The following is a 71,039-nucleotide window of genomic DNA, read 5'->3' as shown; positions in this document are numbered from 1 at the left end:
TCACTGAATAAACTGCACTATTTGTTTAGGAATTGCTCGAATCCAAAAATCAAAGGAGCAGTAGTATTTCATGACCAAGGTCCCCAATCTTTTGATTATAGCATACGTCTCAATCACACATGGGCTTTCTCAGGATTTCCTAACGTTAAATCCATCATGGACACAAATGGTCCCTACCTTAATGACTTGGAACTGGGCATAAATACGGTACCGACAATGCAATACAGCTTCAGCGGTTTCTTAACTGTATGTTTGCTTCGTACCTTCGCCACTTATTGATTTTTGATATCTTACTTTCATTTGTTCCTTTTAGTTGATGTATGGAGCTTTGTCATAACTATATTTATATTTTCTAAAAAACATTTTGTTCTCCAGTTGTGTTCCCAAAATTTGTCTATACAAAAAGCTGGGTTTGGGTTATTAGTTCTTTTTATGCAATTCAGGGTCTAGTTAAAAGTAATTTAATAATCTTTTTTTAACATTCATTTAAGTAGATCGTTAGTGATGGTTTTCTGAATCTGAATGTTAAGGTGAAAATCCAACTGATTAGTGGCACAGACGTAGACAGTCTTTTTTCCTGGCTTCTTCCTTAACTCATTCATCTATATGCTGTGGGAAAAACAATATCCCTTTTAAGAATATTGATTTTTAAAATTTTGGTATGTAAATCCCACAATCGAAATAATAGCACATGCTGTCTCTAGTAACATATAAATTGATAGTACGTGGTATATTTTTTACAGTGCAGTAAATTGCAGTCTTTCTCCATGTTGTTCCAAAAGAATCATAATGTTGAGCGAAGTGTAGTTTGTGTCATATTCAAAGTTTGCTGCGAAGTATGATATTTTTTTCCCAAACATAGGGCTTACTCATGTTGGTCGGATATGGTTTATTATACCAATACTAGCGTCTGATATTGTTGTTGCTTGTCTCTTCTCAGACACTCTCTCAGTGTTTCATAGTGTGACTCATAAATTTGTTATAATGGTGAATGATTCAAATGTTAATACGATATCCACTTATAGACCAATCTTCAATGATTCTGAAACTTGATGGTTAATATGATATCCATTTATAAACCTGCAATAAGTTTAATGATTGTTATTTAACAATAGTGCAACTTCTAACTTTCATCCTTGTTAAATATTGTCACTATTTAGTTTTTGTTTCACAAAATATTTTCTGATTCTGCCTTGATAAGCGCCTTATCTTCAATAAAATTGTGGGTGAAACTGCGTGTATATTTGTGAAAACGTGTGTCCATTCTTCTTATGCCTTTATACTATTGCAGCTCCAGCAAGTTTTGGATTCCTTTATAATTTTTGCGGCCCAGCAATCTGACACCAAAAATATAGAACTTCCTTCATCTTTGCCCTCTGGCGAACCTTCCTCTCTTAAAGTGCCATGGACGAGTTATGGTCCGTCAAACATTCGAATAGTCCCATTTCCAACTCGTGAATACACTGATGATGAGTTCCAGTCCATCATAAAAAGTGTCATGGGTGTATTGTATGTATCTCTTGAATTTTTTATATCTGTTTTTTTCTTTTTCTTTTGGATTTCTGTATTGTTCATTATATAATCATCAGATCACAATCAATATTTCTTAGCATCAATATACTGACATTTTCTGTTTGGTTGTTCTGGAACTTGGATGAGCAGGTATCTTTTGGGATTTCTCTACCCAATTTCTCGGTTGATCAGCTATTCTGTGTTTGAGAAGGTTTGGTAGCTGTTATTATATTTTACTTGAAATAAAGCTCAAGATTTACCTTATTCACGTCATGGTTTCTGTTTATTTCTCTCTCAGTTTTTTTTTTCTTGGTTAATGTTATGGATGAGAGTAATTTGTTTGTCATCCTTTATGTTCCTGACTGCAACTTGTTTTTTTATTCATAATGTTTCAGGAACAGAAGATAAGAGAAGGTCTTTATATGATGGGGCTGGAAGATGGGATATTCCATCTCTCATGGTTTATTGCATATGCTTTGCAGGTTGGTTCTTTGTTTTTTTGTATTTTTGTTTAATTTATAAAGAAGTCTCAGCAAGAATTCAATCAATTTAACCCCATTTTTTATATTATAAATTTATTATTTAAATAATTATTGCCACCATTGCATGCTCTTGTTTTTTTGGAAGATTTTTGAAATATTAATCTAATTTCAAACTTTCAGTTCTTTGGCTTTGTAGGATAGAAGTCTAACTATTGTTGCATGGCTCTAGTATTTGCACTGTTGAACAATGATTGAGTCTCAGCATTGATCAACTTGCAAGAAAGGAAGTGTCTCCACTGATTGATAAAGCAACGTAGTATTAATGTACCATAGGTATTGTGGGTCAGGTTAGATCATGAATATAATTAGGTACACTAGAAAAGAAGATGGAGAGGCTATGTTTAATTCATTTTTCTGAAATTTGAGTCCATTTGGTTTGAAGGAGTGTGAAACTGCATAAGATGGTCTGTTGATAGGTTATGTTGCGTTGGTGGTAATCTAGATCAGGTTCTATTTGAATAAGAGTAGAAAATATAACGTTGGACTTTTCAGTGCTTGTCATACCTAACAATTTTCTGTGGGTTTTTTTTTTTTTTCCTGATAGTTTGATTTCTTCTGCAGTTTGCAGTTTCTTCTGCAATTATTACGGTTTGCACTATGGATAATCTTTTCAAGTACAGTGATAAGACAGTGGTGTTCATTTACTTCTTCTTCTTTGGACTAAGTGCAATTATGCTGTCATTTTTAATCTCTACATTCTTCACAAGAGCGAAGACAGCTGTTGCTGTTGGGACCCTTACTTTTCTTGGTGCTTTTTTTCCTTACTACTCTGTCAATGATGAGGGTGTGCCTATGTAAGTACTGAGCTTTGTGCATATCTGTGGTGGATCTCTCTCTCTCTCTCTCTCTCTCTCTCTTCTTAATGAGTACAATGTTGAAAATTCTGTAGTGCAGATGGGTTTCATTCACATTTTCTCTTTCAGGACATTAAAAGTAGTTGCGTCTTTGCTTTCACCAACGGCCTTTGCTTTAGGATCAATTAACTTTGCTGATTATGAGCGTGCTCATGTTGGCCTTCGTTGGAGCAACATATGGCGCGTATGTTCTGTATTTGGTTCTTTTCCTGTCAAAAGTATTTTAGCCTGTATCATTGTTTTAATTTTGAGTACTATTATCTTTGTAGGCATCATCTGGCGTGAATTTTTTGGTCTGTCTATTGATGATGTTGCTCGATGCGTTGCTCTACTGTTTAATTGGTCTGTATCTGGACAAGGTATATCTTTCAGAATCTTATCTTTTTACCAGAGTTCCTAATTATGCCAACAGATAGACCTGACAACATGCCAATATTCCATGTTTAAGTGTGTTCGTGCCTAAGTGTGGCTTTTCTTATGTGATCAGGTCCTTCCCAGGGAGAATGGAGTTAGATATCCATGGAACTTCATTTTCCACAAGCGCTTTTGGAAAAATCCAAGTATTAACAAACATCTCAATCACAATTCCGGTGTAGAAGTTAATAGCCATGACAGTGTTTCCAAGAAGGCAAGCTTTTCTGGGAAAGATAATGTTAAAGCGGCTGTTGAAGCGATAACATTTGATATGAAACAACAAGAGCTTGACCATAGGTATGTGTGCTAAAACTTGAATCCTTGAGTATTTCATTTGTACAAATTGATTTTTTCTTGCCTTCATGATTCAGTTGACTTGTAGGTGCATCAAGATAAGAAATCTGCACAAGGTTTATGGCAGTAAAAAGGGGAAATGTTGTGCTGTTAACTCATTACAGCTCACCATGTATGAAAATCAGATTCTTGCACTTCTAGGTGTGTTACTTTTTTTTTTTTTTTTTTTTTTCTGATGAGAAACTCAAAGTTGCATTGAATAGAAAATGAAAAGACAAAATAGAGAATAACATTCTTTTATTGTCCTTGATCCATCATTGTTTTGTACTGAGTTCAAATTTTATTAATTTAAAGGACACAATGGAGCTGGTAAAAGCACAACGATATCGATGCTTGTCGGCCTTCTTCGCCCTACTTCAGGGGATGCTTTGGTGTTTGGGAAGAATATTATAACCGAAATGGTAATTCATCCTCTGCTTACATCACTCTAGAGCTAAACACTACTAAAATATAGGCTTAATGCATCATTCTCAAACAACTTGGTTGAAGAAGATTAATGTCCCTATAGTGAAGAAATGTCCCACATTGGAAAGTTGAGAAACTTTTCAAGGGCTTATAAGGAGTTGGGCTACTCCCTCCATTGCCAATTGGTTTTGGGGTGAAACCTCAACTTCCTTCATGGTATTAGAACGGGTTTGCCCACATGTGAAGTCAACAGCTACACATGCTCCCCATGCTCCACATCACCTAATATGTGTTGTCCACATATTAGGCTTGAAATTTTGCCACACGTGTTGGGACATGTGAGAATGTGAAAAAATGTCCCACATTGGAAAGTTGAGAAACTTTGCAAGAGCTTATAAGGAGTTGGGCTAGTCCCCCATTGCTAATTGGTTTTGTGGTGGAACCTTAAATTCCTTCATCTATGATAAATATATGATATGAGCATTATAATTGGGCCAGTCATTAGCCATCAAAACTGTAGGGTTCAGGCCAGAAGGAGATTGTTGGGCTTCATAGCGTGGGCACACTAGACGTCCAATGGGGAGCATTATAATTGGGCCCATCATTAGCCATAAAAATTAAAGGGTTCAGGCCAGAAGGAGATTGTTGGCTTTCATGGTGTCGGCATGCTAGACGTCCAATTTAGAGGACTCCATTGGACGTCCATTTTTTAAGAAAAGAGTATACAACCTTATTAGAGCCCACCTGCGATATGGTACAATAAAATGACCACCCCTTTTTAAAGTCCTTCAACAATCATCGAAAGATGAGCTAAATTGATAATTGTTCAACCATTTGATTATCATCATCAGCATTTCATCACTGATTGGAAATGTTATGTTCATTTATTTATTTGATCTCAGTCAATTGATTAAATAGTTTCCATTTTGGCTAAGCTTTTTGCAAGGATCCTTGAGTTTAGGGTATAGATAGGGACTGTTCGGTCTACTTTGGAGAACCTTTCTGTATATATATATATATATATATATATATATATATATATATATATATCTATATACTCTTCTTATAATTTGTCTAGTTTCTGAGCTATGCTATAACTTTCAAAGTTAATGATCTAAATCATATGCCAAAAGGCATTCTTTTAAATCTTCCTCATTAATTTACTTTCTGCTTACATTTGTTTAATATTTCGGGAACAGTTCAGTTTTTCTTGGATCTTTTCTGATGAGTTTGAATCTATAGGAGGAGATACGGAAGGAATTAGGGGTATGCCCTCAAAATGATATCCTTTTTCCAGAATTAACGGTAAGTGAGAAGAATTATTCCTTGTCGATTTTGAATGTAGTAAATCCTCTGAAGCTACTAGCAAGATTATTGCTTTGTCTTTTGAATACTAACAAAAGGTTATTGAAATAGATTTTGTAGCATTTTCATTTATTGTACATGAAGTAGGTGGTGGAGCTCATAAAGTTAGAGATGCTTAAGAAAATCTGCCCCTAACTCCATCTCCCAAGCTTTGTCATTTTGATTTTATAATGAAAGCAGCAACTAAAAATATACAGTTAGTTATAGACTTGAGCATTCTACTTGTCGGCTGCAATAGTGAAGAGAGCCAAAAAAGCTTCAATTATCTTCTTGCACAACAAATATAACACCAAAATCAAGCCCTAATATAAATAAAAAATATGGAGAGGTGACAACCATTATCTTTTGTAAACTAGAACCATGCAGCACTCTGAAAATCATAGTTGTCTGACCGCCAAATGAAATTTTGTTGATACGTTCGCATACACACAGACATGCACATTGCTGAAGACTGGTACGACAGTAATTTCTAAGTTTGATGTGGTTAGATACTTTATCCAGGTGAGGGAGCATTTGGAAATATTTGCTATATTGAAAGGTGTGAAGGAAGATTTTGTAAACAGCGCTGTTGTTGATATGGGTGATCAAGTAAGTTCTTTTGGCAGAACTGGGTTCTTGCATGCTTTTGTTTGCTAGTTTGAGCTTTTGATTGGCAGTTAAGTATGACATATATTATGATCTGCTATCTTTATGCTTTTAGAGTCTGATGCTAGAATCTTAAGCATCAGGCCATCACTATAAAAGTGTTTGCAATATGCTCTAGCAATGTATTGGCATGTTCTTTCTTTGCCACAACGAAACTAATGTTTCTGGTCCTATGATTTTCAGAATATGTGATTTTATAAATTAGTGTGCTACCTGCTACCTTATTTGATTACTGTAGAACATTAGGCCTGGGACAATATTTATTATTTTCTTGTTTTGTTTATGTATTCTTTGGTTCATGATCAAATGAGGAAGTTTGTTTTCTGTTTTGTCATTATGATCAGGTAGGTTTGGCTGATAAAATGAACACGGCTGTGAATGCTCTGTCTGGAGGCATGAAGAGGAAATTGTCTCTTGGAATTGCACTGATAGGAAATAGTAAGGTGGGGGCCAAATTTCAGTGGCGCTATCTTGTTACTTTCCCGTGTTGGAATGTACTGAAATTTTTTAATTGTTTCCTTTTGCAGGTTATAATTTTGGATGAACCGACTAGTGGAATGGATCCGTACTCTATGCGCTTGACATGGCAATTAATAAAAAAGATTAGAAAGGGCAGGATAGTATTACTGACCACACACTCAATGGATGAAGCAGAAGTACTTGGAGATCGTATAGCTATCATGGCCAATGGCTCTTTGAAATGCTGCGGAAGGTTTCACCTCTTCTAACCAAGCTTATTGTTTTTTTTTACCTACTTTTAGTGTTATATTTTGACTTAGTTCATATTCATATGAGATTTCATAAAGTTATATATTCTCAATTAGTTAGGAAATGCGGAATAACTGACAAATTTTTTGTAGTATGGGGTGAAAATGATTTCATACATTTTTCATGTTTGGGACATTGCCTTATGTATTCTGTAGTAGATACTTATATGATATATGTACATAAAATATAATTAGATCTAATATCATCCTTATGTATTCTGTTCATATAAATAAAGATCTTTGTATTGTATGTTGCAATTATTATTAATAAGTTTTGTTTCTCATAAAAAAAGAGGGATCTTATTAGACTTTCCACACACACACACACACACACACAAAGTATGTAGAAAAGTTATCTGTACCAGACGTTTAGATATTCTAAAGTCTGAATGAGATGCCATTCGAATGCTCAAGAGGACCGTTCGAATGGCCTTTCAACTTTATGAACCAATTTTGGCGACGGGATGACTTTAGGGTATAGTTTCTATACATATATAATTATAGGTATGCACATATAGAATCCCCTATTTTTAATTTTTTAGAATGTACCTTTACTTCAAACCATGTTCTGAAAAATTAATGCATAATGCTGTCAACATGTTATATAATTTTCTCATATAGAATTCTCACTTTTGAACAGTTCCCTTTTCTTGAAGCATAAGTACGGGGTTGGTTATACTCTAACTTTAGTGAAGGTAATACCCCTATTTGTGTTCATCTTTTTCTGAATATTGAATGGTCTATTATCATTGTGCAACACCAAAATGCTATGACTTACTGTTTTTCTCATGTCAGTCTGCACCCACTGCCTCTGTTGCTGCTGACATTGTTTTCCGCCATATCCCATCAGCGACATGTGTGAGCGAGGTATCCATCACATTTCTCTAGAATTCTTGCTAGTTAAACAAAAACCTTTCCTATACAATATATTTGGCATGATATTAAATCATTGATTATTTACAATAATATGTTTTTGTAGTTTTACTATTTTCTTTTGAACTTAGTTTTACTACTTTGATTTTAGGGAAAAATATTGATTCTTGCATCTTCCATGTATATGGTATAATTTTTCCGCTGCCCTTGGATGGGAAATGTGAGGGAGGGGCGGCTGATATAACTGTTTACTTCATAATAGTCCACTTGACATTGCTAGTGTATGACACTTTATGTTATATATATATGTGGTTTTGTATGCTTGTACAGGTTGGAACTGAGATTTCGTTTAAGCTTCCTTTGGCATCCTCGTCGTCCTTTGAAAGTATGTTTAGGGAAATTGAGAGTTGCATGAAAAGACCCATGTCCAACTTAGAAACAAGTTCTGGTGAGGACTATTTGGGCATTGAAAGTTATGGTATTTCTGTTACAACTTTGGAGGAGGTATTCCTGAGGGTTGCGGGGTGTGACTATGTTGAAGCTGCTTGTTTTGACAAGAAGACTGATCTAGGGATTCCTGATTCTGTAATTTGTCAGACTAATGATCCTGTGCCCAAAAAGATCTTTCACTCAAAAAAATCTTTTGGATATTATAAGGAGATTCTCGGGGTCTTATTTACAATAGTGGGAAGAGCTTGTGGTTTGATTTTTGCTACAGTTTTAAGTTTCTTAAACTTCATCAGTGTGCAATGTTGTTGCTGTGGTATCATTTCAAGGTCAACATTTTGGCGACATTCTAAAGCATTGTTCATAAAGAGGGCAATATCTGCTCGCAGAGACCAGAAAACAATTGTTTTCCAGCTTGTTATTCCTGCAGTTTTCTTATTTTTTGGTCTTCTATTTCTCAAGCTCAAGCCACATCCTGATCAACTGTCTGTTACATTTACAACTTCGCATTTTAATCCACTATTACGTGGTGGTGGTGGTGGTCCAATCCCTTTTGATTTATCCTGGCCTATTGCAAAGGAGGTTTGTCCACTTCGATTTTCCTTAATCTTATATTGGATATGCGTGGTCATTTTTTAGCATTTAGAATCTGGGGTATCCCCTGGATGTGAAATTTATTCTGATTGCTTGCAACATCAACGGTTTCTTGCTCTTAAAAGCTACCGGTGCTGCAGGTTGCACAGTATGTTGAAGGGGGTTGGATACAAAACTTCAAACCTGGTGCATATAAATTCCCTAATGCAGAGAAGGCATTGGATGATGCAATTGAGGCAGCAGGGCCAACCCTGGGACCTGTTTTACTTTCAATGAGCGAATTTTTAATGTCTAGCTTTAATGAATCTTACCAGTCAAGGTGTGTTAAACCAAATTTTCTCGTTCTTTGCGAATTTCTTTCGTCCATATGAATAGGGTACCTCAAGGAAATGAAATTCATAGAAATTGATATGCTAGAAACCCCAACATAACTCCTGAAAATGAAGTTTCCACATGAGAAACCCTTGGAATTGTAGAAATTTACACATGCACATATGATAATTTGTTTGCAAACTTGTGGGTCTAATGTAAATGAGAGGGTTAAGCTAAAGTACTGTAGCTGTACACAGACAGTTTGCAGCTGAAAGAAGCATATTATTTGTACTGAAACTTTGTTTACCTGTGCTGGACTGGAAGGCAGTTAGTTTATAGTCTCTTTTTGATGGTGTCACGTTTTCTTTTGTCTGTGCTTGTGGTGGCCTTCTTGGCCACGGTTTCCTTTTGATTCATTTTGTACTTGGCTTTTTTCGTAATAATATTGTGTTTCTCTTTAAATAAATTTTTAAAAAAACTTTTTTTTACCTGTGATAGTGGGACTGTGTATGTTTCACTGAACCATCCATTTTGTTAGCAATCCAAGCCAGGTAGAATATTTTTCCCAGGTAATGAGAGATAACTTGGTCATTTATAAAGCCGTGGACAAAAATTGTGAAATTAATAGAACAAGTGATGATTTCTTTCTTTCTGCAAAACCAGTACCTGAAGTTTTAGTTGACTATAATTAGCCTGCACATTTTTCTTTAGTGCTCTTTTTTTCACTGTAATGTGTGCGTGATGCAGGTATGGGGCAATTGTGATGGATGATCAGAATGATGATGGAAGTTTAGGGTACACTGTGCTACACAACAGTTCCTGTCAGCATGCTGCCCCAACATTTATCAATTTAATGAATGCTGCAATTCTTAGGCTTGCTGCTCATAATAAGAATATGACAATTCAAACACGTAATCACCCTCTGCCAATGACAAAAAGCCAACATCTGCAACACCATGTATGCCATTTCCATTCAATCCTTTTTAAGATTTCATTTCAAGTTCACTCTTTAAGCATCATAAAAGTCAGTCTCATTTTAGAATTAAACTCTGTTGTGTTGGCTTATCATCTTCGATTTCCATGTAATAATAACTTTTTTTCTACCTATGAATTATTTTTAACCTCACAAGGAGATATCTGAAAGTATCTATGCCTATCATTTTATAACATTCTGGATCAGATGAGGCTTATTTTCTAATGAAGTTAAAAGTGTTGAAGCATTTCCTGCAGTCTCTCGTCTGATGGGATCCATTTATTAGCAGTGATACCAGAAGTACTGTCAAGTCATTTAGGATCTTATGACAAATAGAAAATGAGTTCTCTTTTCTACAATGGTGCCCTTTTTGCATGCATGTCAGTGCACTAAACTTTGAGAAAATCTTACGTAGTGACCTTTTTCTTACAACTACATGAAGAAAAGTTTGTGAGAATGTGAGGTTAAAATTCCCACATTGGAAAGTTGAGACACCTAGCAAGGGCTTATAAGGAGTTGGGCTACTCCCCCCATTGCCAATTGGTTTTGGGGTGAAAGCTCAACTTCCTTAATGGTATCAGAGCCAGGTTTTAGGGTGTCTCTTTGCTACTTTTGTACAAACCCTATTTTTCTTCATGACCCTATGTTTCACTACCCCAGTTGCTAATCTTTGAAATCATCCACCAAATTGAGAGTCGTTGGCGCTTTTCATCCCTCACCCATATGAGTGTTTATATTGTATAGCCCTCTTGCTACTCCTCTCCTTCTATCCTTGATTATAAAAAAATAAAAAGGCTTTTGTTGTTGAAGACCACAGTTCTTCCCCTTCTTTGTTACTATGTTTCTGTTACGGATCCTATCCTTGGGCAGCACGCCATGATGACTTGATCTTCTTTCCTACGCGAGCCTCGTCATCGCTCACTGCTCATCCTTAATTTTTCATCTTCTTTCAAATCTCAATCCTCTACGAGCCTCGGATTTGAGGGGGAGATAGAGGAGATAGACACAATGTGCTTGCGACGTAGGTTTTCTTGTGACAAATGCTTGCGTTCTCCTTGCAATTTAAGTGCTCTCCTCCCCTCCTCTTCAAGGGGGGGAGGGGGAGTGAAAAAGATATGATTATTGACTTATCTCCATTACCTTGACGTATGAAGATATTGCCTATTTCTTGTTTCGACAACCCGATGCCATTTTTGATAAAACCCGTCACCTATTGGGCTTTGTAGGTGGTTAAGTTGGGGACAATATCAGTGTTGCTAGTAGTGGGCCGCCGGCCCGTCTCCTTGAAATTTGACATAGTATCAGAGTGGTTTAGCACACGTGTGAAAGCCCAATGGCCACACGTGCTCCACGTCACCCAATATGTATTGTCCACATGTTAGGCTTGAAAATTTGCCACACGTGTGGGGGCATGTGAGAATGTGAAGGTAAAAAGTCCCACATTGGAAAGTTGCGAAACCTAGCAAGGACTTATAAGGAGTTGGGCTACTCCCCTCATTGGCAATTGGTTTTGGGGTGGAAGGTCAACTTCCTTCAAAGTTCTTTGAGTTTATTGATACAATCAAATGTCCAGGACAGAATCTCTTTAAAGATAGCATTTTCAAGTGATTCCACAGGCAGTAGAGTATGAATAGGCTTTATATTGTTTGCGGCTAAAACGTTTTGTTTTGTTCTGTTTTTTTCTCTGGTATGTTCTATTTTATCACTGAAGGAGTTAGTAATAAATTTCTTAAGTTTTATTAAATTGTATGCCATGAGCTGTCTGGAAAGTGTTTGATTTGTTTGATTGTTAGGTTGCCTGCATCAAGAAGCTGGCTATTTTAGAAATGGTTCTGTATCAAGTAAATGTTATAATTTTAAGTTGAAGTTATGTGCTTATGTTAAATATTGTACAAATATCTTATGGTTGTTCTTTTAACCTCTCTGATTCATTTGATAGGGTTCTATTACAAATTAGAGGATTCGGGAATTTTCACTTCTAGTTATTATGTTCATTTTGTAGGATTTGGATGCATTCTCTGCTGCAGTTATTGTTAGCATTGCCTTCTCCTTCATTCCTGCGTCATTTGCCGTTTCTATTGTGAAGGTACTGTGCCAAACATAATCGCAGCTGTCCAGTATGAGTGCTTTTGCTTCACAATGTACTGTACCATTCTGCGCTAGGATACGGTTACTTGTAGTTACAATTTACAAAATAAGTGAAGCTGTCTTAATATTTACTGTACTATTCTACAATTGGCAGGTAATGTTCTAGTCACAAGAAATAAAATTTTATTGAAAAGGAAGAAGCATTTTATTGAGAAAAAAAGAGAAGAAACATTTTATTGTGTCACATAAATAATTAAGCAATTGGGATAACATGCACCACAATGACCTAAAGGCTATATTACGTCAACACCACAACCCATTCCCAGAACAACACCTAATTTACTTGTCGAAAATAACTGCTTTCCAATTTAACTGAAACAGATCCCCATAGTGATGACAAAAATTAACTGTGCATCAGTCAAAATACCTACCTAGAAGATATTGTATGATGCTCTAAGTATCTCCTTTACCCTAGAAAATAATTGTTTTTTTTTTTTCGGTTGACTGATGCAGGAACGTGAAGTAAAAGCTAAACACCAGCAACTGATTAGTGGGGTATGTTTGTTTGCTGGTAGAACAACCATCCTGTTGTAATTTTGTTACTGATACTCATAAGATTAACTGCATTGCAATATCTTAATCCTCAGGTTTCTATACTTTCATACTGGGCTTCTACTTACATATGGGACTTCATCAGCTTCCTATTTCCTTCATCTTTTGCAATAATTCTTTTTTACATCTTTGGTATGTCTTTAAACTTGTATCCTTCACTCGTTTTTTCTTATAGAAATTTGAGCTTTCAACTTCATTTCATTGTTGAAATTTTTGTAAAATAATTGATGGGAATGTCGTCATTCTTTTTTGGTCAAATCAGCAAACAGTAGCAATCAATATGTTTAATAAGATTTTCTTTGTTGGTGTCTGCTGGTATAGGGGAATATTTGATTGACTGCATATTGTACCATAGAGATTGATATTAATATGAGATATTGTACATGATCTCTTATATTCTCCGGTATTCTTTAGCCTATGCATAACTGACTTCAAAAGTTGTGCAATGCTTTTGTAAATGATTCTTTCTATATTTAGGAGCCTTTTGTGTAGATGTGTGGGTGCACACAGACACTCCAAATTCAGGCTTTGCAGATGGTTTCCACATCTATCCAGAATTTTACTCACTAAATAGTTTTTCTTGTATTTTGATATTTTAATCCACATATTGACAAATATTTGTTTGTAAAAATCACAATAGACATGCAAGATGTGAAATTTGACTTTATTGTGTTCTCCAGTTGTTAGAAATTGATCTAATATATTGAATGCCATGGAGTTGACCAACTCTTTTTGAAATGGAGGAAGGATAGGAGGTGGAAAAAAAAGTATTTTGTAAATGTGGAATTATTTGGTGATGACTTTCTAACCAACTCAAAAATATTTTGAACTTAACCTGGAATCAATGCTTCATCCCACATTATGGTCATGGCTAATGATTCTTCTTCTTTCTAAGTTCCCTTGTATATTAATTGCCTCTGTACGTAAACTCATAAAAAAAAATGTATGTAGGTCTGGAGCAGTTTATTGGGAGCGGATGTTTATTGTCGACAGTAATCATGTTTTTAGCGTATGGATTAGCGATTGCATCAACAACATATTGCCTTACATTTTTCTTTTCTGACCACAGTATGGCTCAGGTGGTGTATTTTTCATTGTCATTCTCTTATTCTCACGTCCAGGGCATTAAGCTTGCATGCCTATGTTTATGATTGTCGTTCTCTTGTTTATTAAAGTTGTACTTATTATTATCCAGAATGTGGTTCTCTTGGTCCACTTTTTCACGGGACTGATTCTTATGGTTATCTCATTCATTATGGGGCTTATAAAGACAACATCAAGTGCAAATTCTTTTCTCAAGGTTGTATTCCTAAATACACATCTCTTTTATTTTTTGTTTTAAAATCTTCTTTTTGTTTTTACTGCTAGTATTACTACTTTGTACAGTAAATTTACTAGTCCTTGTAGTTTTTCTTTCTTTCTTCTCAATAGTAGTTTGGTTTTCCTTATTAAACATATATGCGTGTGTGTATATATATATATACACACACACAGTTATTCTCTCATCCGGATGTCCGCATGTTATTATCGTTTGGATGCCATTGTAAACAGAGAGGAAAACAGGGTGGGGTAGTAGAAAATGCATGGTGTCTGCACGATAATAACATCTGGACGTCCACATAGGATATATATATCTGATGTAGATAGCTAGTGCTGTGAAATTAAATTCTACAATGATAGCAGGAGAGTATTAGTGTATACTTAGAGTTTCCTCTGGTTTAGTGAAGGCCGTGACTGGAAATTGCAATTAATAACTAGATGCGGTCTTTATTCTGAATGAATTCTAGTGTAGTTTCTTGAATTTACTTTGAGGATGTTGATTCATTTAGAAAAATAGGACTAATTGCAATTCTTTACTTTACCCTTCACTATTGCTTCTTAAATCTTATACAGTTTTTTTTTTTGGTTCCTTTATTTTGAATTTATAGTTTTCAAGCATTGTTTTGGTCTGAACTATCCGACAATGTTGAGAGCAACGAGTGTAAAGCTGTTTATCTTTTGATAAAGGGCTACTCTAGAAGTTCTAGTTTGCCTCTTACTAAATGTTGTGACTCAATCTAGAAAACTAGTGCTGGTGATAATAGGAATCTTATATTCCCTGACATATGGATCTATGCTTCCAGAACTTTTTCAGATTATCTCCGGGGTTTTGCTTTGCTGATGGACTCGCTTCACTGGCTCTTCTACGGCAAGATATGAAAAATAAATCTAGCAATGAGGCCTTTGATTGGAATGTTACTGGTGGCTCAATTTGCTATCTTGGTATTGAGGTTTGTGTCTTACCTCTGGCCTTGTGGGAAAAAACTCTTCTGCAACTCTCTGCTTAAAAAGTTAAATCTTTTTCTTGAGAAGTGGAATTACCAATGAATATATGTAATGCTAACGAGTAATACCCCTTCTCAGAGTGTTTTGCTTAAGTGCTCTTCTATGTTGAATAGTATTTAGATGTCAGAAAGGTGAGACCATACAATTGAATTTGTGGAGTCACCTGTCTCTTTCATTCGTCAAAATGTAAGCTTACATGCTTTGTTTATTTGACCTAACAAAGAATGTAAGAGAGGGAAAATATGATCATAAAGAATGAACTATAAGTTTCAAATGCTGCATGGTGTGCAGGATAATCGGAGATATATGTGTTTGTATATTAAGTAATTGTTGCTTAAGCTATTGGGATATAATGGTAGTCTAGCCTAGAATCAGACTTCTGGGTTCGAGACGTCCTTGATTTGGAACCTCCCAATACCAGCTGCATGAGAGTAGGAGATCCTAAGCTAAATTCCTGTAAATGCAGCCTCCACTAGAAATTGAATTCTAAATTTTAGGCTCTCCTGAGAACTATACATGATGGGACGTATTATACCCCAACCTCACAACTTATCAAGATGACACTATACCCTAGTTGTAGCTACACAGTCAAACGACATAATACCCCAAATCTGCTAGATATTGTGTGCTTTTGGGTCCAATTGACCCTCGCAACTTTAAATACCATGTTAGATACCACTAGACACAAAAATCTTAAGCTGTTAGAGATAAGGTGAAGAACCTTCAATAATTGAAATATACTTCAGAGTATCTTTTTTCTTCTCCCATAAGAGGTATCTATAGCTATACAAATTACACAAGAAAAGGAAAGCAAGTAATCCTACTCTATACAAGCATCAATATACATCAATGTAATGGTGATGGGGTCGGGGTTGGCGAGTACCTTTTACATGTTTTGCACCTGCTCTGTAATCAATGGAAAATTTAAAGCAAGAGGTGTAGCATCTTGTGTCTTGGATTGCTATTTGTTACATATTTTAATATTAAGATTGAAAGTGAAACTTTAATTCATGTGGAAAATAGGGTTACTCTGATCTTATTCAAATTTCTCCTCTGTGCAGAGCATTTGCTACTTCCTTTTGACACTTGGGCTTGAACATTTGCCTTATAACAAATTGACACTAGCCACGCTGAAGGAATGGTGGAAGAGTACTAAAAGTACCCGTCAAGGCAGTTCGAGTTATCTAGAACCCCTTCTGAAATCTTCCTCAGAAGTTATCACTCATGACCTTGATGAAGACATAGATGTGAAGACGGAAAGAACTAGGGTACTTTCAGGTTCCATTGACAATGCCATAATCTACTTGCAGAATCTTTGGAAGGTATTTCTATATATGGTTCAAATGATATTAGTGGTTCTCTTAGTTTGATAATGTGATAATTTACGACATATGATTGTATAATAGCAATATATGTCAACTTTCAGGTGTATCCTGGAGGAAAGCTTCATGGTCCAAAAATAGCAGTAAATTCATTGACTTTTTCAGTTCAAGAAGGAGAATGTTTTGGTTTCTTAGGAACAAATGGAGCTGGAAAGACCACAACTCTGTCAATGCTGACTGGTATGAACAGCTGGACACCAGAATATCAGATATACTTACTGTATTTTTGAAACATTTAAAATGGACAATCTGTCTTTTTCTTTTTTTCTTTTTTTCTTTTTGAGTTCGTACTTATGCCTTCCATAACTAGTGTTTGGTATCTGAGGGAACCATCTCTTAAAAACCAATTGCATTTCATGATAATAAAATACGTCATTGAGTTCACTATTTCTTGGCATTTTAGTTTTTGCTAAGGAGAATTTAATAATTTATTTTGTTACATTAAAAATGATGGTCTCCATGAGAACTCGACAATGTTTGATTTCAGACAAATACTAGTAAAAAACTTGCATTGCGTAGTATTGAATTTGTGGCCTTGTGTGCTTTTGCATTGTTAATCAGCATATTCTCAAAATTGAATTATTATATCAGTTCCTTCTTTTTGATTGAACAATTTCCATCCAGGAGAGGAATCTCCAACTGATGGGACTGCTTGTATATTTGGCAAGGATATATGCTCTAATCCCAAGGCTGCTCGTCGACATGTATGTCTTGATTTTCTTTATATATGTATGTGTGTAAGTGTGTGTTTGTGTGTGTGCCTTGTCAATGATGATGTGGCAGAAGATCGATCCAGGCCATTAATCATGTTGATGATACAATGGAGTCAACAGGATCAAGAGGGCTTTCAGGCATCGGCATTACCATATAATATTTGTCTACATATTTTATATATATTTGCACATACAATCCTTATTTTTATTTCTTCCTTTGTGGAATGTTGATTATCCATCCAATATAGTGATAGATCCTAGCTAACTTTTTCAATGTATCATTGAATTTCAGATTGGGTTTTGCCCACAGTTCGATGCTTTGTTAGAATTTTTAACTGTTCAAGAGCATCTTGAGCTTTATGCCACAATAAAGGGAGTACCAGATTACCAGATAGATGATGTATGTATATCTGTTCAAAGCTCGTAGAACTTAATTTTCTTCTTAGCATCCTGATTTAAGTCAGAATTTTCATCCATTTGCATAGATGTAATGACTTAAATTGTCCATTTAAGCCATATCATGCTAAATTCTGAATCAAACATTTTGCATGTTTAAATACCTTGAATAACTTTGGCACTCTACATCTAATGTATATTTTGATAAACACTCAAATGGTGGAGCCTCAATCCCTGACAGGTTGTAATGGAAAAGTTAGTGGAGTTTGACTTGTTAAAGCATGCCAACAAACCATCATTTTCCCTCAGTGGGGGAAACAAGCGTAAATTATCTGTTGCAATTGCGATGATCGGAGATCCTCCTATAGTCATTCTAGATGAGCCATCAACTGGTATACTTGCTGGTTCTCATTATAAATTCTTGAACAATTTCTATCTTAAGATTTCTTGTTTTTGTGTCCTTTTTATATGATGAAACTGCTTTTATATTTGTGGCATAAGATTTTAAGGAACTGCTGAAATTAACTAAAATGGTGATGAGCAAAATTTGCGGTATGGTTAATGTGATCTTAGTAAGGCTGTCCATCAGATGGTTACAGAATAAGGATATAGATCTCTACTTAACCAACTTTATTAAACAATAAAGCACCAGGAAGCAATTAATAAGCCATATAAGGAGGGGGTGAGAGAAGTTGCTGCAAACAACTAGTTAGGGATTTCAAGATAGATCAAAAATGGTTGTTTACATTGGAGGTTGATGAGGGGTCTCAGGGTAGCTCCATTGCTGACAGAGGAATAGGTTGAAAAGCGTCTACATGAAAGTTGATTTGGGTTGTGCTGCGCAAGTGTCGGAAAATGACTCTTAAGATACCTAAGGCATTAGTTAAGCTTTATATTTGAGGAAATGTGGAGAAAACTCCTACTAGGCATGGATGGTGAGATACAACACTAAAGGCCCACATACTAAATTAGGATCAAGGTGATAACATTCACTGCTGGAGTAGACACATTTAAAAAGTTCTTATAAATGCCGTTGTGCTTATTTGAATATGGTTCTGACCGGACAATGGTCACAGTCTATAAGTTGGCAAAAAGAACCTTTTACCTTGTTAGACTAGATCTAGAAGTTGCAGTCAAAGTGTTCTTTTGTTCAACCTTTATATGTACTCAAGATATACAAGACTGCTCCTTGTTTGTTTATACTGAAAATGTTGCTACACCATAAAATAGTATATTTAATTTGTGTTTTACTTGGAGATAGTCACACATCTTGCTCACTATTTGTATTAGGTATGGATCCAATTGCCAAAAGATTCATGTGGGAAGTGATATCTCGTCTCTCAACCAGACGAGGAAAGACAGCAGTAATACTTACTACTCATAGTATGAATGAAGCTCAAGCTCTTTGCACCCGTATGGGAATAATGGTACCAATTTACCTTGCTCACCAGTCTACTTGAAGCACTACTTAGTGCCACTGTTCATATCACTGTATAACCACTTTGATGTTTTATTTTAAGGTTGGAGGCCGATTAAGATGCATTGGTAGTCCCCAGCATTTGAAAACACGATTTGGAAATCATCTTGAGCTAGAGGTATTTCTTTCATTTTTCCTTGCTTCCCTTGCTTTTTAGAGTGGGGTGGTCTGAAAGAATTAATTTGTAGGATGATATTTTAGGGAATTTTTAATTACTTTTAACTCTGTTACCTACTCTTAGGTTAAACCTTTTGAAGTCAGCTCTGGGGACTTGGAAAATCTTTGCCGAGTTATTCAAGAAAGGCTTTCATATGTTCCTTCTCATCCTAGGAGCTTACTTGATGGCTTCGAAGTTTGCATTGGGGCCACTGACTCCATTGTGGCTGAAAATGCATCAGTGGCAGAGATTAGCTTGTCACGGGAAATGATAATCATTATTGGACGATGGCTTGGCAATGAAGAAAGAATAAAGTCGCTTATATCTTCAGTGCCACTTTCTGATGGCGTGATTGGTGAACAGTTAGCTGAGCAGTTGGTTCGAGATGGTATGAGTGATCCATGCATTGATTAATTTGTATTCTTTTATATTTAATTTTTAATTTTTGGGATTTTCTTTCTTGTTTGGAAAATTTGGATGGGTAACTTTAAATGTCTGTATGCGTACCACATCGTATGACTATACAAATTTTTTGCCCTATTTTCCTGACAGGTGATTACTTTAGGATGTAGGAACTGTTCTGGCTTAGGATTTATATTTTACTCTCAGGTTTTGAGTGTAACAGGATTGTGGAAAATAATTGTGTCCGCTTCTGAACTGGAGACTCTCTCTCTCTCTCTCTCTCTCTCTCTCTCTCTCTCTCTCTCTCTTTTACACGCAGAAAACTTGGCTCTGATACTATCATGTAATTAGAGCATCCAAATCAAAATAACTATGGTTGGAGAGGCCCAAGAATGTATGCACATAGTGCAAGGCTTCACATTCTTGATGTGGGATTTACACTCTCAACAATTATCATGTCTCCACAGTACTAGACTTTATGATCTTTTATCGCTTTGTTATATATAAGTTGAATCAAGGTCCTGAATTTTCTAAGTTATTCCCATGCATCTCTCTGCGTAAATGCTTGCTTTTCCTAATCTTTTTTCTAGAACTTTAATTTAAGTGACAGAGAAACTATCTACTCCAGGCAAAAATTCTTGTTAATGCTTTAGTTGGCAATCATTCTTTGTTTCATTAGTTTTCATATAGGTTTTAATGAAGTTTGTGTTACTATGGCAGTGCTTTAATCAATATGCAGCAAGGTTCAGTGTACCCAATGTCTACAAGATCCAGATATACGTTGCGTTATTTTTCAATGTCTTCACTAGGACTTGCTAATACTATGGGATATTCTTATTTTTGGGTTTAGGGTCTTATTTAGACTCTTTGTCAGTGCTTTTGGTTATGATTCTTGCTCTTATAGAAAAATTAGAACTTTTGAAAGGGATCGATTGTGGACTTCAAACAATTTTTATACATATTTGATGCTCTAAATTCTATTTGGAATGTCATTATTGGTAACTCATTTATTTAATTATTGTTTCTTCTTTACCTTGCTACATTTTTTGTACTTAATATTGGAGTTTGTGCAGGCGGAATACCTTTGCCAATATTTTCTGAGTGGTGGTTGTCCAATGAAAAGTTTTCAGCAATTGATTCATTTGTCTTTTCATCATTTCCCGGTGCAATATTCCAAGGCTTCAATGGCCTGAGTGCTAAATATCAGGTAAAGTTTATCTTGAATTAAAGTTACAAATAGTAATTCTTGTGGAAGATTTATTTATATATTTTTTAATCTGTTTGGATTATGTTATCCAAGTGCTATGCACTAAACTATAGAATGAAGGTTGGCCCACCTGCTAAAATGTAAGCTTTTGGGAGCAGTCGTAAGCCAATATATTTATAATGATAATGAAGTAGGAGATCCAGATTCAATTCAACTGAGTCTGTAACCAACCAATTAGTAGGCCACATAGGAACAAGAATAGTGTGTGTGTGTGTGTGTGTGTGTGTGTGTGTGTGTGTGTGTTGCGCACATGTGTGCATGTGCCATTCATTTTGAAATAAAAAATAGCTTTGATGGTAGGTGAGTTGATGTGTATTTGAATTCGCTCAGATGCCCAAGTAGTCTGTTTATTGATGGAATGAATTTTTTTTTCCTGAACTTGCTGATGGAATGGTTGAATGGTTGAGAGAGGGACGCGTTGTGAGATGGAAATGGGGAAACTCTTGGCTTTAGTTATGTTGTTGTAAAACCTTTATGATTTTAGAGTTAGCATCCTTACTTTGCATTGTTTTTACAATACTTGTGGCATAATGGGAGATTCCTGTTATTGCATCTTATACTGGGTGTATAGTAGCATCAGCAGTTGAAATAGTTTTCCAAAATCTTGTTCACAGTTAAATATTTACTGTTTTTGTTATTTTCAGATACTATTACCAGACCTGTCTTTTACTTTCTTTTTTCCCCTTCACTGTTACCATCTCAGAAATGTTTTCAAATTACACTTCGGTGCATTCCCAAATTACACTTAGAAATGTTTTCTTTTTCCCGAATTGTTGATCTTTGGTTAGTGGGGGGCAAAAAGGTACATCTCTTTTAATTGTTGTAGATTACAGGGGTTTCTTATTTTCATGGTGGGCAATAAGCCTCAATAAGCCTCTCTACTTAAGAATGGTCAGTAGGGAAGATGTGGAAAATGGGTTTACCTGTGGCTCCAAATGCACGTACATGGAGTATGAGCACCATGTCTTATCATGTCTTTCATTGTATTACTGGAGCACAGAAAATTTTGTAATTTATCTCTACTTTTGGCTTTTGTTGCAGTTGCCATACGGACAGGGCCTCTCACTTGCAGATGTCTTTGGACACCTCGAACGGAACAGGTGAATTCGTCGTACCTTCTTTGTTCGTTTGCGTTCCTTCTTGCCAAACCTGACCAGTGTTTATAATCTCTCTCCTTTTCAGATATAAACTTGGAATTGCAGAATACAGTATTAGCCAGTCCACTTTGGAAACCATATTCAACCATTTTGCAGCAAACTCATGAGAATCATCATCTACTGAGACAAATCTAATTTAAATAGTTTTACATGACTCATCAAATCATCACCCGGCACAAGCGGCTCTCTTGTTTTAAAGTTGAGACCGCCATACGAGGCTCTATGTAGATATTAGAGACGGCATATTGTACATAAGTTAACTTTGGGGAAATGTAGTCTGTTAAAAAAATTATGAGTCTACAATCGTACCTGTCATCAATCATACGGGTCTAGGAGGGTCTTGCAGCCAGCATCCTGTCTAAGCTTGGCGAGATGACATTGTTCCAGAAGTGCATTTGAAAAATCATATTGTTGTGAACGTAGAAGATATAGAGTTCCCTTTATTTGAGTTTTTATTTGAGGTTTCATATACTTCACAATTGAGGAATCAGATGTTCAAGTTGCTCAGGCTCTTCCATAGTTCTCTTTTGTTCCGTCAATCACATTCTTGACACATTATAATTATGTGGTAGTTTTGTTTAGGACATTGCTTGGCTCCCCCATTACACGTCGATCACAGTCTGACACATTCAAAAGTAACTTATTAAAATTTCAAAAGTAAGTTTTCGCACGCGTGTAAGATTTTGATTTGTCCATAAGGAGAAATGACTCTTTACATTCAAGGAGCCAAATTTTTTCCTTTTGTTTATTAACAATTGGGTATGATCATTGATTTAACAAGTGAATCTGCATACACGTATATAATGCGGTCCATAAGTGCAAAAGGTGATTTAAAAATATTTGGTGCTTTTTCTAAACTAACATTTCTCATGTAATTGAGATCTATTAAAATCTCAATTTGAATACACCCCTAAAAGATAAAAAAAATGGCTAAAATAGCATTTGAGGAAAGTTTGGTGGTGATCCGTCCGTCCATGAGCAACCCTAGTCATCCCCTGTTTATACCAAAAAATTAATGGCAAAATCCATAAACTAAGAAAGTAAAAGATTCAGCAGTCTATTTAAAATAAATTTTACCAAAGCTAGCTGACATGCCATGGAGGCCGGGACCGAGGTTGAACGAGATCCATTTTTCGCTTCAATTCCTCCGTTGATTTCTTCAGCTGGGCAGAGATCTGCTTAAGAAAAATAAGAAATTGAATGTAACTTATAAAACAAATAAAGAATATAATATTAAAGGGGGAAAAACTTACATGTGTCAAGCTTAGTGTAACCCCGCGTAACGCAGACACACTAGCAATGATTTCCTTCTGCTGCTGAGATATTCTCGACCGGTTGACCCAGTCGAGAATTACTGCTCCAGCTCCCAAGGCTGTGACTACATGACTTACTATCATCCCCTTCGAATTCATTGCATTACCAAAAAGGATTTTGATTTTTTTGCTTACAACAAGTTTCCACAGGGAGGAAAATCCCCAGATGGGTTCGGGTGTTTTGGCCATTGGGGCGGGAGAAGTTTGGGGTTCGAGTGTTTTGGCCGCAGGAGAAGTTTGGGGTTGGGGTGAGGACCATTGATTTAACAAGTGAATCAATGGGTATTAACAACTGGGTATTACAATTGACAAATGGGTTTTGGCCGCGGGTGTTTTTTCCTTTTGTTTATTAACAATTGGTATGACCATTGATTTAACAAGTGAATCTGCATACACGTATATAATGCGGTTCATAAGTGCAAAAGGTGATTTAAAAATATTTGGTGCTTTTTCTAAACTAACATTTCTCATGTAATTGAGATCTATTAAAATCTCAATTTGAATACACCCCTAAAAGATAAACAAAATGGCTAAAATAGCCTTTGAGGAAAGTTTGGTGGTGATCCGTCCGTCCATGAGCAACCCTAGTCATCCCCTGCTTATACCAAAAAATTAATGGCAAAATCTATAAACTAAGAAAGTAAAAGATTCAGCAGTCTATTTAAAATAAATTTTACCAAAGCTAGCTAACAGGCCATGGAGGCCGGGACCGAGGTTGAACGAGATCCATTTTTCGCTCCAATTCCTCCTTTGATTCCTTCAGCTGGGCAGAAATCTGCTTAAGAAAATTAAGAAATTGAATGTAACTTATAAAACAAATAAAGAATATAATATTAAAGGGGGAAAAACTTACATGTGTCAAGCATAGTGTAACCCCGCGTAACGCAGACACACTAGCATTGATTTCCTTCTGCTGCTGAGATATTCTCGACCGGTTGACCCAATCGAGAATTACTGCTCCAGCTCCCAAGGCTGTGACTACATGTCTTACTACCATCCCCTTCGAATTCTTTGCATTACCTAAAGGGATTTTAATTTTTTCGCTTACAACAAGTTTCGACAGGGAGGAAAATCGCCAGATGGGTTCGGGTGTTTTGGCCATTTGGGCGGGAGAAGTTTGGGGTTCGGGTGTTTTGGCCATTGGGGCGGGAGAAGTTTGGTGTTGGGGTGAGGACCATTGATTTAACAAGTGAATCAATGGGAATTAACAATTAGGTATGACCATTGACAAATGGGTTTTGGCCGCGGGTGTTTTTTCCTTTTGTTTATTAACAATTGGGTATGACCATTGATTTAACAAGTGAATCTGCATACACGTATATAATGCTGTTCATAAGTGCAAAAGGTGATTTAAAAATATTTGGTGCTTTTTCTAAACTAACATTTCTCATGTAATTGAGATATATTAAAATCTCAATTTGAATACACCCCTAAAAGATAAACAAAATGGCTAAAATAGCCTTTGAGGAAAGTTTGGTGGTGATCTGTCCGTCCATGAGCAACCCTAGTCATCCCCTGTTTATACCAAAAAATTAATGGCAAAATCCATAAACTAAGAAAGTAAAAGATTCAGCAGTCTATTTAAAATAAATTTTACCAAAGCTAGCTGACAGGCCATGGAGGCCGGGACCGAGGTTGAACGAAATCCATTTTTTGCCCCAATTCCTCCGTTGATTCCTTCAGCTGGGCAGAGATCTGCTTAAGAAAAATAAGAAATTGAATGTAACTTATAAAATAAAATAAAGAATATAATATTAAAGGGGGAAAAACTTACATGTGTCAAGTTTAGTGTAACCACGCGTAACGCTGACACACTAGCATTGAATTCCTTCTGATGCTGAGATATTCTCGACCGGTTGACCCAGTCGAGAATTACTGCTCCAGCTCCCAAGGCTGTGACTACATGTCTTACTACCATCCCCTTCGAATTCTTTGCATTACTTAAAAGGACTTTGATTTTTTCACTTACAACAAATTTCGGCAAGGAGGAAAATCGCCAGATGGGTTCGGGTGTTTTGGCCATTGGGGCCGGAGAAGTTTGGGGTTCGGGTGTTTTGGCCGCTGGGGCGGGAGAAGTTTGGTGTTGGGGTGAGGACCATTGATTTAACAAGTGAATCAATGAGTACTAACAATTGGGTATGACCATTGACAAATGGGTTTTGGCCGCGGGTGTTTTTTCCTTTTGTTTATTAACAATTGGGTATGACCATTGATTTAACAAGTGAATCTGCATAAACGTATATAATGCTGTTCATAAGTGCAAAAGGTGATTTAAAAATATTTGGTGCTTTTTCTAAACTAACATTTCTCATGTAATTGAGATCCATTAAAATCTCAATTTGAATACACCCCTAAAAGATAAACAAAATGGCTAAAATAGCCTTTTAGGAAAGTTTGGTGGTGATCTGTCCGTCCATGAGCAACCCTAGTCATCGCCTGCTTATACCAAAAAATTAATGGCAAAATCCATAAACTAAGAAAGTAAAAGATTCAGCAGTCTATTTAAAATAAATTTTACCAAAGCTAGCTGACAGGCCATGGAGGCCGGGACCGAGGTTGAACGAGATCCATTTTTCACTCCAATTCCTCCGTTGATTCCTTCAGCTGGGCAGAGTTATGCTTAAGAAAAATAAGAAATTGAATGTAACTTATAAAACAAATAAAGAATATAATATTAAAGGGGGAAAAACTTACATGTGTCAAGTTTAGTGTCACCCCGCGTAACGCTGACACACTAGCATTGATTGACTTCTGATGCTGAGATATTCTCGACCGGTTGACCCAGTCGAGAAATACTGCACCAGCTCCCAAGGTTGTGACTACATGTCTTACTATCATCCCCTTCGAATTCTTTGCATTACCTAAAAGGATTTTGATTTTTTCGCTTACAACAAGTTTCGACAGGGAGGAAAATCGCCAGATGGGTTCGGGTGTTTTGGCCATTGGGGCGGGAGAAGTTTGGGGTTCAGGTGTTTTGGCCGCGGGAGAAGTTTGGTGTTGGGGTGAGGACCATTGATTTAACAAGTGAATCAATGGGTATTAACAATTGGGTATGACCATTGACAAATAGGTTTTTGGCCGCGGGTGTTTTTTCCTTTTGTTTATTAACAATTGGGTATGACCATTGATTTAACAAGTGAATCTGCATACACGTATATAATGCGGTCCATAAGTGCAAAATGTGATTTAAAAATATTTGGTGCTTTTTCTAAACTAACATTTCTCATGTAATTGAGATCTATTAATGTAACTTATAAAACAAATAAATAATATAGTATTAAAGGGGGAAAAACTTACATGTGTCAAGTTTAGTGTAACCCCGCGTAACGCAGACACACTAGCATTGATTTCCTTATGCTGCTAAGATATTCTCGACAGGTTGACCCAGTCGAGAATTACTGATCCAGCTCCCAAGGCTGTGACTGCATGACTTACTACCATCCCCTTCGAATTCTTTGCATTACCGAAAAGCATTTTGATTTTTTCGCTTACAACAAGTTTCGACAGGGAGGAAAATCGCCAGATGGGTTCGGGTGTTTTGGCCATTGGGGCGGGAGAAGTTTGGGGTTCGGGTGAGGACATTGGGGAGAGAGAATTTTGGCGCCGTGAGAAGGGACGAAGAAACGGGGAGGGGAGAAGACCTAATTTGGCTTTAGGGCTGTGAAACGACGACATTTTATAGTGAGCTCATCCAAGGGCTGTATCCAAGGGCTCATATTTCATTTTAAAAATGAAGGGCTGAGATTGAATGACTCGATGACTTGTTTAGCCATTTTTATTAAGGAGCACGTGAAATACACGTGACTTAGAAAACAAAGAATAACCCCTCGCATCCATAAACTAAGAAAGTAAAAGTTTCAGCAGTCTATTTAAAATAAATTTTACCAAAGCTAGCTGACAGGCCATGGAGGCCGGGACCGAGGTTGAACGAGATTCATTTTTCGCTCCAATTCCTCCGTTGATTCCTTCAGCTGGGCAGAGATATGCTTAAGAAAAATAAGAAATTGAATGTAACTTATAAATAAAATAAAGAATATAATATTAAAGGGAGAAAAACTTACATGTGTCAAGTTTAGTGTAACCCATCGTAACGCTGACACACTAGCATTGATTGACTTCTGATGCTGAGATATTCTCGACCGGTTGACCCAGTCGAGAATTACTGCTCCAGCTCCCAATGCTGTGACTACATATCTTACTACCATCCCCTTCGAATTCTTTGCATTACCTAAAAGGATTTTGATTTTTTCGCTTACAACAAGTTTCGATAGGGAGGAAAATCGGCAGATGGGTTCGGGTGTTTTGGCCATTGGGGCGGGAGAAGTTTGGGGTTCGGGTGTTTTGGCCATTGGGGCGGGAGAAGTTTGGTGTTGGGGTGAGGACCATTGATTTAACAAGTGAATCAATGGGTATTAACAATTGGGTATGACCATTGACAAATGGGTTTTTGGCCGCGGGTGTTTTTTCCTTTTGTTTATTAACAATTGGGTATGACCATCGATTTAACAAGTGAATCTGCATACACGTATATAATGCGGTCCATAAGTGCAAAAGGTGATTTAAAAATATTTGGTGCTTTTTCTAAACTAACATTTCTCATGTAATTGAGATCTATTAATGTAACTTATAAAACAAATAAATAATATAGTATTAAAGGGGGAAAAACTTACATGTGTCAAGTTTAGTTAACCCCGCGTAACGCAGACACACTAGCATTGATTTCCTTCTGTTGCTAAGATATTCTCGACAGGTTGACCCAGTCGAGAATTACTGATCCAGCTCCCAAGGCTGTGACTGCATGACTTACTACCATCCCCTTCGAATTCTTTGCATTACCGAAAATCATTTTGATTTTTTCCCTTACAACAAGTTTCGACAGGGAGGAAAATCGCCATAGGGGTTCGGGTGTTTTGGCCATTGGGGCGGAAGAAGTTTGGGGTTCGGGTGTTTTGGCCGCGAGAGAAGTTTGGGGTTGGGGTGAGAACCATTGATTTAACAAGTGAATCAATGGGTATTAACAATTGGGTATGACCATTGACAAATGGGTTTTGTCTGCGGGAGAAGTTTTGGCCGTGGGTGTTTTTTCCTCTTGTTTATTAACAATTTGGTATGACCATTGATTTAACAAGTGAATCTGCATACACGTATATAATGCGGTTCATAAGTGCAAAAGGTGATTTAAAAATATTTGGTGCTTTTTCTAAACTAACATTTCTCATGTAATTGAGATCTATTAAAATCTCAATTTGAATACACCCCTAAAAGATAAACAAAATGGCTAAAATAGCCTTTGAGGAAAGTTTGGTGGTGATCCGTCCGTCCATGAGCAACCCTAGTCATCCCCTGCTTATACCAAAAAATTAATGGCAAAATCCATAAACTAAGAAAGTAAAAGATTCAGCAGTCTATTTAAAATAAATTTTACCAAAGCTAGCTAACAGGCCATGGAGGCCGGGACCGAGGTTGAACGAGATCCATTTTTCGCTCCAATTCCTCCTTTGATTCCTTTAGCTGGGCAGAAATCTGCTTAAGAAAAATAAGAAATTGAATGTAACTTATAAAACAAATAAAGAATATAATATTAAAGGGGGAAAAACATACATGTGTCAAGCATAGTGTAACCCCGCGTAACGCAGACACACTAGCATTGATTTCCTTCTGCTGCTGAGATATTCTCGACCGGTTGACCCAATCGAGAATTACTGCTCCAGCTCCCAAGGCTGTGACTACATGTCTTACTATCATCCCCTTCGAATTCTTTGCATTACCTAAAAGGATTTTGATTTTTTCGCTTACAACAAGTTTCCACAGGGAGGAAAATCGCCAGATGGGTTCGGGTGTTTTGGCCATTGGGGCGGGAGAAGTTTGGTGTTGGGGTAAGGACCATTGATTTAACAAGTGAATCAATGGGTATTAACAATTGGGTATGACCATTGACAAATGGGTTTTGGCCACGGGTGTTTTTTCCTTTTGTTTATTAACAATTGGGTATGACCATTGATTTAACAAGTGAATCTGCATACACGAATATAATCCGGTTCATAAGTGCAAAAGGTGATTTAAAAATATTTGGTGCTTTTTCTAAACTAACATTTCTCATGTAATTGAAATCTATTAAAATCTCAATTTGAATACACCCCTAAAAGATAAACAAAATGGCTAAAATAGCCTTTGAGGAAAGTTTGGTGGTGATCCGTCCGTCCATGAGCAACCCTAGTCATCCCCTGCTTATACCAAAAAATTAATGGCAAAATCCATAAACTAAGAAAGTAAAAAATTCAGCAGTCTATTTAAAATAAATTTTACCAAAGCTAGCTGACATGCCATGGAGGCCGGGACCGAGGATGAACGAGATCCATTTTTCGCTCCAATTTCTCCGCTGATTCCTTCAGTTGGGCAGAGATCTGCTTAAGAAAAATAAGAAATTGAATGTAACTTATAAAACAAATAACGAATATAATATTAAAGGGGGAAAAACTTACATGTGTCAAGTTTAGTGTAACCCCGCGTAACGCAGACACACTAGCATTGATTTCCTGTTGCTGCTGAGATATTCTCGACCGGTTGACCCAGTTGAGAATAACTGCTCCAGCTCCCAAGGCTGTGACTACATGACTTACTACCATCCCCTTCGAATTCTTTGCATTACCGAAAAGCATTTTGATTTTTTCGCTTACAACAAGTTTCGACAGGGAGGAAAATCGCCAGATGGGTTCGGGTGTTTTGGCCATTGGGGCGGGAGAAGTTTGGGGTTCGGGTGAGGACATTGGGGAGAGAGAATTTTGGCGCCGTGAGAAGGGACGAAGAAACGGGGAGGGGAGAAGACCTAATTTGGCTTTAGGGCTGTGAAACGACGACATTTTATAGTGAGCTCATCCAAGGGCTGTATCCAAGGGCTCATATTTCATTTTAAAAATGAAGGGCTGAGATTGAATGACTCGATGACTTGTTTAGCCATTTTTATTAAGGAGCACGTGAAATACACATGACTTAGAAAACAAAGAATAACCTCTCGCATGCACTGGTCACTAGAGATTGAAAGCTATGGAAGGCCACGACGAAGACGTTTCAGTAAAGGACGCAATCGACGTTACAAAGAATAACCCCTCGCGTATTGTACATAAGTTAACTTTGGGGAAATGTAGTCTGTTATAAAAATTATGAGTCTACAATCATACCTGTCATCAATCATACGGGTCTAGGAGGGTCTTGCAGCCAGCATCCTGTCTAAGCTTGGCGAGATGACATTGTTCCAGAAGTGCATTTGAAAAATCATATTGTTGTGAACGTAGAAGATATAGAGTTCCCTTTATTTGAGTTTTTATTTGAGGTTTCATATACTTCACAATTGAGGAATCAGATGTTCAAGTTGCTCATGCTCTTCCATAGTTCTCTTTTGTTCCGTCAAACACATTCTTGACACATTATAATTATGTGGTAGTTTTGTTTAGGACATTGCTTGGCTCCCCCATTACACGTCGATCACAGTCTGACACATTCAAAAGTAACTTATTAAAATTTCAAAAGTAAGTTTTCGCACGCGTGTAAGATTTTGATTTGTCTATAAGGAGAAATGACTCTTTACATCCAAGGAGCCAAGTTTTTTCCTTTTGTTTATTAACAATTGGGTATGACCATTGATTTAACAAGTGAATCTGCATACACGTATGTAATGCGTCCATAAGTGCAAAAGGTGATTTGAAAATATTTGGTGCTTTTTCTAAACTAACATTTCTCATGTAATTGAGATCTATTAAAATCTCAATTTGAATACACCCCTAAAAGATATAAAAAAAATGGCTAAAATAGCCTTTGAGGAAAGTTTGGTGGTGATCCGTCCGTCCATGAGCAACCCTAGTCATCCCCTGCTTATACCAAAAAATTAATGGCAAAATCCATAAACTAAGAAAGTAAAAGATTCAGCAGTCTATTTAAAATAAATTTTACCAAAGCTAGCTGACAGGCCATGGAGGCCGGGACCGAGGTTGAACGAGATCCATTTTTCGCTCCAATTCCTCCGTTGATTCCTTCAGCTGGGCAGAGATCTGCTTAAGAAAAATAAGAAATTGAATGTAACTTATAAAACAAATAAAGAATATAATATTAAAGGGGGAAAAACTTACATGTGTCAAGTTTAGTGTAACCCCGCGTAACGCAGACACACTAGCATTGATTTCCTTCGGCTGCTGAGATATTCTCGACCGGTTGACCCAGTCGAGAATAACTGCTCCAGCTCCCAAGGCTGTGACTACATGACTTACTACCATCCCCTTCGAATTCTTTGCATTACCGAAAAGCATTTTGATTTTTTCGCTTACAACAAGTTTCGACAGGGAGGAAAATCGCCAGATGGGTTCGGTTATTTTGGCCATTGGGGCGGGAGAAGTTTGGGGTTCGGGTGTTTTAGCCGCGGGAGAAGTTTGGGGTTGGGGTGAGGACATTGGGGCGAGAGAATTTTGGCGCCGTGAGAAGAGACGAAGAAACGGGGAGGGGAGAAGACCTAATTTGGCTTTAGGGCTGTGAAACGAAGACATTTTATAGTGAGCTCATCCAAGGGCTCATATTTCATTTTAAAAATGACGGGCTGAGATTGAATGACTTGATGACTTGTTTAGCCATTTTTATTAAGGAGCACGTGAAATACACGTGACTTAGAAAACAAAGAATAACCCCTCGCATGCACTGGTCACTAGAGATCGAAAGCTATGGAAGGCCACGACGACGACGTTTCAATAGAGGACGCAGTCGACGTTACAAAGAATAACCCCTCGCATATTGTACATAAGTTAACTTTGGGGAAATGTAGTCTGTTAAAAAATTTATGAGTCTACAATCGTACCTGTCATCAATCATACAGGTCTAGGAGGGTCTTGCAGCCCGCATCCTGTCTAAGCTTGGCGAATGACATTGTTCCAGAAGTGCATTTGAAAAATCATATTGTTGTGAATGTAGAAGATATAGAGTTCCCTTTATTTGAGTTTTTATTTGAGGTTTCATATACTTCACAATTGAGGAATCAGATGTTTAAGTTGCTCAGGCTCTTCCATAGTTCTCTTTTGTTCCGTCAATCACATTCTTGACACATTATAATTATGTGGTAGTTTCGTTTAGGACATTGCTTGGCTCCCCATTACACGTGGATCACAGTCTGACACATTTAAAAGTAACTTATTAAAATTTCGAAAGTAAGTTTTCGCACGCGTGTAAGATTTTGATTTGTCTATAAGGAGAAATGACTCTTTACATCCAAGGAGCCAAGTATTTTCTTTTTGTTTATTAACAATTAGGTATGACAATTGATTTAACAAGTGAATCTGCATACATATATATAATGCGGTCCATAAGTGCAAAAGGTGATTTAAAAATATGGGTTTTTAAAATAACTCAAAAGAAAAGAAACAACATAATAGAAAAGTCTATAAGATTACAAATTATTATTTATTTGATAGAAATAAGATTGTACATTATTCTTTACTAGCCTTTTCGCACGCACTTGAGAGAGTTTTTTTTAAAAAAAATTTAAATTTTAGTTTAGAATTAAAAAAGATAATGGGTAGTTGTTTTCCATAAAAATAGGATCCAATATCCGATTTTTCTTTTAATTTTAATTTTTTTTAAATATGAAAATGTGTGAATTTACCATATTATCCTCATTTAATTAATAATTTCAATTCTTAATGTTTGCATTAATCAAGTGCATTTTCTGGTATTTTGAATGTTTCACCATTCTATGCCTTTTGCTTTATATATATAGATTATTTTATTAATAAAGTTCTAGCATTCGAAAACCAATTTAGTTGGTTTTTTCTTCTTGATGAGTAGCAGATTAATACAGGGGAAAAGGGACATGCTTATTACCACCGCAATAGCCACGAGCTGCTCCAGCAGTCTTGCCATATTTTTGCCAGCACAAATTATTGCAAGGCTTCTCTTGGCAATTAGGCATGTACTCCATCTTCCCACAAGCACTAGGATTCTCTGCATTTCCTCTATCCCCTCATCTCTTTCTTGAATTATTATACGACATGGTTCACATCCCCTCGTCTTATTGCAATTATTTTCTGACTGGGAATCAAGGGGGAGCTAGCATGGGACCAGTGTGGTCCCAAGCCTTCACTCCATTTTTTCCTCTTCTATTGGTATATATGATATAAAATATTATAATATATTAGATTCTTTTAGTCTACAAATTAACCATAAAATTTCTTGATCTTTCTCCTACTCATCTTCCTTAAATCTTCTAGGTTAGTTTATGACATTTGCACTAAAAACTCCTAAAGTTTTAACCTTTCTTTCTTTTCCTTTTTTTTTTTTTTGATGAATCCAAGGTATCCCCCGCACATAGGCGAGGACTAATCCCTCAAGCCGGGTCGGACCCCATTCGGGGGGCAAGCTCTCCCAATGATGGCTGCTCCATTCACAAGGCTCGAACTCGAAACCTTGCTTAAGTCTTTCTTTTCCTTTTTTGTTTAAAGCTTTATGAATTTTTTATTATTCTCTTTTTTTTTAATGCATGAAATGGGTACCTTAATATTGTGCTTTATGAACTCTTAATTTCTATATTTTTTCTCTATTGGAATATAAATTATTAATTTTTAAGTCTTTAATAGTGTAGATGATGAAATTATTATTTAACCAATTTAAAATATGAAATTCATGATATTATGAAGAGAAGACAAGTTTTATAAAGGCCCCCTCTAATGTGAAATCCTGGCTACGCCACTGCTGGAATAATCATTTACCTTACACCATATTTTCCTACATCTTATCATGATTTGTTTTCATTATTTTCTAAAGTCTATTTAAGAAGAGTTAGGATTTCCAACCAAATACACCATCTTCTTCATTCTCATCATTTTGCTTCAAAATTAAAGCTGTCAATGGCTTCACGAAGCAAGGCATTACAAATGCTTTTAGATTCTGATTCTGATGAGGACAATCATCAACAAAGAGTGGCAATCTCCATTGCTCACCATACATCATCGATGAATGAACATGGTAATAGGCGAAGCAAATCATTGCAAGGCTTCTCTTGGCAATTACGCATGTACTCCATCTTCCCACAAGCACGAGTTGATTGTGCCACTTCTTCATCTCCTGCACCACTCAATATATTCAACAAACACATTTATGTTTTCACTCATATATCTTTAAAAAGCAACAAAATTATCAACAATCAATACAAATTTCTACTCTGAATTTTCAGCCACAAGTGGCCTTTTCAATTTCTTTGTTTTTCTAGAAATATTCCCAAGCAATATATTAAAGACTAACGACCAATATTTTTTGCTGTTTTCTTTTTATTAAATGTTACAATATAGTTTATATATTTTTTATATGTGTTGTTCTCTTATTTGATAAGTATAAAAGATATGAACTTGTAGGCACGGAACTAGGATTCAAAAATAACTAGGGCTAGCTAACTTTTAAGTCAATTTTTCAAGGCTTATTTACTGTAGTATCCCCTGAAACTTCGGTTAAATCTCACCTTAACTTTGATTTTATGTTTATCTTCATTAATCATTTTGTCAGTTTTGATGACGTGACATGGCTATTTAGCCTTTTTACCACATATAATGATGTGTCATGTGAAGGGCCCACTTTGTTCTTTGTTTAAATTGAATTAAATATAAAATAAAATAATAAAATAATGTAATTACTTGTTTAATTTTATATATATATATATATATACAGTTATTCTCTTATCCGGATGTCCGCACGTTATTATCGTTCGGATCCTATTGTAAACAGGCAGGAAAACAGAGAGGGGTAGTACAAAATACACTGCGTCCGCACGATGATAACGTCCGGATGTCCGCATAAGAGAATTTCTGTATATATATATAAATGGAAAAATTAATAAATAAAAATTTTGGTTGACAAAAATAAATAAAAGGAAAAAAAAAAAGAGTTCTTCCAATATAGACCTTTACAACTACTATATCCTAGTCATGTACCCATCTACTTTTAAATCTTTACTAAAAGCCCAAATTTAAAATAGGTTGCCATGTGAGATAGATTTGTCCTAATATTATTCACTAAATTACATTATATGCCACCTACCTTCATATTTAATTTATAATTTATTTTCAAGCATGTGCCAATCCCTATAATAAACCAACAAAAAATCCCTAAATTACATATCCAATAAATAATTTCCCTATAAAAAAATTATAAATATGTATATAATATAGGTAATTTATTTATATAAAAAAGGATCCGTTACTTTGTAATTAAAATTTCTATAAATATTTTTATAAATTAAAAATAGGTACATTATTTACACACACACACACACACAAAAAAGGTTTTTTTTATGTCAGAAAATATGTATGTTGTGTAATTGAAATTTCTGCACATTTTTCATAAATTAAAAATAGGTACATTTTTTATTTAGAAAAATAGGTATGTTATTTATAGGTACACAAAATAGGTATATTTACAAAAGATATGTTATTTATAGGTACACAAAGTAGTTATATTTATAAAAGATATGTAAAAAATAGGTATATTATTCATAAAAAGGGTGGAAAAAATAGGTACATTATTTTATGCTAAAACATGATAGGTATATTAATGTTTCCTCATAAATTTAATAAGCCCTAAACGTGACATTTTTAGATACTGAATATTTTTATTTTTTTTAAGAGAAAAAAAAATTACCTTAAAAATTCCTAAATTTAAGTCAATTTAAAACACCATTTCCGTATCTAAAAACACACCCTTTGAATATGAATGACATTGAATTGCAGCAAATATGTTCAAAGTATATTCAGCATAGTCAATGGAGGAAACAACAATTGCAATTACGTAGGAGTATTTTGGGAATCAGAAAATTACAATAAACCAAATCTTGAGCTTCATAAGGTAACTTGATGAGGTGGATCCTTGTCATGGATTTTTTACTTATAAATTATTAATAGGAACAAAAAGTGATGGATTGCAGTTAAGGAAAATTCAATTTGGAGGAGGAAAGCCAAATTTACTAAAAAGAAGACGATGTTCTTTGCATATGGTCTGTTACCCTAATTCCCAATTACTGCTCTGAAGAGATTTTTGCATATACAAATATAAACAAGATCGCCTCCCTCAGATATATGCATAATCCATATTCTTCAAAATAGCTAGAGAGATATTATCGGTAAATAATGCTTCTTTATGCTATATGTATATTTTGGTGGAAACATGGAAATGTTTTCTTGTCAGTGTCTCGCAATATAAAATATTTACATTGCTAGACTATGAATCTAGATCATTGATTAACTAGATTAGTTCTAGACAAAATGTGTGGTGGAGGTTCATATATATTAAACAAACTAAGCTGCTAAAGAGACATAATATTGTCAAAGAAGAAAATGTGTACAAGAATTAATCTCACATTTTTCATAGAATTTTCTCAAATGAAATATTTCATAGGAACCTTTGCATTGTATAATACTGTTTTTGTTGCTTTAAGATATGACTCAAACCATAAAATGTGTTGAATGAGTACTGCAGGAGATGAGGCTGTGGCAGAATATACAGGTCATGCTTGCGGGAGGATAGAGAATATGCCCAATTGCGTTGAGAAAAATTGCGATGACTTGTATGCTTGGAAAAATATGCCATAAGTGTTGGAACAACAGCTCAAGGGTATTGCAAGGCGGATTTATGTATGTGTGTTTTCCCTTGTAAGAAGAAATTTGGTGCTCGTCAAGTTACAAGGGATTAAGCTAGTAGCTCAAGTTGTTAAGAACATTTATTCTTACACCTAAAAGTTATGTATTAGAATCCCCTTTCCTCTAATATTTTATATTGAAGAAAAGTGAAAAACAATATAATGGAACATTACTTAGCAAAATCTATCCCTCTTCATTGGCTCTATTATAAATTTTTTTTTTTTTTTAAAAAAGGAGCTGATTTTCTCACTCCTCGTTTGTCCACTTACACCCTTTTAATTTTTAATACTTTTATAATTACCATTAAAATGGAGTGTACATGGACAAAAGGGGAGTGAGAAAATCAGAAGGGAGTGTAAATTGATGTTGAACAATATAGTATATAAAGAATAAATTCTCATGATAAGCAAGAAGAAAAGTCTAGCTTGGTTGGTTTTTTTAATTATTGAAGGTGATTTAGCAATGTGCCACATGGCTGCTACCAATAAGGGCGGCGATGGTGACCGGCCGTGGTTGGCGAAGGCGGTGGTTGTTGAGGGCGGGTGCTGGCCGGCGGTGGTCCAAGAGGTACAAACTCTGGCCACCCTTTTAAACAAAAAGGATAAAACTGTCTTTTCCTTATTGATTTAAACAAGCCCAATAAATTTGGGCCTCTTGATTAAACTTTTCCAAAATAAAATTCAAAACCCAAAACCAAAATTAGTCCTTTATATTATGTGACTTCTACCTAATTTTTCTTAAAGTATATATGAACTTACCCTTTTAATTGTATTTATTAAATAATAAAAAATTGTCTTGACTATAACATGTAGAAAGAAAAAAAATTACATTATATGCTTTATTTTACCACGATGTATAAAAAACATCTAACCCTCTAGCTCATAAGCACCCAAACAAACATGCATGCACGTTTTGGTAATTGTGTGCTTTAATTTATTTCCCATTTGGATTGGGGTTGTTTTTCCTTTTGTTAACTAGATTTCCTTGTACTTCCTGGTTGCATTAGGATTTCCAATTCATGGAACCAATATATATACTAGGCCTAGCCTAATTAGAATTGTGTATCATTGAAACTTGAGGCAGCTTATCGCAATAACAAGATGGCTGGAAGAACGACATGCATGGTCATGCCTGCAGCTGGGTTTATGGTTATAACAATTCTCCTCGCTGCTAGTACCAACGCCATCGCTGACGATTCGACACCAATACCTGCTGATGGTTCCCAAGTCGGCAGTTGGTTCGATAACAACGTCAAGCCATTAGCTGAATGCAAGGGCGCACTTGACGCCGCCCTTGTGACGGCTGAGGATAGCCCAAAACTTATCAAGGTCATGAAAGATGGAAGTGGAAACTTCAAAACCGTCACGGACGCCATTAATAGCATCCCTGAGAGGAACACCAAGCGTGTGGTTGTGTACATTGGAGGTGGAGTGTACAACGAGAAAATCAAAATTCCACAAAATAAACCATTTGTGACGTTGTATGGATCGCCAAAAAATATGCCAACTTTGATGTTTGATGGCACGGCTCGGAAGTATGGGACTGTCTACAGTGGTACATTGACTGTGGAATCTGACTATTTTAGGGCTTCTAACATTATTGTTACGGTACGTAATTATGAATTATTTAATTTGCTTTAGTTAGAGAAATGTTATATTATTTTAATGATGGTAATGTATGTATCATGGTCTCATGGAGTGCTTTAATATAATTTTGCAGAATTCGGCGCCGGAGCCAGATGGGATAAGGTCTGGTGCGCAGGCAGTTGCATTGCAGATCTCCGGGGATAGGGCTGCCTTCTACAATTGCAAGTTTATTGGATTTCAGGACACTCTTTATGATTACAAGGGCTTGCATTTCTTCAAGGACTGCTACATTCAAGGCACCGTAGATTTCATCTTCGGAAAAGGAAAATCTCTCTACTTGGTATGTATTGTAATAATAATGTCTCATAGTACCATACAATAATTTCTCTGAGTTCAGATGCTTGCTTATGTTAACTTTATGCGTTGTAGTGTTTATTTTAAAAAAATATGTCGTTCTAATTAAATTTTCATTTATTAGCTCAAATTGTGACACTAAATGATATGATATATTTTGGTGCAGAACACCGAGATACATGTCCTAGAGCGGAATATTAATGGCACAACAAAGGGATGCTTTGGAGGATAATGGATTTTCATTTGTGCATTGCAAAATAACTGGCACTACACATGTGAGGAGTACATACTTGGGCAGGGCTTGGGGGAGCAGCCCCAGTGTGGTGTTTGCCTACACCGACATGGCCAACGTTGTCCATCCTGAACGATGGAACGACTTTGGCCACCCTGAACGTTCCAAGTAAGTTATATATTTTCATTATTTTTCTAAACTGTTTTCTTATACTTGGATCCATTTTTTTATTATTTACATATATATGTGGTAATTTTTGTAGCAATATGTTCTATGGAGAGTTTCAGAATTCAGGTCCAGGTTCAAGCATAAGCGGGCAAGCACGCTACACCAAAAAACTAAGCGATGCAGAAGCCAAATCTTTCCTCAGCCTTGGCTATATTTAGGGTTCCAAATGGCTTCTTCCTCATCTAAATACAAGATCCAGACATAGTATAGTTTAAGAATAGGAAATATATACATACATTTATAATTTCCATATTTCTTAGGTGAGATTGAGCAAAGAGCGCTGCCAATCCTATACGTATATACAATACATGCACAGAAGCAAATATGTACATCTCATATACGTATTCGCCTACGAAAAAAAACTAATGTAGTTAAATAGTTTGCTCTGAAACTTTCCGTTTATGGTTTTGAATTTATAGCCATGGAAATTTTATATATAAGATGAACATGTTCACATTATTTTACAAGTTGACGTTATTTCTTCATCTAGAATGTGCACAAGAATTCCTAATTTATTTGTAAGGTTTCTAGTTAAAATCTACACAATAACTTCCTTTGGGCCAGCCATTAGAAGTCGATTGATACAATGGCGGAACCAGGAATTTTTTTAGGGGGGGGCTTTTTCTTTTTCTTTTTCTTATGGGAGATATGTTATATTACATATTTTTCTTAAAACAATCAAGTTCATTCACATACCAAACAAATATAATGATATACTATTATATTCCTTTTCTTTTTAAAAAAAATCTTGTTGTAATGGTGTTTTTGTCTTACTTTATTCTTTTGTGTGGGCTTAGAAAAACAAAAGTATTGTGTTGTGCTAATGGGCTAACATTGAATTATAGTATGTTTGTTTATATATTAAAGCTTAAACTGAAAATTTAGCCCCAGGCTACAGCCCATGGGAGCCTCTTGCTAGTTCCGCCACTAATTGCAAGTCTCTGTCGGGTAAGAATTCTATAGTGAAGGCCTTATCTAAGGCCTCAAATGAGGTCCTATCCTTTACCGTTGGATCAAATTAGTTAGCTATTTGATCATATTAATTAGTTTGATCTAACGGTTATGAGATTGTGCCTCATCTGAAGGCCCTCACTATAGAATGACTCCTCTCTTGAGTGGCTTCCTAGAAGGACCATGTCCATGCAACGATATTAAAAACCTTCAATTTTTGGAGCCCATTACACGTCAATTTTGTCTCTCCTCTTTGTTGCCTTTTTTTCTGTTTGGTTTGATCTGAACGCGTCAAATTTGTCCTCCTTGGTTTCACATTTCTAGTTTCCTTTCTTCACATACTAGTTTTCTTTCTTTCTGTCTGTGCGGTTCCTTTTTCTTTTTCTTCTTGGAGATACTGTTCCACAAAGAGTTTAGCGACGTTTTTAGTCAAGTTCATTTTGTGATATTTACCCAAACAATTAGACAAGTCGTCTCTCTCGCACAATTAATAAACACTTGTTGACCATAAAATGAAGTTCCCATTGACTGGTGCACTTCAAAACTTCCTAGTACCTCACACAATCCAGGGGCTGTGTTTGTGGTAAATATCAAAGTTGATAGGGCAACAGTTGGGTTTCCTCCCAAATTTAACCCTCTTCACAATCTATAAAACGGGGAAGTTTTGCCACACAAAAAGCAACAAAGAAAAGAAGAAGAAGCAAAAAAAAAAAAAAGAAATCATGAAGGCTGCAGGCTCATTGGGTGTGATTGTATGCTTGTTCTTGGTGGTGGTTGGTGTTTTGGTTGAGGTGGTTCCAATGGCAGAAGAAGAAGTAAAAAAATAATATTTTTACCATTCTCTATCTTTTGCTTTATATATCTATATATATATAGCAAAAGGCAGAGAATGGTGAAACATTCAAAATACCAGAAAATGCCCTTAGTTAATGCAAACATTAAGAATTGAAATTATTAATTAAATGAGGATAATATGGTAAATTCACACTTTCTCATATTTAAAAAAATTAAAATTAAAAGAAAAATTAGATAATGGATACTATTTTTATGGAACACAACTATCCATTATCTTTTTTAATTCTAAAATAAATTAAAATTTTTATGAAGCCAAATGATTGCACTTAGATAATTGAAACTAGCCTCTTCCGCGCCTGCGAGAGGCTTTTTTTTAAAAAATTAAAATTTATTTAAGAATTAAAAAAGATAATGGGTAGTTGTGTTCCATAAAAATAAGCCATTATCTGATTTTTCTTTTAATTTTAATTTTTTAAAATATGAAAAAGTGTGAATTTACCATATTATCCTCATTTAATTAATAATTTCAATTCTTAATGTTTGCATTAACCAAGGACATTTTCTAGTATTTTGAATGTTTCACCATTCTCTGCCTTTTGCTTTATATATATAGATAAATTTATTTAGTTTTCTTATTTTATTGGAATAATTTTAAATGACTTTATTGCCTGGACTGAAACTTAAGACGCTATATAAAATAACGATACTGGGCTTGGATATTAGAGGATCATATTTTTCATATATATCGAATTGGTCAAGGAATTGACCCTACAGTCCAAGTCCTCAAGTCAAGGAATTGACCATCATTTTCTTTTTTTGGTTTAAAAGATATAGGCCATCTTGGATATATGCATGCATAGTTAATGCTCTACTTTTTTTTATTTTTTCGGGTGCTAATTTTTCCACTCCTTTTTTATCCACTTATACTCTTTTCTAATTTTCTCACTCCCCTTTTGTCCACTAACACTCCCTTTTAATGATAATTACAAAAGTATCAAAAAGCAAAATGGTGTAAGTGTTAGTACCTTTTTTTTGTGTTAATGTATAATAGAGCCAATGAAGAGGGATAGATTCTGCTAAGTAATGTTCCATTATATTATTTTTTCACTTTTCTTCAATATAAAATATTAGAGGAAAGGGGATTCTAATACATAACTTTTAGGTGTAAGAATAAATGTTCTTAACAACTTGAGCTACCAGTTTAATCCCTTGTTACTTGATGAGCACCAAATTTCTTCTTACAAGGGAAAACACACATACATAAATCCCCCTTGCAATACCCTTGAGCTGTTGTTCCAACACTTCTGGCATATTTTTCCAAGCACAAGTCACCGCAATTTTTCTCAACGCAATTGGGCATATTCTCTACCCTCCCGCAAGCATGACCTGTATAGTCCGCCACAGCCTCATCTCCTGCAGATTCAACACATTTTATGGTTTGAGTCATATCTTAAAGCAACAAAAACAGTATTATACAATGTAAAGGTTCCTAAGAAATATGTCATTTGAGAAAATTCTATGAAAAAAGAGATTAATTCTTGTACACATTTTCTTCTTTGACAATATTATGCCTCTTTAGCAGCAAGAAGTTTGTTTAATATGAAACCTCGACCACACATTTTGTCTAGAATTAATCTAGTTAATCGATGATCTAGATTCATAGTCTAGCAATATAAATATTTTATATTGCGAGACACTGACAAGAAAACATTTCCATGTTTCGAACAAAAAAAAAAAAAAAAGTATTTCCATGTATATAAATATAGCATGAAGAAGCATTATTTACCAATAGTACTGAAGAAGAGAACCAACAGAAGCATGGAAGAGACGTGGAGGCTCTTCATGGTTTTATCTCTCTAGCTATTTTGAAGAATTTGGATTATGCATATATCGGAGGGAGGCGATCTTGTTTATATTTATATATGCAAAAATCTCTTCAGAGCAGTAATTGGGAATTAGGGTAACAGACCATATGCAAAGAACATCGTCTTCTTTTTAGTAAATTTGGCTTACCTCCTCCAAATTGAATTTTCCTTAACTACAATCCATCACTTTTTGTTCCTATTAATAATTTATAAGTAAAAAACTCATGACTAGAATCCACCTCATTAAGTTACCTTATGAAGCTCAAGATTTGGTTTATTGTAGTTTTCTGATTCCCAAAATACCCCTACGTAATTGCAATTGTTGTTTCCTCCATTGATTGTGCTGAATATACTTTGAACATATTTGCTGCAATTCAATGTCCTTAATATTCAAAAGGTGTGTTTTTAGATAGGAAAATGGTGTTTTAAATTGACTTAAATTTAGGAATTTTTAAGGTAAGTTTTTTTTCTCTTTTAAAAAAAATAATATTCAGTATCTAAAAAAGTCACGTTTAGGGCCTATTAAATTTATGAGGAAACATTAATATACCTATTATGTTTTAGCATAAAATAATGTACCTATTTTTTGTACCTATTCTTTCCGGAAACGGATCCTCTGCTCTAATTTTCTCTGCCATGATTTGCTTTACTTTTATTCTCCATACACCACCTGATTAAAATTTAATCTAAGGGATTTAAAAGTTGACACATCATCTTAAAATAAAAATCCAATTTACTCCTAATTAAAAAAGAAAAAAAAACCCTAACACCCAACTAACGGGATAGTTAGCGTCCAAAAGCTTTTTTTTTTTTTTCTTTCTTCTTCTTCACGTTCCTCACTTTTTTTTTCTTCTTCTTCTTCATGTTCTGTCCTCTTCTCCTTTTTTTCTCCTTCTTGTATAAAGATTGTCGCTTTTGGTGGAGGAATTAAATTATGGGTACCTAACCAATATTAGAAAGGTAAGCCTTTTATTAATTCATAGGTTTTCATTTTCTGAGGTTTTTCTCATTCCTTGCTATGAAGAACGAAATAGAGAGATTCATAATTTATGTTGGGTTTTGTTATGGCGTATGGTTGGTCAAAGATGGTTTTTTTTCAATGGATTTTCGTAGTGATGCTTATTGCTTTGTGATGGTGGAGCAAGAAGGTGAAGCAAAAAGGAGAAGGGGACAGAATGTGTAGCAAGGAGGGAAAAAGAGAAGAGGACAGAAGTGAAGATGAAGAAGAAAGAAGAAAAAAAACAGCTTTTGGACGTTAATCCCGTTAGTTGGGTGTTAGGGTTTTTTTTTTCTTTTTTAATTAGGAGTAAATTGGATTTTTATTTTAAGATGATGTGTCAACTTTTAAATCCCTTAGATTAAATTTTAATGAGGTGGCGTATAAAGAATAAAAGTAAAGCAGATCATGGCAGAGAAAATTAGAGCAGAGGATCCAGATCCTTTTTTTCCACCCTTTTTATGAATAATATACCTATTTTTTGTACCTAATTTTTACATATCTTTTATAAATATAACTACTTTGTGTACCTATAAATAACATCAGTCCCGTTCTCCTAGACCCTTGTGGTCCAAGAAAACTGTGGTCAACCACCCTTAGATTAGATCTAAGGGTTGAGAGAAAAAACTAATTTAAAAATTATAATTGTATCATCAAAACACTATTTTGATTATTAAAAATAAGTTTTAAAAAAAAAAAAACCAAACAACCACAACCATCCTCCGATTGAAAAGAGGCAGAACTTTCCACCCCCGGGAGATCAATTTCCACCATCTCCTTCATACAATGGAGAAGATCAACCTCCACCTCCACCTTTAGAAAATTCTAAATAAAATCTTTAAAAACAAGATCTCTATATAAAAAAATATGGATTATGAAGAATATGGATTATGCATATATCTGAGGGAGGCGATCTTGTTTATATTTATATATGCAAAAATCTCTTCAGAGCAGTAATTGGGAATTAGGGTAACGAACCATATATAAAGAACATCGTTTTTTTTCCCTTTTAATTTTTTTTTTGTCAACCGAGTCCATTAGTGTATAGGCAATATGAATCTTAATGCTCATTTATATTTGTTTACGGTTTCGAGTTGAAAATAATTCTTCATTCATTGTGCCAAATATACTTGGCTTTGAATAGATATTCTACAAATCAAACGAAAGATCTAATCCATTTTTTTTACTAGGGTTTTTGATTAAAAAATTAAAAAACGTAAAATGTAATTAAATGACATGGCATGTTCAAGTAAGGTGCCACGTCATGTGGTATGGAAATGTGGAATACAAAATGTGGTAAGAGTAGCATTAGGCAAATAAGCTTGACCTAAACAGCTTTTAACTTAACGAATATTTGGTTAACACCAATAATAAAAGTTCTAATGGAATTAAAATAGGCATTGCACGTTTTGCTCTTTTTATAGGGAGTTCTATCTTTTGGTTCGAAGAGCCCCCAAATTTTCTCATAGATGTTCTATTTGAGAATTGTAACAAGTAGCTTTTCGGGTATGAGCCCGCCTGTTGGTTTCCCAATTTATTGTGGTGATTCCCTCTAAAATGTTGATCTTTAAATCAATCATCATTAATTGTCCATTTATAATGGGGTTCATTTGCATATTTAATTGTCTTATTATAGGTTCTGATTATGGGTTTAACCATTTGGGTCATGCTGGCAAAAAAAAAAAAAGCCGTTTTGATGATATTCATATGTTTATATTCAATGTAATATAGAAATAATGAAAAATAGGTATGCTATTTTGTAAATATGTTTTTAATTTATAAAAAGTGTAAAAAACAAAAAAAAAAATCCATTACAAAGTAACATACCTATTTTCTTACATAATAGGTACAAAAAATTCATTTATCTCCACACGTGCATCACACTCTAAAGAATGATTTGATCAAACACCTTTGGAAACAGCAAGGAGAGGGGCAATGAGCCACTTGTTTAAATTTATGTAGTTTGTTTTCATTTATATTGTGTGTTTCGTTTATGTTATTGTTATTGCACTTAAGTTATGAAAGCGGTTGTTCTTATTCATCCATGAAATCCCAAAATGCAAAAATTTATCAGTGACACTAAAATGCGAAAAAATAAATAATTTTTGAAATCTTAAAGTACAAAAATTCATTCATAAAACCCTAAAATACAAAAATTCATCAGCAAAACCTTAAATGCAAACGTTCATCACTGAAACCCTTAACTGCAAAAATCATTGCGTTTTTTTTTATATATATAAGGAATGATACTGGTAATTTAGGAGATGATCAATTGCAGTTTTTCGAATGGATTCTGCAATTGAAAATTCTGCTCCAGTTGAGAGTTGATGGAGATGATAACATTAACAATTATAACTTCGCTGACAACTGTTTCATCCCTTACATTAAGTTAACCTTACAATAGATGTGAAAATACTGCCATCATTAAAAAAAATATCTGCAGATACAACACTTTTGGGCACAATATCATACAAAACCAAACTTAAAACCATTGCGCTCAGCTCAAATTGAGTTTCAATTAATGACTGTTACAAAAATATTGTCGTAGAAACCTCAACAACTTTTGTGTTTGAGTATCAATAACCAATATGACTAAATCCAAATATGAAGAGTACTATCTAGACTAACAGATCGTTAACACAAAAATTGTAAGATAAATATTCATGGATGTGTGTGTAGATTTCTCTCTGCCTCAACTTTAGTTGAACATATTGGGTAGGGGCCTCACTGCCATAAATGCATCCACCATCTGAAAAATATGCAAAAACATTCATCAATCCTTCTAAGTCATAACTGAGATTTCATATAATTCAAATGTTTGCTTTCAATGCCATGTGCCAACGAGCATCTTTCAAAATATATATGGGTGGCCAGAATCAGCAGAGTGACAAATAACAATCTATAGAGCGATCAAACCTTAGCACCAGAAGCTTACCTCATCAGTCACAGCAGCCCTAGCCCTACGATGTCTTTCAACTAGTCCAGTCAAAACCTGAATAAGTAGTTGCTTAACTTCACCTGTTAGCATGCGTCCTGCACCGTACTCCTAATAGTATCCAAAGTGAATTAGCAAAACAAGAAGGCATCATTTGTACTAATAAAAAAATTTATTGATTAAAAAAAGGGGATTTCACTAAAACACCCAAAATAGGGGCTGAAATTATAAAAAAACCCAACACCCAAAACACTTTATAAACACACCCAAAATCCATCATTACACACACTCAAAACCCATTTATAAACACACCCAAAAAATATACAATTGTTGATTTTGGGGTTGATTTTGGGTGTGTTTCTATGTTTAAATAGTGTGTGGGTTTTTTTATAAATACATGTCTAGGATTGGGTTTATTTATAATAATCTATTAAAAAAACAAGTTCATTAGGATACCAGTCTCACCTTCCTTATCTCTTCGAGTTTAGCGTCATCATCCAGGAAAAAACTGAGATATTTGAATGGTATATCTACCTGAATAATTTCCAGAAGATAAAATCATTCCCCAATAAGTTAAAAGGCACCAAGTACTGACCCACAAATCTTATAAGACATGAATCAAATTGGCATGTAAGTGCCGACATATAAGCAGAATTGTTTTTCTTGCTTGGACAATCTATAATGAGAAGGGAAGGTAGTAGATCCAGCAACAAATAACACTCTCAAACCAATTGGGGAGGACAAATTTCTATTACTAACATGTGAGACAATTCAAATACCTCAAGATTTGCTCCAAGTTCTCTATGTTTCTCTATTGAATCTTGTCCACCAGAAAATGCATACCTGTTTATCTGCACATGCACACAAATTCTTTATTTTGTTAATCCTGAAGAATTTTTGGACCATTTGGACTGTGTGATTTCAGGTAGAAAAATTTGGCACTGCAAAACTACGGTTTGGTGGTGTGGGAAAGCTAAGACAAGAGTAGATGGTGGTTTCGGAAAAGGAAGACAGCTATTTGAAGAAATAGAGAAGCATGTTTTTCACTGAGAGTTTAAAAGGTTACACTTTGAACCTTGCATCAATTAAAGACTTCGGCCCTAGAATAAGACTACATCGATAATGATTGTGCAAGAGTCTTAGTACATAGAAAGGTTGAACAAATAGAACCACAGCAACAGCAAACGCAAACCTTGTTCTTAATTTCCTTTGCAGAATCAGTTACATAAATGGCAGAATTTGGATCACTGGCCGACATTTTACCGGTCTCTCCCTGCAAGTATCCACATTCCAGGAAATATATCAGCAATCACATGCATACCACATCATCCAATTTTTGCACGACCAGTTTCGCCGGCAATTACTTCTTTTGAAAGCTGAATATTCATATTACAATAATCAACTTTTGTTTTATTAATTATGGTCCTTGTACACTCCCTGTGAACAATGATATATTCATGTTTATGTGTGTGCGAATGCATACAGGTAGTGTCTCCAAAATGCACATTAGGGCCTAAACGTATCTGCCAACATCAAAATTTAGCATCCCCCACCGGAAAACATTGGTCATATGAAACATATGTGGAATAACTTAAGTCTCTAGTGCAAAATCATTGGTTAAATAAAAGAAAAAAATCAGAGAAATAAACAGCCAAACAAATACAGAAAGTCAGATTCTGCAAAAAATCATCAACTAAATTCAGCTGGCTAATTTAAATATTGTATCCTTCTTATCCCTTTTAAAAATTTAGGAACCACTTTAAGTAGCACACATGTATTATGTGCCAAAACCATAAAGTACCTGCATGGCAGGGAAGAAAGAAGACTCAATCAATGCAGGTTTCTGGTATCCAATCCGTGGAGCGACATCTCGTGTCATTCTAAAATAAGGATCCTGGACAAATCGCAAACAAATATAACATGGTATTAGTAAATAAAAGAAAAGAAGAAAAACAGCATTCACTAAAGCAAATGAGCACACAAAGTTACTAAAACTATAATCATCCCACTCTCCATGTTTTATCCTCTCAAAAGGTGTTACGTTTAAAGGTGAGGTGGTTCCCTACAAATTTAGCCAGGAAAAAGAAAAACAATAACCCTCATATTTCATATCATATAAAAAAAAGGAAAAAATCTCCCAGAAACTAACCAATATATGTTCTCCTGAATAGTAACAGAACTTGCACAATAACATAAATTTACTGTACACTGCTATCATGGGCACATAAACTATACCTATCTATAAAAACTGAAAAAACTTGACCACTTTCAATCATTAGTTAACAATTCATGCTCTGAGAATTATTCCTATCATTTACACCTGGTCAATCGCGCATGGAATTAAGCAACGAAGATTGTCTTGGCCACCGAAAAGATGTGGAAAGGAACTTGGAAATGATGGAACTGCCTGCATTAACACATAACCACATTGAATCTCCTTAATATGACTTGCAAGAGGTGATGTTTCATGAAAGTACAAAAATAGAACAGATATTAGCTTCACTATTTTCGTGGAACTAATCAGAAACAAGTAACAAAAATTACATGATTCACTATCATACGCAGCATAGCCAAGGAAAATACCTGCACAGGTGGAAAACTAACTTTTCCAATATGATCTTCACCGGTGAAACCAAAAATTCCAACAACCTGGATAGATGATTACAAAAACTTGAATAAGGAGGTACATCAAATATCCATAAAAATAATGCTCAGTAGGGAAAAGATTGTAAATCACCTTATTATATGTGACGCACTTTCCAACCTTCACCATGTTCTTGTAAAAGGCACTGCGTAGAAAATTAAACATAAAATCAGTCAGCAAGTGTTACAACACACACTTACACACAGTATTCATGAATGATAGAATCACGCCCCTGTCAAAGTTTGAAAACAGAAGGCTCCCCATCGAAGCTTGTCAAGCAGTTTGCATCTCATAAGGTGATCACTTGGTGGAACATCCAACATTAACTTCAAATTCACGAGGCCCTTTGACGTAAATTCATTAAGAAACTAAGGATTTTAAAGCCAACAAGATTTTCCTATTTTAAAAAAAAGAGGCTTGCATAGAATCCCAAAATCTCAAACCCCCTAACTTGGGCAGAAAAGTAAATGAAGGCTTGCATAGCACACTCTAGGCCATTGATAAAAAAATTGAAACACAAATTGAGCAACAGTCAACCTGCAGAAGTATTAAATTAGTAATGGACTTAAACGTACATATGTGTTACTTACCCACCAACATAATCAAAATCTGAGAAAATGAAGGTTCTTGTTACGTCAAAACCACAAGCAATAATGTCCTTGGCATTCTCCCTGGCCAGTCTCTGGCTCTCTTCCACAGTCAGATTTTTCCACATGCATTTCTCATCATCAGTAAGTTGAATAACAAGAGGAACCTTAAAGGCCTCTTGCAAATATCTGCAAAAAGCATTCCAGTGATAAATCTTCACAAATTTACCATACAAAGACACTGATTATATATATATATATATATATATATATATATATATACAGACATACATATGAGTGTGTATAGCATCTGTCTGTTAAACCCTAGCCAAAAAAGATAAGCAGAAAGCAAGGTAGGACTTACTTAGTGAACATGAAGGGGATAAGATGACCCAAATGCAATGCCTCAGAGGAAGGTCCTCTTCCTGTGTACAAATAGAACTTCTCTCCTCTCTCATAAGCATCAAGAATTTCATTCAAGTCCCTGCACTCGCTTACAGTCCACTGTCAACTCCACTTCTGTTTTTTTATTTTTTGGTTTAAAAATGTCAAATTTATAATGATTGAAAACAAAATACAACGAGAGAAAGACCTGTGGGCGAAGAAGACGCCGCGACGGAGGAACACGTGGGGAGAACGTGAGGTGAGGCGGTGGATACGGTCGACGAGCGACTGGTCGATCCTCTGACAGCCGAACTGGTCAATGAGCTTATCGTAGTCGATTTTCCCGCCACCTTTGGCCGACACCGTCCATGGATTCACTACCTGCTCTTCTTCACCTTCTCCTTCTCCTTCTCCCTCTCTCTTCTCCATCACTCTCTCTCTCTACCTCCCAGTCTCTGTAATCGGCGGCCTATTTTGCAAGGATACGCGAGCTAGCTTTGTTTTGACAAAAGAAAAGCCCACTATAAGAAGAATGAGAACCAAATTGGGTTATTATAAGTAAGCCCAACACAGAAGCCCAAACTTTGATAATTCATACAATTTAATAAATATATTATTTTAATCGCCGTATTGGTGCTGTATTAGCTAATGGTATGGTATTGTATCGGCGTACCCGTATCAGTACCGATGCAACATAGGTGTTTTTCATGAGATTTTATCAAAAATAGCAAAAATTTGCACCACAATTTCATAAATGTCAAATTTTATTTTTAAAAAAATTTAATATAACTAAAAACTCACATAAATATACTTAAATACCCTCAAAATTAAGACCCAAATAAGAATTTGATCTTTTTATACTAGTCTGCACCATGCTCTTTATCCTAGCCATTCAAAATTATCCAATGCTCTACATTCCGCCACATCACATATTAATACATTTAATTTTCCGAATAGGAGAAAAGAGTTTTTATATCTAAAATAAAAAATAACATAGAATTTCTAAAATAATGGAATTTAGATTTCCATCATTTCAATTTCTAGCAATTGAAGATTTTAGTGTTTGAATTTATGTATGTCGAATTTTGTAAATGCCACTATAAAAATTGTGAAATGACACCAATTTTGGTGGAAATTAAACTTGGAAATTTGATGCTCCAATTTCCATGATTTTTTTTCTACGCATCATTTAATAAATTCCGCGCTTAAGTTGCTAAACAAGAGAATTGTCAATTTCTCCTCTTAATTTCACGTCTTTTAGCTAAATTCCGAGTTATTTTCCCTTATCCAAACAGAGGGTGGTAGTTTTTTTTTTTTCTTAAGCTGTTTGGCTCCTAAGAAAATTTCCAACTTAGTAACTAGAAGTTCCTCTAGGACTCAAAACAAGAATAAATTATGTGATGAAGCTAAGAGACAGTTGATTTCTTAAGCTGTTAATAATCTATAACCTACAAGTTTATTATAAGAGCATCCGCAATGGGGAGGTGTAAAGCCACTTTTACATCTTATTTACACCTCCGAGAGATGCAAATGTCATTTTTGCTCCAATGAGATGGATGCAAATCCAAAGATGTAAATCCGATTTTCTTGTATTTATTCATTTTTTGTGTGTTAGGTTTAATTATTTTTTCTAAACAAACCGACCTAAAAATTTTAAAATTTTGATAAGATATAATTTCATTCAATATGATGTAAATAAAATTAATCTCAACCGTCGGCTTTGATATGTTCTTCACCATTAATCAATGTAGTTGTTAGTTTCATATTTCAATTTGAATGAAATCTGGCCTTACATTAGAGAGTTGTTGAAGAAGAACTTTGTACATTTGCATCATTTTAATAACTTCCCCATTTTAATAAATCTCAGCCACATCTCGGGCCCACCATTTTAATAACCTCCCCATCACAGTCGTATATACATCTCCATTGCAGGACATTCCGGCAACCAAATGTGTATATTTGACATACACCTCCATATACACATTACCACTGTGGATGTTCTAAGCGATAGTCTAGACTAAATGAGATAAGAGAGGGCACTGGCGGACTCAAGAATTTTTTAGCAGAGGTGCAATTTTGAAAAGGCCAACGGAGTCTAACCCACTGAAAAAGGGCATTGACTTATAGACCAAAGGTCTCAGGTTTGAATCCCCACACCATCATAGTTTTATGTATGTGTGAAAAATCCATCTCCCAATGGCGGATCTATTAAGGCTTAAAGAGGTGTAGCTGCATTTTCTCTCGCCGGAAAAACCATTGTGGGTGCTTCAAATTGCCCCTTTGCTCAGATGGTGATGGTGCACAGATTATCTTATTTCCATTTTCAACATTTAAGTAAATGTCTTTGTCCTTTTACTTTTATTTATTTTTATATTACTCCATTTACTTAAGTTTACAATGTAAATAAGGAAGTATCCACTATTTGGATTCAAATAAAAATACTAGAAAATCAAATTCCCACCAAATCAAAATATGAAAATTCGGTTTTAGTGCAAAATACGATTTAGGCTAAAAATGATGGCTCATTAAGTCAATATATACTTCATAATAAAATCCCATAAAATCAAGTTTTCTTATTTGATGTGTAAGGAATAAAAGACGCCAAAAATTATCTTGAGAAAATGATTATTTCGAATTCGAAAAACCATTTTTCATACTTAGTCAATATTTTTACATAAAACAATTTTCATGTATGATATGAATGAATGAAGGGACCTAAGGTAAAAAGCCTTAGATGTTCAATCTAGGTAGAAAAACCTTAGATGTTCAATCCACAAGCATCATCACAATCTATAAGTTTTATTTTATGTTCTCTAGTTTTTCAATTATGTTTTCTTTGAACATGAGTAACTAAGTTATTCTCTAGGGCGAGGATGACGCCCGAGCATGGATAGTTATGATTTCTAATGTTATTTAATGGATTCTAAGTTTCTTTTAGATGAATGTTTAATCACTATTTTAATTGTTGCTATTTGTTTAAGTTCTTTGACTGATCACCTTAGGGCTTTGCATCTAGTAAATTGGAAGATGAATTTGAGGCAGAACTCGCAATATAATTCAATTAGCTTCTTGTGATTAAGTGTGGTGAATTACATTATTGCTTGACAAAGAATAATGGTTTGCTTGGTTCTCTCGTTTTCTAGAACGTAATGAATTCAACTTGTTAAATTTATGCCTTAACCAGGATAGATTGCAGGATTGGGTATATGATCTTTGTCTGAACTAGAAAAGAATCTTACACTTAAGGAAAACTATGGTCTGAGTGCCTGAAACAAGAGGTCCTGGGTTCGATCCCAGGCGCTTGCGAATAGAGCAGACTTTGTTGGGAGAGGTCCCCGCTTTGCGCCCGACAGTACCTCGAGGGTTAGTCCCCGCAATCGCGCGGGGGATACCTTGGTTTTCACCAAAAAAGAGTTTTTTTTTAAGTTTATTTAGTTTTAAATTTTGAGGGCATTTAAATTTATTTAAGTGAGCTTTTGGTTATATTTGAAAATTTTTATAAAACTTGAAATTTATGAATTTTTAAAAACTCTTTTTCCATATTCATTTCGTTGCCCTTTGACAGCATCCTTTCGCGGCAACTACAGTAAATAGGGGCCCTATTTTCCGGAATTGAGCCCTAACAATAATAAATAAATAAAACCCCCAAATGCTTCGTCGCTGCCAATGATTCAAATGAAGAGCAATGAAGAAGCCCAAGCACAAGCAGCGAAGAAAACGAGAGAGTTGCCCAATCTCTCGGAATGCCATTCGTGCCACCTGAGAGTCGACATTGCCAATGTCAATGCCAAGAGCAAGCTTCACGTCCTCTACAGCGAGTGGCGCATCGTCCTTCTCTGCAAGAAATGCTTCTCTCGCGTCGAGTCCTCGGAGCTCTGCTCCTATTGCTACTCCACTTCGTCGTCCCAAGAATCTTTCTCTTGCCGCCAGTGTCACCGGAGAGTCCACAGGCATTGCGATTCCGAGTACCGAAGCGTTGCGCGCTTGTCCGATTCTTGTTCGGCCATGGAGTTTTCCGTCTGCGCCGATTGCTGGATTCCGGAGTCGCTGGTCAAGTGGAAAAGGGTTGTGAGCAGTAGCAAGTCTCGAAGGACTGGAAAGAGAAGAGTTGGTTTAGGATTGGGGAAATCTAGGGTTTTGGCCATGGTAGATGACAGGGAAATTGATGATGCCTTTGGTAGCGAAGAGGGCTCAAACAGGAGGGATGAGGATGCTGCTGTTGATGTTGATGATGGGCAGTTGGATGCCATGGACGGCTCTGCTGAGAAGTTGTGTTCGCCGAATTTGAGTGTGTGCTTTTGTGATTCATCAACGGACATTGGGTGTTTGAAGCTGGAACCAAGAGCGCTTGATATTGAAGAAGAGAGTGGGGATGATGATGATGATGATCCGTTGAAGGAAGGAGATTGGAGCTGCTCCAATGGTGATGACTTGGAGTCTCCAGCTTTCTGTAAACAAGAGCAAGAGGAAAGTGTCTGTATTACCACGCCAAAGAAGCAAAGGTGCAATGCAAAGCTTGATCCTTTTTATTTCAAGTATAGGAAAAGGAGCACTCTTGATCGCTATGTATTAACATACAAGAGGAGAAGGCCCAAAAACCTCAACGCTTCTTCTATGGTAACATATAAGAGAAGGAAACCTAAATGCCTCTATGCTTGTTATACGTTTACATATAAGAGGAGGAGACCCAGAATTCTGTATGCTCGTTCAACTGGTCCATCATGAGACCTGTACTTAATCTTGATAACTACAGGTAGTCTTCCTAGGCTTCTTGACTGTATTTCGTTTTTGCTGTTTGAGTTTTGAGTTTCATATGCAGGCATGATATGTGTATTGCGTAGGATGATCCTTTGAGAAAACATTGAAGGGGTGAAGTGATGCTTGAAAACATAAGCGTCTAAATGTGGTGTTCTAGTATGGAACTGATCATGGTGAAATGGATTGATAGCTTGCCCTAAGCAGTGACTGTCATAGTTTTCTGAGTAGAGTTTGATTGAAGGGTTTTCTGAGTTAGTTAAGTTGTTCTTTAGTAAGTTAGATACTTAAGGCTTGACTCAATTAAGAATAACAGAACAAAATAAGAATAACAGAACAAAATAATCTTGTTGTATCTCAATTACAGTTAACTTAAAGCTGATTCTATGTTTATACCAATTGTATTCCAGATAATGAATGGCCTACCTTTAATAGATCAGAGATTTTCTTGCCACTTGATATAGTTTCTAAATGTGCAATCATCATGTTGAACATTTTATTGTAGAAACTCTGATGGAATTTTGTTTCTTCTTTCCTGTGCTTAGCTATTCAGTGAAAATTATGAATGTCTTAGATTACTAAGGGCCCGTTTGATAACCATTTCAATTTTAGTTTTTAGTTTTCATTTTTTGTGCTAGAGTATAGAGGAAGAGGGAGAGTGGACGTGAGAATGAGAGTGAAGATGGGATTGAGAAGGAAGATGAGAGGGGAGGATGGGAGAGTGGAGTAACAAAAGTGAAAACAAAAACTAAAAACTGAAATCTATTTGAAATTATTTCACTTTCAAGTTTTTGTTTTCACTTTTGTTACTCCTCCCTCCCATCCTCCCTTCTCATCCTCTCTCTCAATCTCATCTTTACTCCCATTCTCACTCTCATTCTCCTCTATACTCTAGCACAAAAAGTGAAAACTAAAAACCAAAATTGAAATGGTTATCAAACGGGCCTTAAGTTTCTCTATTTCTACCAAATCCAGTCAATGGTTTACAAAGTGACTATAAAAATGAAATCTTTTGCAATCCTTTGAACTTGGGAGAAAGGAAAAAAAAACTGCAGCAAGTAATTTCTATTACAAAGACCTAGGGGTATTAAATGACTTTCAACAGATTAATCATGGAGAGTCTTTCTTTGAGCAATATAAAGTTCTCTAATGCTGTCAAGTTTCTTACTGTTCTTTTTCTCATTTTCTTTGCAAGGTCATCACTAGTGCAGTTTTGTACACTATCACACTTGTTGTTTGGATAGTAACTGTCATGACCGGCGACTCTAAGAGAGCTGTTTAGTTTTTTGTTGTATTATAGTTAGAGCTTTATTGTATTGGCGGTTCTGTACACCTTCTCCATAAGGACTGTAATGGTATTGTTTTAAATAAAAGGTCCACATTCAGTAAAAGTTCAGCATTTGATTCATGTAAAACTGTGTGGTTTGTGAAGAAAGGGAGTACTGAAACCCGGGATTGTTAATGCAAATTAGGGAAAACCGATTTGATTGTAGCTTGGAAACGAATCATCTAAGGAGAAAAGGAGTACCTGAGGTAAGTTCCTGTACTCGGTTTTCTTTTTGCTTTGTATCCACGGCATAATTAGTTTTTGTTATTTAGGCTTTGATTTTTAATTTTAATTTATTTTTATATTGAGTTTTAGGTTATAATCTCTGCCTGTGATTTATGCTGGTTTTCAGTTTTCTAGTTTCTACTTAGATAAACCATTTGCAGAGAAGGCTGCACTAGCTGATGATTTTGTTTAATTTTCAGTTTGGCTGCTGCATTTTTTATTAATGAAGAAAATGAAATAGTGAATAGGTAAATGAAATAATGAAACAAATGTTATGAACGCTTATTTTGTTATGTTTTGAAGGCTTATGCATGTGTTTTGAAGGCTCTATGTTCATCATTTTTTGGCATTGACTTCTACAGTATACAGAGATCTTTCTTTTAGGCTTATTTGGTTAGATTGGATTGCAGCCATTCGTTAGACCTCTAGGTCTTGTAGCCCTCGAGGATTTTCCTTGCTAGTGATCTAGGGGTCTCTATCTTTGCTCTGCTCCCGTGCCTTTGTACTGTCTCTATAGTGCTTCAAGTTAGTGAGAAACTGGAAAGTACTATTTGGGGGGAATGAGGAAGGTTAATGGTCTTCAAGTTCGTGTACAACAAAATTGGGTTCGAGAAATCACTTTGTTTTTTTTGGCAACTAGAAATCATGTTTTACTGCTTCCATTCGAAGATGACGTCATAACAAGTTTGTAAGATTTTTCGGTGTATTTTTTAGATTTTTAATGTATTAATTACGAATTTTAATGTTTTTAATCTATAATGTCTCTATAGTGCATCTGGAGTCACCATAGTGGCCTCGATAGTGCTTCTGTTGTGCCCCTATAGTGCCCCACGTGTTAATTACTTCAATTTAATATTATTTTTCAATGATTTAATTTCAAAAATTCATAATAAATATATTAAAAATCATACAAATACACAAAAACTTGAATTTGTTTCTAAACAAATCAAAACACTAGTTAAAGTCTTTAACCAAGAGATTATGAATTTAGTGTGATTTTTAGAAGTTAAGCATTGAAAAATAGTAATAAATTGAAGAGAATGGCACTTGGAAGCAACTGAACGGTGTGTCGTCAGTTCTTCAGAAGGATTTCACTCTCCCGTAGTTCCACGTGTTATTAAAGTTTTATTTTTGTGTGTGTTCATTGCAGGAGTTCAATTTTCCTGTTACCATTTCTCCTGTGCCCACTTGTTACTCATCTAATTTTTTGACATCTGTCCTTCTACTTAACTCTAAATTAACCGTGTTAAGTTTAATTAAATTAAAAAATGAAAACTAATAATTGAATGAAAAAAAGGACCCAAGAGCGAACTCCCTCCCACCACCCCCGTCCAGTCGGCAGCAACTCCCTCTCCTTCTCGTCACCGGCAAAGCCTCCTTTTCTCTACCCCTCTCTCTCTCTCTCTCTCTCTCTCTCTCTCTTTCAAAGAAGAAGAGTAGGGGAAGAATATAGATCTTGATCCAAAATCAAGGGGGAGAAAGAGAGTTTCCGACGACGAGCAGGAGAGGGGGCTGTGCGGTCAGGGTGGGGTTGTTGACGAATTGGGTGTGGGTGGGAGTTTGCTTGTTGGGTTTTTTTATTTTTATTATTATTTATTTTTTTAGCAGAAGTTATTTCTTATCCAAGCCCCAAACATGGCTTCGAATCTGCTTCAAAGCCTTTGCCTTATCTGGTTTCTTCATGAACATTCCATAAACATTTTGATTTCTTTTATTCTCTTTCCCTTTCTATAAAATTTATGAGAAAGCGAAACAGAGCTTGACGTTGAGAAACCTTGCTGAAGTCCTTTTTTTCATCAATTATTAGTTTTAATTTAATTAAAAGTTAACACTATTAACTACGAGGGGAAGGAAGAAAGGATTTGGTTGGTCTGACTCTGAGCTAGGTATTCATGGATCATGGATCAATGGAGTATTCCAGCAGACAACGTTATCGGGTGTTAGAAATTAAACTCGTGTCGTGCAAAGATCTGAAAGCCTTCAACTTGTTTCAGAAACTCTCAGTTTATGCGATTGTGTCGCTGAAGGTAATTAGCGATGATGCGGAGAAGTAAAAGAAGCCGATGAATGAAGAGGTAGTGGAGCACGAGCAACAAATAAAAAAAGTTTTTCCTTCAATTATTAGTTTTCATTTTTTAATTTAATTAAACTTAACACAGTTAACTTAGAGTTAAGTAGAAAGACAGGTGTTAAAAAATTAGTTGGGTAACAGGTGGGCACAGGAGAAATGGTAACAGGAAAATTGAACTCTCATTTCAACGCTATAGAGATGTAGGCCCCGTTTGGTTCATGAGAAAGGAAACTTGGGGATGAGAAATCAATTGCTTTCTCATGTTTGGTAAGTCAGGCATGGGAAATCGTTGCCTTGGACATGGGAAAGTAGGGGGGAAAGTGAAGTCATCCTCCCTCCTTGAGTTTTACTTTCCCTTCTCATAGGAAAGTAAGGCTAGCATTAAATGCACCTTTTTTTGACTAATTTGTCTTTACTAATAATTTATAATTATAGTTTTATCCAACAACTATTGGTATTCCTATTTTATTTTTTAATTCATAACATATTTTTAATAGGGGTAAAATTGGAAAACTAAGCGAAATTAGTTTTCTATTCTTACTCAAAACAAACATGGGAAAGGAAATAAAGTAATATTTCCGGGTTACTTTCCTGGCATTACCAAACATGGGAAAGGAATCACAATTTCCTGTCCCTTGAGAAATGACATGAGAAATAATTTCCCATCAAATCCATTCCGTCAACCAAACGGGGCCGTAGAGTAACTATGGATGCATGAAAGTTAAAGCATTGAGAATGACACAAGGCGCAAATTTGATCAATGAAAAAATTCACCAAACTTCAATGAAAAAATCCGAAAAACTCACCCCAAAAATTATACAAATATAAAATTTTAATGACACATGGCACTGCCGGAGAGTGACACCTGCATAAATTACTGATGGTGCACCCTTCAATTGCAGGTGTCTTTCTCTTCAATTTATTAGTATTTTTCAATTGCCACGTGTCTCCGTAGTGCCTCTATAATGCATCTATAGTGCCTCTAAGAGCCCCTCCAGCCATGCACCAAAACCGGGCAAAAGGCCCCTCGGGCTAGCCCATTGCAGCTCCAGCGGAAGAAAAGAAGCCCGGGCAAGTGGTGGGTCCTACGTACCTGGGCAAGCCCACGGGCAGATCTTGCCTGGGCTGAAGCCCGAAGGCGCTGACGTCAGCCGTGATGTCACGCTGACGTCAGCGGGCGCAAATCAAATTTTTTTTACCGTTGGCGCGTGAATTTCACGCGCCAACAGTAAAAAAAAATTGATTTGCGCCCGCTGACGTCAGCGCCTGCCAGCCCGAACGGGCAGAAGCCACGTGGCGATCCCCCAGCTCTCCGATCCAGTTTTTTTGCAGAAATCCGACGATCCTCGTTTTTTCTACCAAAAAAATTGTAAAAAATTCGAAATAAATTCATAAAAAAAATTAAAAAATATCAAAAAATTCTAGATTTTTTCCCTATAAATACCTATCAATTTTATTCACCTTCCACACCAAATTTTCATACCAACTCTTCTCCTTCCAATATTTTTTACTTTCCACTCGCATTTTTCTATTACAAAATTCCATTTGTGGAAAAATATAAATGGCCTCTTCCATCGAAGCTGGAGGCTCGTGGACAAACTTTCGAAGAGGTCAAAATCTTGGCGACGAGGTAAAATTTATATATATATATATATATATATATATATTTCTTTCTTTCTTTCTTTCTTGCATTTCTAATTTCATTTTTTAAATAGATTATTCAAGGCAAAACAAAAAAGAGGAAAACCATTACACATGGCTCCTCAAGTGAGCAATGCCCGCAATCGGTTCCAGTGGTGCGTTCCGTGTCGGAAATAATGGCACTATTACGTCCTCTGAAGAAAAATACTCCCCCACGTCGTGATCCAGTGGAACCGCCTCCGCCAATGATTGATTCGTCATTGTACTCAATTATGTCGGACTATGAAGACCGGGAGTATTTCAATTGTATGATGAGTGAGTAGGTATTTCAATTGTATGGTGAGATGTGAATTTTATAATAAAAATGAACACGTGGCAACCAAAAATTTTATCCGAAAATCTTATCCGAAAATGTTATCTCAAATTTCAGGTGAGAATTTTATAATAAATAGTGACACATGACAACCGAAAATATTATCTAAAAAGGTTATAATTAATGGTTTAAAGTATAAAAAAATAAAAAATAAAGTATAATGAATAGTATTTGCCCTTGCCCTAGCCTTCCAAGGGTGGAGCCAACTAAGGCAAGGCTGCCACTATTCACATGAATAGTGGCAGCCCTTGCCTTGCCTTAGCCTTGCCTTTGCCTTTATGGGTGGACTTGCTCTAAACTGTCTTTATAATGACTCCAGAATGCCTTTAGAGTGACTCTAGTATCTGTATCGTGCATCCAGAATACCTCTATTGTGCCTTTTTTTTTTCTTTTTCTTTTTTCTTTTGAGAGAGCCTCTATTGTGCCTTTATAATGTCTTTATAATGTCTTTAATTTATTACTATTTTTTAATGGTTTAACTTCCAAAATTCATAATAAATTACTAATAAATCAGAAAAATACACAGATAAAATTTTTTGAACTCCTAATAGGAAAATACAAGATATTGATTTGAGCCATATTTGGACGGCTCGGCACTAAGCCGATCGCATCCGTCTGAGCACCAGTCCTATCGGAGAAACTTGTTATATCATCACCATTGTTTATGACAAATGCATTATATAAAATAATTTACATGCATAATAAACATATATATATATATAAAGTACATCTTAATATTCCTCTAGCTAAGCTACTTGATTTTAAGTAGCTCATATAAAGACCACTTGTTGAAGTATGTATATTTGTAGAGATTATTTATTTGCATTCTTGAGATAGTAAAATGCTTGCGCTCTCACTAATTTCAGCTCTCTTCCTCTTCCTCTCCCTCTCTCCCTCCACCTCCAATCTCACTCCAAACAACTTGGGCACCCTCTCACTATTCTCCTCCTCTTCTTTCTCAGTCGAGTCTCCATACTTGGCCACCAAGTCAAGAAGCTCCTTGCACTTTCTCTTCATGCTGGTGAGCTCTGAGCTCAAAACCCCATTCTCCTGCTTCAGCCGTTTGTTTTCGTCAACGAGAGAGCTGTAATCGGATGAGGAGGAGGTTGAGGAGTTTGATCTCTGGTCTTCATCAAACTCGTCATGATTTGGCATTGCTTGTGCAGTTTGGTTTAGGGCAATGTTGTTGATTGGCTGTTGCTTGCTGGCCCATGCTTTTCTTCTGCGGATGTCACATAGCTGATCCTTTTCACCCTTTCGGAACTTGTCGTTGCAGAACTCCCACCTGCTTGTTGAAACTTTGCGAAATCCCTAGACATATGTGCAAAATTATTAAAATTCAGCGTAAAATTTTTGTTTTGGTTTTAAGTAAAGATAGAGAAATGAAATATAAGAGAAAAGTTATATTAGAAGAGAGATATGTGAAGGAGGGTAAAAGTATATTTTCTCGTTTGGTGCCTAGGATTGGGTAACTCATTAGATCCAAAGTATATATTGAACGAGGAAATGATGGTAGATGTGAATGATTTTTCATTTGGGAGACTAGAATGGGTACATTATCAGATATTAATTTCCTACCATTTTGTGGGGATTTGATGAGATAAGTTTTATTCATGAGTAATTCCTCTACTTCTACCTTCAACTTCGACAAAAATTTATTTCTTCATTTGACATGCCTTAAACAAGTGAGTTATCCAATCTAATCCAATCCTAGGCACTAAACGAGCGTATGCCTGAAATCAGTAGTTTAAGTTCTTGGACATTCAATTAGTTATTGATCTAATGGTATCTCTTCGTAATCTATAAAGAGGTTCTAAATTCAAATCTTAAACATAGAATAAGATACATGAAGAAATTATCAGCAGCGTAACTACTTTTCAACCAAATAAATGAAGAAAGAAAAATTCTTCCATGCCCGTAAGTAGGTTGTGTGACACTATGGTTTTCTTATGGGACATTGGCCGCTGTCATACTCATGAGTCTACAGTTCATTTATTATCTTTTATGGCTCAGCCGACTCCAATTAAAGTTCAAACCCAACATAAATATATATATAAATGTATATTTAATTTAATTTGGTTGGTCCATCAAAACACCCAAAAACTATTATATTTTAAGTTAGGTTAGACAAGACTAGTGGACCTTTTCATATTAACCCATAAAATTTGACTCCAAATCAATCTTAGAAACTCGGTCAACTTGGAATGAAGACTTTTTTTTTTTATTGCCCTTCATTTCCTTTTTTTTTTTTTTTTTTTTTTTTTGACATGATGATGATGATGATGATGATGGAACATATATGGCAAGAAAAAATGCATTTGATATGGCAAAGTGCAAGAATTTGATATTGATTAGAAAAGCAGGCAAAATATAAGTATATATGGTTAATAAATTTGTACATACATAAGTATTTAGCTGCCTGACAAAGCTAGAGAAGTTACTATGCTTGAAGAGTGTTGGGAGGAGATCTCTGGCAAACTCCGCCGGCTGCCACACCACGAACGCCGACCCGTCATCGTTCCACGAGATCACGTCGTCGGTGGTGGGATCCTCCACCAGCATGTAGGTCTTCAACAAGAAAGGTGGAGGGCTTGACTTCCTCACATATTCCAGCAAACCCTTCTGGTCACACACACCGTCCATCAATTAATACCTAATCTTGGTACTCAAAACTACTTCTAAGAGAGAGAGAGCGAGAGAGCTAGAACAAGAGCAAGAACAAGAACAAGAACAAGAAGATAGAAGAAGGATTAGGAAGAAGGATTAGGAAGAAGATTAAGGATGAGAAGGGGAGGAGAAGAGAAGAAGGGCAGTTAAGAACTCCCAACCCCAACAATAGAAACCCAGCACGACTCCACAGTTCATGAGAAATGCAAGGGCTTTTTTCCTTCCCTCTTCTTCTCTCCACTAAGCTACAAAGAAATGGTTAAAACGTATCTGCCAAGCCTACCCCCTCTTCTTATATATTTTTTGAAAAATTCATGGCATGCACATCACATTCCCTTATCATATGACTAAAATATTTGACTTGTGTATATGTAGAGTATTTATGCCCAAAATATATTAATTAATTAATTGGGATCTTAATATGTCAACCATCCGATCTCAATTATGATTAAACTTTTATCGCCAATTTTGGATGGCTAGGATAATTTGGGTTATTGGTTTTTTTTTTCTTTTCTTATTTTCTTATTTTCAATATTTTTTGGGAGAAGGGGAGGAAAGAATTGTGTATTGATATGACCACTCGATTAAAGGCAAACCATTTTCTTGCACACACACGTGTCACTATCAAATTGACATATTCCATACTAGAAAAATCCGTAGGAACAAAAATAAAAATAATTCTTATACTATATTTATGTCCCACGTCTTTGGTAGAAACACAAACCGATCTATAAAAATAAATTTCATCACTTTGAAATATGTGATCAACAATGTAATCAGTAAACGTGGAACATATATTCCATTTTTGTGAGGACTTTAGTTGCTTTTGATAGACAATCAAGTATGATAACTTTAGTTGCTTTTGATGGACGGTCAAGATGAATACATGTGGGCTTCGTGAGAGTGTTTTGTCTTTGTAACACTTCACTCTTCAAACAAGGAAAGTTTAAGGTCTTTTTTTGGTGTGCTCATAGTTTTCTTTCTTACATTCTTTATTTAGGCATTGTCTGTCTTTGTCTAACGTGCCAATTCTTCTATCCTAAATTTTTCTCTCATTAGTTTTGATTGATTAGTTTTTTTCTTTTCCGCAATCATCTAATGCTTTCGGGGGTTTTTCTACGAAGGGAGTGACTTTTTTGACTTTCTGCTTTTCCATGTCTTAATTTCTCTAAGTATTAAAAAAATGCAAACCTACCCACTAATTAAGCTCGTGTAATACACGCTGTAGCCATTATAAAATTGATCAAGTACCCCCTTGCTTGTAGGCTTACTTTGCTTTATATGATTAAATAATTCGAGAGATACCGAATTCTAGAATTCATTGGCGCAGATCGAGCATCGTATTTAGCAAAATATTTCTAATGAAATTTAAGATTGACGTTGTATATATGTACTCCATGCATGTATGTGTTTTAAAATGTAATTAGTTAGTAACCGGTTCTATGACAGATCAAATTATCATGGGTTTTCAAGAAGAAACGATGTAATTATTTAGGTATGTTTACAAGAAATTAACCAAGATGTTGAATTGGTGATGGGAGAGTATGATCCACGCACTTTGCTAAACGGAAGGTGGGAGGTTGAGATGGAGAGCAGAAATTCAGGGCATTTGGACAATTAGGAAGCTTCTTATTCTTGTTGAGCGCTGGGCTTTCTTGACTTGACCTTAATCAAATTTGTTTTTATTTTCATTTAATTTTCTTAAGAAAAAAGTAAAAATAAAAAATAAACATTTTCAAACTTGTTGCTGGTTTTGTCGTCAATAGGCCCTCACCTACCACAGGTTTGTTTTTCTATTTCGACACACCATGAATGAGTGGTGTGTGAAAGGTGTAGCAGTTCCCCAACAATCTGGAAAGCTCTGGTTCAAAGGGATGCAAGAATTCTATCGTGAGGGCACTATATATGGTCCTTAGGTGGAGAAATTTTTGCAGGTACCTGGTGTACCTGCCAATGGGAATGAGAGACACGTTTAATAATTTATTTTTAGCCTCTTAACTATTTGTTCCGTTAGTATTCTTCCGTTAGCCTTTTAACTCCATCTCTCCGTTAGCCTTTTGTTCCATTAGTATTGTTCCGTTGATACCAATTGAGTTACACTTGTCCCGTTAGTATTCCCAAAAATTCGAACACAGCAATAGAATCTACAAGAATAAGAAGGCAACCATAAACCCACCAGGATAGGCATGCAGAGCTTCAATGGTTGCAGCTCTGCTCAAAGGGTCAACTCCAAGCATGATCGCATGACCACCTGTAAGGCCATTTTCTTCATACATCTTTGCATACTCCTCCGCTGACTTATCTGACACGAAATTGGTAACAAGAGCAGACCCATCCTCCTTTGAATTCGAAAGGGTAGACGGTAGACCCAACAATTTGTTTCACTTTCCCCTGAAAACAAATCAACATAACAAGTACAAAAAATCAACAAAACACAAAAACACAACTAGGCTAAATACACATACATATAAGAAGATGAGAAGACCAATAACCATACCACTATATGAGCAAACCTCTAAGAACCCAAAACCAGTGCTCTCTCCAATCCCAAAACCAGTACTAACAGAACAAATAGTTTAAAGGCTAAAAATAAATTATTACACGTGTCTCATTCCTATTGGCGGGTACACCTGGCTGGTGTACCTAGTACCTGCAAAAATTTCTCCCTAATGTGAGGTTTTATCTCTTAACCCGTTGAATCAAATTAGTTAGTCGTTGGATCAAATTAGTTAGTCTGATCCAACGATTAACAGATAAGACCTCACATAAAGGCCATATATAAAGTCATTACTATATAATGACTCGAAAGGGATGACAAGATTTTCTGGGTACCCAAAAGCAACCTGGCCTATTTAGTTGAAAGGCCCAAATTTTTTAAGTACGAAAATGAAATTGACCAACCCAACCCAACTGAAAATGAGTTGAATAACTCTCATTATCAATCTAACAATTTAAAGCTTAGAATTTCGAATTGGTTTTCAAAGTGGGCCTTCAAATTGGTCCAAATTTAAAAATGACTACTTTTCCCATTTTTTAGTATGTTTTACAAGAATCTTTGTATACTCTGTCAAGATTTTGTTAGCATCAAAGATCAAGCATATATTTACTATACAATTAATTGATTTATAAGAGATTCTTTAAATTAATTGATTTATAAGAGATGGGGATTTAAATGTGAGACTTCTTTTAACGTAAAGAAAAGAAATAGCACTAGACTATAAATTAGTTGATAATGCATAAATGATTTGTTTGATTTATAATTAGAGGTGACTTAGTTTAAGTTTTTAAGCTCACAATTTATGTTAGTGAACTTTTTGTTTGATCATCAATATATGTTAGTAACTTGGACATGACACCATTACTAAACTTGTTGGATTACTTGACTACTATACTCAACATAAAAAATAATTCGCTAACATTAGTTGCGACTCATAAGAGTTATTTTACTGTCACTTTTCCTCTCTTTTTTTCTTTAGCAAATGACCCTTTCGTAGCGCAATCGGGGGGTGACGGGGGTTTGGTTGGTTCCGATGTAGCTGCAACCATCTGGTACCCGTTTGTCATGAATCCAAACTACTTTGTTTGATTGACACATCTGCCAGTTCCGATCAACGAACATATGTAAGCAAGTTCTAAGTGGACTTGACCATTCTGATGGCTAAGGCTATCTAGATATACTTATTTTTCTGCACGGTGTGTAGTTTGGGCTTGATCCAGGTGGTAGTGTAAATGGTGGCTTTGTTTATCAACACGCTCTCGGAGGGTGGACCTTGTTGGATTTGTAAATTGGCTCCATATCAGCCGAAATAGGCAGTGGCTCCCCTCGGGTGGTACTTTGTAAAGAAATTATGAAAACAATTTTGATTTTATTAAAGTTAATAGGGAAAACGTTACCTTTGGTCATTTTAGTTTGTTGAGTTATTTACTTTGGTTAGTGTGATTTTAATTTTGGCAATTTGATCCATTATTTTTAAGGCCCAGGAAAATGTCGAAAATAGACCCTATGCATATATGGCTCCACACAAGAAAGATCATTTGATTTTATTTGCATGTGTGTATATAAAACTTTTTATAACCATAGAAAAAAGTTAAAGGCTCGACAAAGTGTCATTTAATTTTTGCATATAAGAAATGATTGAAGATACTATGTATCTAATTTTATTTGCGTGTGTGTAGAATATTCAAAAATATAACTTCTCTAACCATAGAAAAAACTTTAGGCCTCTAACAAAATGCCATTTATTTTTTTGTATATAAGAAATGATTGAAGACAAATTTTTTTTATTTTAAAAGTACTAAAAAGAACCATGCACTTGCATAAAAAAGATAATAAAAAAGATGCAAAATGTTGGGATCAAACCTGAGTTGGGTGTGCATTAAAAACTACCTTACCACCGCTTCTAAAGTCATTGAAGACAATATTGACTTGTTTATTTATATAACTAGTTACCAAAATATGAACACATAATAAAAAATAAAAAAAAATTTGGGGCCCAGGCTGGTCTCACTAATTGCCCTGACTCATGGCCAAGACTGCATCCTACATGTAGTTTGATATCCATTGCAATTCAAAGATGCATCCAAATTTCTGACCACTTCTATCCCAAATACTTCTCCACGTGAAAATTGAATGTATTCTTGATTTACGATAAATATCAAACTATAAGGTAAAATCGTTAGAACTAAAACCACAAGAATCAAAGTTGAAAATAGCATAACAGTACTATCCCATTTTACACAAGTTTTTCTTATGATTCACGAGGTCAAGTCAAGACTTACCAAAGAAAAGATGCCATTTTCATGTATTGCGCAATTCCCGAGGTGACTCGTTTAGACCTATGCATACAACTCAAATAATTTCCGACCGCCAGTACTTTCTCATTTCAATCTTCAACTATACTTGCTCTATTTTTTATATTTTTTTTACAAAGTTCAATTATCAATTTCCGATTTTTTTATTTTTTAAAAAAAATAAAGCTAGATTATCAATTCAATACTTTTATACCTAACTTCCTAGATTATTCAATTTTATTTTCCCTAAAAAAAATTACGTGTACATAAATTATGAATAAGTGTCTTGTTTTTCCCTTAACAATTGTATGACACCATTAGAATTTGATCACGCGGTTTAGATTTAAAAAATTTAATTATTTGGAATTTTAATATTATTATTTAAGGATCCGGATTCTCTGTTTGAATTCTCTCTACTTTGACCTGCTTAATTTTTATTTTAAACACGCCAACTCATTTAAAGATCATCCAATGACTATGAAAATAACACTAAATAAAAAAAACATTAAAAGTAAAGCCTAATCTTCTCTTCCCCAAATCAGTTCTTCATCCTCGTTACAACTTACATGTTTTTCTTTTCTGTTGTTTTGTTTCAATATTCTTCCTCAAATCAAGTTCTTCATCTTGTTAGATGTTTTTCTTTTCTGGTTTTCTTTTTCTTTTTCTTTTTTTCAAATGGATGAGTAAGTGTCTGATTCCATATCCCAATCTATGGAAGAGTAGAAACAAAGCAAGATAGAGATTCTTTTTTTCGTCGAAAGTAGCAGATTCATTCCAATGGCACGAAGGTCGAAAAATACAAAGAGACAAACCAGAAAGCAACAACTATTGTATAAAATACAGAACTCTTACCAGGTTGCCAATAGCATTGTCAAATAAATTTTTTTAAATTAATACATCTACAACCAAGATCTTAATCAAGATTTCACAGAACCAATTCATTCTCAGGGCATGGCTTATTTACAATCAGTTTGTCTTCCCTTTGGATATAGCCTTCGCAACATCAATCCATTATATATCCATTTACTATGATGAAGTACTTAAATTTGAATATAATTATTGAGATATATATATTGGCCTCACCCATCAACGAAAGAAGAACTCAATTTGGGGGTATTAAGTTTCATGTTAGTTCAATTAGGGTTGTTTTTTCTTTTTTAATTTTGAAGAAATTGGGTTATATTTTAAAGATGATGTGTTAACTTAGGGCTCGTTTGGGAGTGTTTTTGGAGCAGCGAAAAACGCTTCTAAATGGGTGACAGCGTTTCTGCCTCTTAAAAATGGTGTTTGGCAAAAATTGCAAAAGCGCTTTGGGTGAGATCCAAAAGCACTTGGAGTGGTTTTGGAAGAAGCACTTGAGAGGTGCTTCTTCTTAAAAGCGCTGCAGGACAAAAACACGGGAAGCACTTGGCTCCCTTGGATTAAATTCTAATAAGATGACTTACGTAGAAAAGAAGTCAAACGGATCATGGCTGAGAGAATCCAAGCAGAGGATTTGGATCCATCCATTAGAGCACTTCCATCGGTTGACAACAGCCCGGGCATGATAGGGCCTAAGCCCAGGCAAGTCGTTCCAGCAGGCCAAGGTACCCTGGGCAAGGTGCGTGTCCCACGTGACCAGGACAGCCTGTAGGCCAAAGTAGCTCGAGCCCAAGAAGGGGTGAAGCTAGGGCTGACGCCAGTCACGCGAATTCAAAATTTTTTTTACTGTTGGCGTGTGCACTGCATGCGCCAACATTTAAAAAAAAAAAAGATTTACAGTGCACTGACGCCTACCAACGGTAACACGCCACGTGGCTTGTTCTGGTCGCTTCGATCAATTTATCCCTCAAATCCAACAACTACCATATTTTTAGGGTTAAAAATTTTGAAAAAAAAAATTCAAATTTTTTTTAAAAATTACCAAAAAATTCTGGAATTTTTATCTATAAATACCTACAAATGTTGATCACTTTCAACACCAAATCCTCATACATTTTCTTCTCCTTCTATTATTTTTCACTTTCTACACAAAATTTTCTTCACCTTCAATTTTCATTTGTATTTGTTGAGGCCCAAAAAATCCAGGGTCAGCCCCGAATAAATTCCCGGCCCGGTACAACACCTTATGAAGAAAATATCCGACTTGGAGCACGCAAAAGTTCGTCACATGCACTCGCACGAGCCACAGTCCACAGGCCATGCCAAATAAATAATCTGTCATGCTAAGAATCGAGATGAGCCTATAAAATGCACTAGCTCTACGAGCCCATGTTAATTATCTTGTCAAGCATCATATCCCTTTCCAAACGCGATAAAATTCAAGCACACTAATCGACATGCCATGCCAAGCAGAAAATCGTTATTTTACACCTAGCCACTCTACAAGCTTAAGTGGGCCCAAGCCACGCAAATGCCTGAGACTTGCTGAGTGGGTTGTGGCATGGATGGTAATGAGCTTTCATGAGACCCATTGATGAGCCGAGAAATGGAAGTTTTAGGGTGCTTGGGAGCCCCAAAACTCAAGCCAATTTCTTGAGCCCAAATATATGGGTAAGCATAAAAGAGAGAAGAGTTAGCCTAATACTCAAGAAAAATTGGCCCATCACCTTGATAAAATAGCCTATCACCTTAATAAGATAGCCCAT

The 71,039-nt window shown here is 35.6% G+C and overlaps 4 protein-coding genes and 1 pseudogene across 6 annotated transcripts in view; 3 read left to right on the top strand and 2 right to left on the bottom strand.

Annotated features, from left to right (window-relative positions):
* The window catches only part of ABCA1 (ATP-binding cassette A1), a 26,318-nt gene extending 3,746 nt beyond the window's left edge, over positions 1-22,572 (top strand). The window contains exons 5-40 of the mRNA XM_021957543.2: positions 30-246; positions 1,292-1,509; positions 1,663-1,723; positions 1,908-1,994; positions 2,616-2,848; positions 2,978-3,092; positions 3,178-3,267; positions 3,396-3,619; positions 3,705-3,817; positions 3,971-4,077; positions 5,324-5,386; positions 5,948-6,034; positions 6,436-6,534; positions 6,619-6,803; positions 7,499-7,553; positions 7,654-7,725; positions 8,062-8,760; positions 8,913-9,091; positions 9,832-10,042; positions 12,060-12,143; positions 12,659-12,700; positions 12,793-12,889; positions 13,709-13,836; positions 13,953-14,057; positions 14,881-15,027; positions 16,144-16,404; positions 16,509-16,644; positions 17,089-17,168; positions 17,470-17,577; positions 17,815-17,965; positions 18,864-19,000; positions 19,094-19,168; positions 19,292-19,595; positions 20,683-20,816; positions 21,918-21,976; positions 22,059-22,572. Coding sequence (XP_021813235.1) covers positions 30-246; positions 1,292-1,509; positions 1,663-1,723; positions 1,908-1,994; positions 2,616-2,848; positions 2,978-3,092; positions 3,178-3,267; positions 3,396-3,619; positions 3,705-3,817; positions 3,971-4,077; positions 5,324-5,386; positions 5,948-6,034; positions 6,436-6,534; positions 6,619-6,803; positions 7,499-7,553; positions 7,654-7,725; positions 8,062-8,760; positions 8,913-9,091; positions 9,832-10,042; positions 12,060-12,143; positions 12,659-12,700; positions 12,793-12,889; positions 13,709-13,836; positions 13,953-14,057; positions 14,881-15,027; positions 16,144-16,404; positions 16,509-16,644; positions 17,089-17,168; positions 17,470-17,577; positions 17,815-17,965; positions 18,864-19,000; positions 19,094-19,168; positions 19,292-19,595; positions 20,683-20,816; positions 21,918-21,976; positions 22,059-22,140 — 5,245 coding nt within the window. The 3' untranslated portion in view covers positions 22,141-22,572. The remainder of the gene's footprint in view (positions 1-29; positions 247-1,291; positions 1,510-1,662; positions 1,724-1,907; positions 1,995-2,615; positions 2,849-2,977; positions 3,093-3,177; positions 3,268-3,395; positions 3,620-3,704; positions 3,818-3,970; positions 4,078-5,323; positions 5,387-5,947; positions 6,035-6,435; positions 6,535-6,618; positions 6,804-7,498; positions 7,554-7,653; positions 7,726-8,061; positions 8,761-8,912; positions 9,092-9,831; positions 10,043-12,059; positions 12,144-12,658; positions 12,701-12,792; positions 12,890-13,708; positions 13,837-13,952; positions 14,058-14,880; positions 15,028-16,143; positions 16,405-16,508; positions 16,645-17,088; positions 17,169-17,469; positions 17,578-17,814; positions 17,966-18,863; positions 19,001-19,093; positions 19,169-19,291; positions 19,596-20,682; positions 20,817-21,917; positions 21,977-22,058) is intronic.
* A 15,532-nt stretch (positions 22,573-38,104) lies between these two features.
* Positions 38,105-39,687, top strand: LOC110767215 (putative pectinesterase 63; annotated as a pseudogene).
* Positions 39,688-46,481: 6,794 nt separating this feature from the next.
* On the bottom strand, positions 46,482-51,052 carry LOC110767207 (Nucleotidylyl transferase superfamily protein). The gene is made up of 12 exons (XM_021970684.2): positions 50,771-51,052; positions 50,543-50,662; positions 50,182-50,367; positions 49,685-49,736; positions 49,531-49,596; positions 49,268-49,354; positions 48,749-48,841; positions 48,140-48,220; positions 47,727-47,798; positions 47,413-47,481; positions 46,948-47,058; positions 46,482-46,761 (listed from the first exon to the last, which is right to left on the bottom strand). Exons 1-12 carry the CDS (start codon positions 50,989-50,991, stop codon positions 46,711-46,713), a joined length of 1,209 nt encoding a protein of 402 aa, XP_021826376.2. The 5' UTR covers positions 50,992-51,052; the 3' UTR covers positions 46,482-46,710.
* A 3,102-nt stretch (positions 51,053-54,154) lies between these two features.
* On the top strand, positions 54,155-57,624 carry LOC110767208 (uncharacterized). 3 transcript variants are annotated; one of them, XM_021970686.2, is made up of 2 exons: positions 54,155-55,315; positions 56,750-57,624. In XM_021970686.2, exon 1 carries the CDS (start codon positions 54,229-54,231, stop codon positions 55,285-55,287), a length of 1,059 nt encoding a protein of 352 aa, XP_021826378.2. In that variant the 5' UTR covers positions 54,155-54,228; the 3' UTR covers positions 55,288-55,315; positions 56,750-57,624. The 3 variants fall into 3 exon arrangements, with proteins under 3 accessions (XP_021826378.2, XP_021826379.2, XP_021826377.2); XM_021970687.2 differs by having other exon boundaries at positions 56,790-57,620; XM_021970685.2 differs by lacking the exon at positions 56,750-57,624 and adding an exon at positions 56,513-56,732 and having other exon boundaries at positions 54,157-55,315.
* A 3,899-nt stretch (positions 57,625-61,523) lies between these two features.
* HSFB3 (heat shock transcription factor B3) lies at positions 61,524-63,896 on the bottom strand. Its single transcript, XM_021970688.2, has 2 exons — positions 63,358-63,896; positions 61,524-62,265 (listed from the first exon to the last, which is right to left on the bottom strand). Exons 1-2 carry the CDS (start codon positions 63,595-63,597, stop codon positions 61,771-61,773), a joined length of 735 nt encoding a protein of 244 aa, XP_021826380.1. The 5' UTR covers positions 63,598-63,896; the 3' UTR covers positions 61,524-61,770.
* Between the last annotated feature and the right edge of the window lie 7,143 nt (positions 63,897-71,039).

Source organism: Prunus avium, chromosome 7 (assembly GCF_965620075.1).
Source record: "Prunus avium chromosome 7, drPruAviu1.hap1.1, whole genome shotgun sequence".
NCBI lineage: Eukaryota > Viridiplantae > Streptophyta > Magnoliopsida > Rosales > Rosaceae > Prunus > Prunus avium.
This window is presented reverse-complemented; position numbering and strand designations above follow the sequence as displayed.

Coding starts and splice junctions, on each gene's coding strand:
- LOC110767208 (XM_021970686.2), top strand. CDS start 54,229: ATGATTCAAATGAAGAGCAATGAAGAAGCCCAAGCACAAGCAGCGAAG.
- HSFB3 (XM_021970688.2), bottom strand. CDS start 63,597: ATGGACGGTGTGTGTGACCAGAAGGGTTTGCTGGAATATGTGAGGAAG. Junction 62,266..63,357: donor TCAGGCAGCTAAATACTTAT/GTATGTACAAAT, acceptor ACATATGTCTAG/GGATTTCGCAAAGTTTCAAC.
- LOC110767207 (XM_021970684.2), bottom strand. CDS start 50,991: ATGGAGAAGAGAGAGGGAGAAGGAGAAGGAGAAGGTGAAGAAGAGCAG. Junction 49,737..50,181: donor GATTTTGATTATGTTGGTGG/GTAAGTAACACA, acceptor TTTTCTACGCAG/TGCCTTTTACAAGAACATGG. Junction 48,221..48,748: donor CTTTCTTCCCTGCCATGCAG/GTACTTTATGGT, acceptor GGATACTTGCAG/GGAGAGACCGGTAAAATGTC.